Source organism: Benincasa hispida, chromosome 4 (assembly GCF_009727055.1).
Source record: "Benincasa hispida cultivar B227 chromosome 4, ASM972705v1, whole genome shotgun sequence".
In the NCBI taxonomy this organism is placed as follows: domain Eukaryota; kingdom Viridiplantae; phylum Streptophyta; class Magnoliopsida; order Cucurbitales; family Cucurbitaceae; genus Benincasa; species Benincasa hispida.
The window spans coordinates 16,824,352-16,896,440 of NC_052352.1; the positions used below are offsets into that span (position 1 = coordinate 16,824,352).

At 38.2% G+C, this 72,089-nt stretch overlaps 3 protein-coding genes, 1 long non-coding RNA gene and 1 pseudogene across 6 annotated transcripts; 3 read left to right on the top strand and 2 right to left on the bottom strand.

Moving 5' to 3' along the window:
• Window positions 1-21,107: 21,107 nt before the first annotated feature.
• LOC120076112 lies at window positions 21,108-21,817 on the bottom strand. The gene is made up of 2 exons (XM_039029890.1): window positions 21,475-21,817; window positions 21,108-21,202 (listed from the first exon to the last, which is right to left on the bottom strand). The coding sequence occupies exons 1-2, from the start codon at window positions 21,815-21,817 to the stop codon at window positions 21,108-21,110; spliced, it is 438 nt and encodes a 145-aa protein (XP_038885818.1).
• Window positions 21,818-33,634: 11,817 nt separating this feature from the next.
• Window positions 33,635-46,643, top strand: LOC120075707 (protein NUCLEAR FUSION DEFECTIVE 6, mitochondrial). Of its 2 annotated transcripts, XM_039029322.1 has the most exons (4): window positions 33,635-33,784; window positions 34,968-35,355; window positions 35,676-35,887; window positions 46,056-46,643. In XM_039029322.1, exons 2-4 carry the CDS (start codon window positions 35,168-35,170, stop codon window positions 46,073-46,075), a joined length of 420 nt encoding a protein of 139 aa, XP_038885250.1. In that variant the 5' UTR covers window positions 33,635-33,784; window positions 34,968-35,167; the 3' UTR covers window positions 46,076-46,643. The 2 variants fall into 2 exon arrangements, with proteins under 2 accessions (XP_038885250.1, XP_038885251.1); XM_039029323.1 differs by lacking the exon at window positions 33,635-33,784 and having other exon boundaries at window positions 35,769-35,887.
• Window positions 38,906-43,759, top strand: LOC120075708. Of its 2 annotated transcripts, none has more exons than XR_005481386.1 (2): window positions 38,906-40,424; window positions 40,568-43,759. It is a non-coding gene; the product is annotated as an uncharacterized LOC120075708 (long non-coding RNA). The 2 variants fall into 2 exon arrangements; XR_005481387.1 differs by having other exon boundaries at window positions 38,906-40,253.
• Window positions 46,644-48,528: 1,885 nt separating the features above from the next.
• Window positions 48,529-50,957, top strand: LOC120076802. Its single transcript, XM_039030722.1, has 3 exons — window positions 48,529-49,599; window positions 49,708-49,954; window positions 50,044-50,957. Exons 1-3 carry the CDS (start codon window positions 48,840-48,842, stop codon window positions 50,747-50,749), a joined length of 1,713 nt encoding a protein of 570 aa, XP_038886650.1. The 5' UTR covers window positions 48,529-48,839; the 3' UTR covers window positions 50,750-50,957.
• A 328-nt stretch (window positions 50,958-51,285) lies between these two features.
• Window positions 51,286-53,089, bottom strand: LOC120076803 (annotated as a pseudogene).
• Window positions 53,090-72,089: the final 19,000 nt, after the last annotated feature.

The following is a 72,089-nucleotide window of genomic DNA, read 5'->3' on the forward strand; positions in this document are numbered from 1 at the left end:
TTATTCTTGGTATTCAGATCTTTCGGGATTAGAAGAACAAAGTGTTAGCGCTATCTCAGGCATCATACATTGACAATTGCTCAAGTACTCGATGTAGAACTCCAAAATAGGCCTACTTCCTTTCCGGCATGGAGTTACATTGTCTAAGGAAATGTGTCTTAAGACACCTCAAGAGGTTGAGGAGATGAGACGAGTCCCCTATGCATTTGCCGTTGGCATTTTGATGTATGCGATGTTGTGTACTAGACCAGACATCTGCTACGCTATGGGGATAGTCAGTAGATATCAATCTAATCCAAAACAAGGTCACTGGACTGCAGTCAAGAACATCCTCAAGTATCTTTGGAGAACAAGGGATTACATGCTCGCGTATGGATCTAAGGATTTGATCCTTACTGGATACATGGACTCTGACTTTCAGATTGATAAGGATTCTCGAAATCCACTTCAGGCTCAGTGTTTACTCTTAACGGAGGGGTTGTAGTATGGCGAAGCACTAAGTAAGGGTGCATCACTGAGTCCACGATGAAGGTCAAGTATGTAGCGGCTTGTGAAGCTGTTAAGGAGGCCGTCTGGCTCAGGAAGTTTCTGATTGATCTGGAAGTTATTCCAGACATGTCTAAGCCCATCANCTCAGGAAGTTTCTGATTGATCTGGAAGTTATTCCAGACATGTCTAAGCCCATCACCCTTTATTGTGATAATAGTGGTGTTGTGGCAAACTCCAAGGAGCCTAGGAGTCACAAGTGTGCAAACTCCAGGGAGCCTAGGAGTCACAAGTGTGGCAAACATATAGAACGAAAGTATCATCTCATTTGCGAGATAGTGCATCAAGGGGGCGTGATAATCACGAAGATCACTTCAAAGCATAATGTTGCTTACCCGTTTATGAAGGCTCTCATGACTATAGTTTTTTAGGGTCACCTTCAGAGCATGGGTCTACGGGACCGCCCACGGCTGGACTAGTGGGAGATTTTTTGTACTAGGTCTTAGTGCCCTGGTTTATTGTTTTGTACTTGTTGTTATCTTATACACCCACTCACTTTAGGGAAAGTGGGAGATTGTTGGGGTTGATGCCTTAAACTTTCGTAGGGTCTTGTAGTTTGTAAACACTTGTATGAACAAACGCTTGTGATGTAATTGATAACGGGCAAAAATGCACGTCCGTTATCATAGTGCTAAGTTTTTAAACAATGTTGGATTACGTTGATGAAATATATTAATTTGTCTCCATTAAGGATCAATTTCATAATATTGCGGTTGCATGCGTTCATCGCATTAAAACAATTGATTTTTGTATTTTTGTGTAAAATATGCATTGATGCAATGCAAGAGTTCCGATCATAGGAAATCATCGGGAGAACGTTTAGATGGATACTGAGAGACCGCTAACAGCCTAGAAATGGAGCACCAAATGATAACAACGTCATGGCAAATCCAATCCTGTTGGCAAACAATCGCAATAGACCCATTAGGGACTATACATCGCCAAACCTCTATGATTTCTCTCCAAGAATCATGAGGCCTGCCCTCGATGAAAGTCGATTCAAGATGAAACCGGTGATGTTGCAGATGATCTAGACTATAGGACAATTTGGAGGAAGGAGTGGCGAAGACCGGCACGCCCACCTCTGAAGCTTTATTGAAATCTGCAATACTTTTGTGTTCCTGAACATCTCTACCGAAGAAGTTCGACTAACTCTATTCCCATTTTCTCTCTATGATCAGGCTAGGAAATGGGCATATTCTCTCGAGCTGGGAGAGATCACTTCTTGGGAACAGGTTGTGGAGAAATTCATGAAGAAATACTTTCCACCTACTGAGAACGCCAGATGATAGAAACTGATTACAAATTTTGAACAAGACATGGACGAATCGCTCAACGATGCCTGGGCGAGGTTTAAGAGGTTGGTCAGGGATTGTTCACACAATGGGTTGCCAGACTGCCTCTAGATGAAAATTTTTTATCATGGTTTGAATCCCGCTTCGCAAACAGCTGCCAATGCGGCAGCCGCTGGTGGTCTGCTTGATAAAACGTATGACAAGGCGAAGAATATATTGGATCGCATCTCTAAGAACCATGAAGATTGGAGAGAGAGTGACTAGAGATTGAGACTCAAAGACAATAACGCAAGTAATGGTGCTATTGCTTCACTACAAAACTAGATGACCGTAATCATGAACTTAATACAAGGAATTGCGATCGGCAGCCCAACACCACAAAATGGGCAAATCAACGCAATCAGTCAAAACATCGTAAGGTGTGAGACTTGCAGTGATAGGCATGCGATGGAAGATTGCCCGCAAAATCCACAATCTGTATACTTTGTAAAAAATAATCCCTTTTCGAATACCTACAACCTCGGGTGGAGAAACCACCCTAATTTTGCTTGGAATAATCAACAACAGAATTTCCAACCTATGGCGCAGAAAGAAGGGCCACCAGGATTCTTCCCACGCAACAATGGTCAAAAGTGCAATAAAGAAAGTAGCTCACAATCACCACAATCTTCATCTTTAGAGAGCTTGTTGAAGCAATATATTGAGAAAAACGAATCAGTGCTTCAGAATTAAGCTACATCAATTAGAAATCTCGAAATCCAAATGGGACAAATTGCGGGCGAGCTGAAAAACAGACTGCAAGGAGCGTTGCCGAGCTCAACTAAGCTCCCTCGCAATGCTAGGGGTAACGAGAAGGAACAATGCTTAGCAGTCTCCTTGCTAAGCGACAACATGATTGCGGAAGTAGAGGAGAAGCCCATCGCGACCAACTTGAATGCGGTGACAGCTGAAGACCCATTGACTATAGTTTGGAGAAGCCCGAGAAAATAGACCCTGAAGTTTTGTCCACCTTTAAGCCTCTAGATCTTGAAACAGAAGAAGTCCAACCATCAGCAACTCCAAAAAGACCGAAAGAGGAACAAAATGAGGAAGAAAAGATCGCAATAGTGGTTGTAGCGCAAAATGCTATTATCCCACCTAAAATGGTCGACTCAGGAATCTTCATGATCCTATGCTCTATCGGAGGGACCTATAGTGGCCAAGCACTATGTGATCTTGGGGCAAGTATAAACATAATGTCACTATTAATCTTCAAATAATTGAATGTCGGCACACTTACGCCCACAAAGGAAACTTTCCTACTCGCTAACAGATCCCGAATACACCCTGAAGAAGAGTTGAAAAATGCCGCAATTTCAATCGATAAATTCATCCTGCCGGCAGACTTTCTTATTTTGGATTATAAAGCGGACAAAGATGTGCCCATCATGTTAGGACGACCATTCCTTTCAACGGTTCACACTCAAATTGATGTGCGTAAGAGGGAAATTGTAATGAGCATTCATGGGGAAAAACTCCGGGTTAAGGCAGTAAAGATCCCAGAGGACAAAGAAAAGAGAGAAAAACCACCATGGACTTGAACAAACTAACCTGGAATAAGTGGTCTCTGAGTATTATATGATTCAACCTCATCAGGGACGTAATCCTTTTGAATATCCTTTTCCCGCATCAAATAATTTATGAACTTTTATCTTACTCGTTATTATCTATTATCGCAATTACTTTGTTTTACTGACTATCTATCTACACTGTTCTTATTCTTAAAAAAAAAAAAAAAAAAAAAAAAACTTGTTGTTTTGTTCAAAATCATTTGACCCTCTATTTGTTTGTTTATAACGATTAAAGCACAGGATTGCGGAGATGCTAAATGAAGCAACAAATTATCTCCCTCCATCACCGCAATCCAAAGGAGAGAGATCGCCACAAAGATGGATGCATCAATACACAATGCGGGCGACAACACAAATTTGGGGGTGTATTCTTCCTTATCTTTATTTCAAATTTTTCGCTATCGCATCGCATATTAGTCTTTACAATTTTTATCACCCATCCTCTTTGATTACCGCAATCATATGACATAGATAAATTTAGTGAATCACCACATGCTGTTTCTTTGCCGAGTATGATTTCAATGATGAAAAATATGCTTCTATGTCTTTCATATATACTAGAGTCAACTTAGTCTTAAGATAGTCACCTCATAAAATATTTCTAGAAGTTAGGGGTTTGCAAGCTTTCTTTCAAACTCTCTTTACGAAGCATTCTAAGAACATTGCATGACTTATTTTAATCTTTTGGCAATAAGGACATTGCCGCATTTTAAATTTGGGGGTGAGGTATTTATTTTCGACCTTGCTATTTTCTATAAAAAAAAATATACTTTTGAGAATAACAACTCCATTATCAACGCAATGGAAAACCCATGTTGATAAAAGTTAAGTTAAAAAGCACTTACCCGTAGTTGGATATCCGCATGATACATGTGGGGGCAAGCCAAAACGAAAGTAAGTCACCAGGTCATAAATAAATGACCGCAACTCCGCTGCCAAGTAGGTATGAGTTTAGTCTGAAAAAGAGCACATTGCTCGTAATTGGATATCCGCATGACACCCATGGGGGAAGCCAAAACGAAGGCAAAGCACTTGGATCAGCGCAAGGTCAGAAAAAAATAACAATGACAAGAAATATGCAAGGATAAAATCATTTGATACCTCGGTGGAAATTTTTCTTTTTAAAATAAATCATGCGATGTTCTAGAAATTAGTAAAGTCCTTTTGAAGGTTAAGCTTGCAGTCCCTAGGTCTTAGAAATATTTTAAGAAGAGACTTGAATAAGACTTAAGGAAATTTTGGCATATAGGATTTGAACGAAGTATCCTTGAGAAATCTAGGAAAAGAACTTTGCGGTTGACTTGCTAAAGGAATCTTCAGCTTATGCTTGAGGACAAGCATTGTTTAAATTTGAGGGTGTGATAACGGGCAGAAATGCACGTTATCATAGTTTTAAGTTCTCAAACAATGTTGGATTGCATTGATGAAATATGTTAATTTGCGTCCATTAAGAATCAATTTCATAATATTGCGGTCGCATGCGTTCGTCGCATTAGAACAATTAATTTTTGTATTTTTATGCAAAATATGCGTTGACGCAATGCAAGAATTGCCATCATAGGAAATCATGGGTCGAGCTCAACTTCACCGCAAGACTTTGCGATGATTGTGCTCACAAACATTCGCCCGAGAAGGATCGCTGCAACCTGGTCAGTGCAACTTGGTGGGCACGTCTGGGTGAAAGGCTAATTAATCGCGATGGGATAGAAAGCTGATGACAGTCGAATCCGAATTAAGTTGACAACCGATGACGATCACAAGTACATTCAGCTTTTCGGTGACAAATATTCGATGCATCAGTCAGGAATTAAAGCCGTCCCATCTGTACAATCATGAGAGAGAAGCCGCCGTTCACCTTAGATGTTCTATAAATACCAGAGGCATCATTTGGAAAGAGGGTTCACCAGTTCACTATTCTTTGTTCCACAAGTTCGCACGCCCTTGTTCATAGTTTTCTTTCGTTTTAAGGTGGATGGAGAGCTGTCTCTTATACACATCTAGATGTGTATAAGAGACAGACCTTGGATGTTCTATAAATACCAGAGGCATCATTTGGAAAGAGGGTTCACCAGTTCACTATTCTTTGTTCCACAAGTTCGCACGCCCTTGTTCATAGTTTTCTTTCGTTTTAAGGTGGATGCGAGAGAGAAGGTTGTGCCTATAGATCGTTCCAGTAAGCTTGCGAGAGTGCCGGAAGCTTCAAGGACAGAGAGAGGGCTGAAGCCTGCGGAAGCGAGAACATCTTTAGAACCGAATAGAGATTATAGTGTAAAAGCCTCGGTCAGCAAGGAGTTGCTACCAGTCTCTCTACCTTTAACTTCCATTGTCATTTTGTACTCCACTCATTTATCGAAATGGAATCTATTTCTCTATATCTATTCGTTCTCTGTTATTTATGCATAAGTAGCTAAATTAGTTGAATGGGTTGAGAAGCACTTAGCTAGCATAACTAGGGAATCTTCATGCTATGCGATTATCTTGTATTATGTATGCTTCATTCGTCCATTAGAGATACTCGGAAGGGTAGTCTAAGGACAGGATCTAGACTTGGGAAGGTCAGATTAGAATTTAGGCTCAGGAAAGTCAGATTAGAACGCATAATCAAGAGATAGGAGCTTAGGAATGAGCACTATTTGTTATCAATGCATCGCATGCATCCTAGAGATAGGATATGATTGTATGCGGTCACCTTACTTTTATGCTGTGAACCCCGAATCCTAATTTCTCTATTTAAGTATGTTCCCTACTAAGACTAGTGTGATGAGTAGGTTGATGTGGAAACTAGTGTGGAATGGTAGAGGAAAAAGTGGAGATTTGAAGAAAATAGGAAATTTGGAAGTTTAACTTTTGGGAAAATTTGGAAAATTGGCTAAGTATAAATTTTGTGTGGGATGCGTTGGAAGGGTGTGTTGGATGATGGATGCGTTGGATGCATTGATGAAGGAAGGAAAATGGAAGTGAGGCATTGGGATGGCACGAGGGTTGGAGGGTGGCATGCGTCGAGCAGCCTTGGCCAGCGCCCATGCAATGCGTCGAGCAGCCTCGGCCAAATGCCTAGCCATGCGTCAAGCAGCCTCAACCAGCGCCCATGCAATGCGTCGAGCAGCCTCGGCCAGAGCCCATGCAATGCGTTGAGTAGCCTCAGCCAGCATCCTCGCAATGTGTTGAGCAGCCTCAACCAGACGCCCCTGCCATGCGTTGAGTGCCCTGTCGAGTGGCCACGCCTATGCGGTGAGCGCCCTGTCGAGCAAGCCGTGCAATGCTACCTAGTGAACCATGCATCGAGGATGGACGGTCACTCTATGCATTGGTGATGGTTAGCTCTTGCGATGGCTAAGTTGAATTATGATGGTAGTGATTTGGCTTGCTATGCATTGATGATAGGCTATGCGTTGAGTATGGATTATGTGTTGAACATCTAAAAGTTGGACGCATACAAGGGATGAGATCAGCAGGAGAACGTCATCAAAACCATGTGTCTTCTTGGAAGGAAAGCCTTAAGCCTTAAGAATTTGAGGTGGTGGCATTTGATTGGAAGCTCATGTGTTGGCTACACAGGAGGAAGACACTTAGCTTGCGATGATCACAACATTGCGTTGACGAGGTGAGAAGGAGACACTTGGCCATGCAGCCAAGTAGACGGTGTCAACTCTGGAAAAGGTTTGGACGCCTATAAATAGAGCCAAGAGACTTCATTTTTAGTTCAAAATTCAGAAATACCATAAAAAGAGTCGGAAGGTTGAGCAAACCTTGCGTTGGAGCCAAATCCATGCGTTAATCATAGAGGACGCATTGGACAGTGAGATCTGAAGAGAACGTATCAACTTGAGACGAGAAGATCTCCCAATTTACTCTCGTGTTTGGAGTGATTTCAAAGCCACCTGAAAGCTCTGAAAGTCTAGTTTTCAAGGTAGGGCTTCCGGAAGAAAAGCTCAAAGGGATCGGGCTGGAAACTGAGAAGAACACAGAAGGGTCAGGCTGTCAGATCAGCTTGGGCCAGTCTTGAAGATTCTGTGATTCCGGCCAAACCACGAAAGGTTTTGAGCTCAAATTTTATGGTAAGCTTTCTAAGACATTTTAGAATATGTTTTTAGAAGGAAGTATCTCAAAATAAGATTTATAACTATGAGTAATTTGAGCTATAAGTTGAATCTGGATTCTAGGGGTGAAAAGGGAGCCCGAGGTAGAAAAGGGAGCTACTAGAGTGAAAAGCTCCTAAGCAATCAAGGTGAGTGGTTAAAACGTTTTGACTAAAACATTTGCTTACAATTTTTTATTACAACGTGTTATAAAAAGCATGTTTTAAAGAAGATTACTCTCATGCCAGCTAGTTTTACAAAGTGAATTCCAAGCAAACCATGAGTTATGTTTTAAACGCATGCATGTGAGAGAAAATGTTGAAAAGCGATTCATGTGTTAAATATACTCAACATGCATTAACACCTTCAAAGTCATGTTTTTATGTGTTATACTTTACATGCTTTAAATAGAAAGCCAATTATGACTAGTTTTACTTAAAACGCGATACCGAAGGACACTTGAGAAAGTATCCGCCCAACTAGATACTGAAGAACATTTAAGAAGGTATCTATTGGTACTGAAGGATGTTTGAGAAGGTACCAAACTAACTAGATACTGAAGGATGTTTGAGAAGGTATCTGAATAGAAGTACCTAAGGATCGACACTTGCGAATGCAAGGATATTCTTTTGGACAGAATAGAGTAAAACGACAGTGTAAAGCCTCGGGAAGCAAGAAATTGCTACTGGGCTTCTTATCCCTACTTTCCATTGTTGTTTTGTATTCTGACTTTATTTATAAAATGGAATTTTCATCTCAACATTTGTTCAATCTTTTCACATTTTGCATAAGTAGCTAAATTTTCGAATGGGTTGAGAAATATTTAGCTAGCATGACCTAAGATCTTCACTTTATGCGATCATCTTGTCTTATGTATGTGTCAGTCACCCTGAGAGAGTAGTCTAAAGAAAGAACCTAGACTTGAGAGAGTTAGGTTAGAATCTAGGCTTGAGAGAGTCAGATTAGAACCACATAAGCAAGAGATAGAAACTTAGACGTAAGTTCTGTTTGCTATTACGCATCGCATGCACCCTAGAAATAGGATATGATAGTATGCAGTCACCTTGTGTAGGTGTGTATCATTCATCATCGCATAGACAAGAATAGAGGCTTAAACGTAAATCGTAACGACATCATCGTATATATCGCATGCGTCCTAGAAATAGGAGCTATGGCATTTTCATTGAGAGATGACATGTTGTTGTGTGTGTGTAGCATGATTGCATAACTTGAACATAATCTTAGGAAGTGTTAGCTAAATCCCTTCTCAACCTGTTCGTTGCATACTCATTGTATTCTTGATTTTGTCAACTTTTTACTTGAATCCACTGCATAGGATTTATACTTAAAACAACACCCCAACCAACTTATTTGTTTTTGTCACCGTAAAGGAATCAAAATTTACCATCACATAGTAACTCAGTAGTTCCTGTGTTTGACCTTGGACTTACCAGGAAACCTAGTAAGATTTATACTTAGGTTTTACTAGGAAAACTTGCATGTGCAACGCATAACTCATCACTGCAATTTCATACCATTATTTCATCACATTTACAACGCATCAAGTTTTTGGCGCCGTTGCTGGGGACTACAGCAGTACATATTGCCCTAACAATAACTTTTTGATTTTCTTTGCAGCTTTCAACCTCTGTGCACTGCCTTTCCTTTGATAAGGGAAGAAGCGGGTGTCGTATGAGCGAAGGACACGTTCCTGAGCCCAACTACAACCCAGAGATTAAGAGAACGTTCAGAAGAAGACGAAGAAACAACCACCGACATCAACAAGAGAGAAATCCTCACATGGTAGAACAACTGGAAGACAGAGCAGCAAACGTAAACAATATCATGGCAAACCTCATTCTCCTGGCAAACGACCGCAATAAACCCATCCGGGACTATGCGTCGCCCAACCTCTATGATTTCTCCCTATGAATCATGAGGCCCGCCTTGGATGGATCAAGGTTTGAGATGAAGCCAGTTATGCTGTAGCTGATTCAAATATCAGACAGTTTGGTGGAAGGCGTGGCGAGGATCCGCACGCCCATGTCAGAAGTTTCATCGAAATCTGTAATACTTTTGTGTTCCCAAACATCTCAGCTGAAGAAGTTTGACTAACGTAGTTCCCATTTTCACTATGCGACCAAGCAAGGAAATGGGCCTATTCTCTCGAACCAGGGGGGATTACGTCTTGGGAACAAGTAGTAGAGAAGTTCATGAAGAAATACTTTCCCCCAATAGAGAATGCAAGAAGAAGGAAGTTGATTACAAATTTTGAACAGGATATTGACGAATTGCTTAGTGATGCTTGGGCGAGGTTTAAAAGATTGGTGCGAGATTGTCCGTACAATGGCTTACCTGATTGTCTCCAAATAGAAATCTTTATCACGGTTTGAATCCAGTATCGCAAGTGGCTGCCAATGCGGCAACAATTGGAGGTCTGCTTGACAAAACATATGATGAGGCTAAAAATATCTTTGATCGCATTTTAAAGAGGCATGAAGATTGGAGGGAAAGCGATCAACGACTAAAAATTCGAGAAGGTGACGCAAACAATGAGACCATCACATCCTTGCAAAATCAAATGAATGTGATGATTGTAACACGTTTGGATTGATGATATAAATTTCTCACAATGATGCGATACTACTTCTAGTTATACGTTAATTATGGATGTTCATGTAGTATGCCATGTGTTGTCACAAGTTTCTTTACGATGGAACCAAGTGTAATTCCACTGCAAGTTTCTCGGTGTGATCTGAGGTCGAACACGGGGACTGGTTTAGGTTATTGTGGTACATTCATGATATATGCAATCGAGTTTTCAATCTTTGAAAATGAGTTTGTATAAGTATATAATTGCAATAAAATAAAGGAAAGCAGTAAAGATGCGATAAAAACATAAAAATACAGTAAACCTAAGCTAGATGATACAAGATACAGACTTCATGTACAAGATGCTGAGATTAAGGCTGGCTATGAAAGTTATGCAAAGACATGAGATGCGGCGACAAGTCTTATGAATAGAATAGAAAGAGAAAGACAAATAATACAAACAATGCAAGTTCTTAATTAGATTGAAGGTACAAATATTGTTCCGCTCTTCTCTTGGTGTACACCTTTCACTCCCACATGTCTGTGGTGAAATAGAGACTAACGTAATGAACGCAAGGTTGCTTCCATGTCTGGAAGTACTACTCACTTTAGTTAACGCATTCTTTTGACCTTCTCTCGATAGATCAGAATGTCACCTTCACTTCTGCTCTCACAGGTGAAGATGTCGTTTAGCATGCTTTAGCTAAACATATTTTATATCTTTAATATAGATTAAGTTCTTAGTGATTCGTATTGCTTATCATGGGGTTAAGAGACATCATGGAGAAAGTGATTTGTGGATGAACGGAATTAGACAGAGAATGGTAAATGGAATTTATCGAAACATTTAATATTTCTACTAAGTGTTTGATATATGGTGTGTGAATGAAGAGATAAAGAAAACATGAAATACACAATGAAAGGGAGATAGAACAGATACAAACAAGTGTCAATGTCTTGGCACAGATTTAATGAAGATCTGCTTGCCGGATAGGATGGATTTAATGGTAGGAAGAGCTTCCCTCTCAGGCTTGCTCTACCGGTAGCAGAGATCTTTGCATAGAGCTTCCGATCGGGTGTATGGCAGGTTGGATATGAGGTTCACCTCTTGGCCTTATCTCGTCTTCTTCCCAGTTCTTCTTTTAAGCACTCAGCTCGGCCTTTTCTCTACAATAGCAACACTTAGCCCCGTATCAAGTAGCATATATTTTCTCTGAAATCAATGGGGTATTTATAGGTGCACATCTTTGACTCTGACCTTGTGGTCCCCACTCATGGTTATGGTAATTCCGAAGATGGAGGGATATTATTCCTTCTGTTATGCAATCAGACCGTCAATTCTGCACAACTGTTAGTTGTATACGTGTCTCAATCCTCTGCTCTTGCGTTGCTCAACTACATCTTTCATCATATGTTCGCATGAGGTGTTTTTTTTTATTACTGCATGCGGTTGAAGCACAGCTCTTGGATCGACTGTCGCATTACACCATCATTGCTGTAATTGTCTCTTCATTGTTGATTGACGGGCACAATGTGACAGAGATACATTGATTAGTCTCTCATGAGCCTAGAGCGCAAGCGGTGACTTGGTCTCCTACAAAACAGAGTAAAGTTCGACTTGTCTTCCATCTTTTTGGTGTTAGTGGGTGTAATCGCAAACATTTATAATTATTGTAATACTAGGCTAATTTTCATACAATTGGTGCATAATTACTAATTTTTGGCTGCAATATCTAGATAAGGTGGCATAAATAACTTGTATTTCTACAAGTTATCACACCCCTAAATTTAGATATATGCTTGTCCTCAAGCATATCTTCTACTAAGGCAATCATGCTCCATTCCTATCCTATATTTCTGGGATGATTGGTTGCTCCGAATGTTACACTTAGGCACATTACTTGACATCACACTTTCCTTCTAGCCTTGCTAATTCTTAGCCAGCCCTACTTTATTCTTCTATGTAACAAAATTCTGCTCAAAGAGACTTTTATAGTTTTCAAAACAACTTAATGTATCTATATGCGGTGAGCAAAACTTTGCGTCATTTATTCACTTAGAGACAGTTGATCATGGTTACACTCTTTGTTTTGGCTTGTCCCACGGGTGTCATGCGAACATCCAACTACGGTTGTGTGCCAGTTTCAACTTTAACTCATGATAGTCAGAGGAGTTGTCCTTTGCACTCTTTTTTTATTTTTCTCTTTTTGTTTATACTACGTTGTTCTTGGAACCCACCTTCGTTTTGGCTTGCTTCTATGGGTATCATACGAACATCCAACTACGAGCAAACTCCTTTCACAACTAAACTCTTATCAGGTTGGGAACATTTTTTATATTTTCCCTTGCGCTGACATTGGAGTTTTGCATAAACTCTTTTTTTTTTTTTTTTATAGTGAAAATGGACACATTTTCTTAACTACAGCATAATCTTGATCTCATCTCTCAGACCTTCCCCATTCCCAAATTTAAAGATGAACAAGGTCCTCATTGCGTTGTTTGGGTAGACTAGACAAACACTTAGAAGAAAATTTCAAAAAGAAGGTTTGAGTAGAACTTTGAAAGATAAAAGATAAAATACTGCTAAACTAAGAGTTAACTAAGTGTTTGTCAGAATTTACTAAGTATGGGAAATGTTTCTACGTGTAAACATATAATACATCATAGCAATGCAATGAAGATCGTAAAAATAAAAGATTAAGAATGTCACAAAAATTAACAAAGGAAGATAAAGAATGAGGCACAGGCAAAAAAGTAGAGTGAATATATACTCTGATTGTATTGACTATTAACAAAGTATACAAATATATTACAAATGAACGCATTACAAAAAAATTTCTATTACCTATACAAAAGTCAAAGAATTTGATTAACTTACAAATAATAAAAGAATTGAATACAAATAATGAATGGCTGCATTTAAAATAAATAAAAAAAAAAAAAAACTCAAATTGGAAGAAAGAGTAAAATTAAGATTGAAAAGCAAGGGGATCCGGTGGGGGATGTTGAGGTGGCGCAACAAAAGCATCATCAAATAGTAAATGCTGCTTTAGATGCGGAGGCACCATCAGACCATGCATATAGGTGGTAAGAAAGTTGAAATACTCTTGATTGTGCTCTGCTATCTGCCTTTGGTTTAGGAAGATTTTATGCATACTGCGTTGGATATTGATGAGTGCTTCCTTGAAGTTGCAGCACTACGTTGAATGTCATCAATGCGCTCCATTGCTACCTCAAATCAATGATTGAAGAAGTGATGTTGCTGAGATACAAGCTCTTGATGTTGAGAGAAGAGGGTTCTCATTTCAACTAACTTAGCAGCCAGGGAGGTGGAGGATGGTTGTGCCTATGATGTCTCGCCAGTACCGTTTTAGGGTTGGGTAGATGTGCCTTCACCCAAATCGTGTGGGTCATCAACTTGTGGCAGTGGGATGGTGAGGTATGGTGATGAAGTTGTCGGTGAAGTTGGGGCTGCTGGCTGAATAACAGGAGAGTTGGGGATAAGAGGAAGGTTTGTAAAAGGTTCGTGTAAAGGGGAAGAGGGTTTTGCTGGCGAGCTCGGAGGGCTTGGAGATCGGATAACTAAGGGAAGAGGGTTTGTGGGCTCTGGATCTTGCGCTAGTGACTCATGAACCCTTTCTTTTCCTTTATCTTCTCTTCGTCTTCTTTTTGGTCTGGATTCTTGCAGCACATTCAAATCGATCGCAGGTCTCTTTGCTGGCAGCTCGGGGCATTGCAGGGAATCCTTGAGAAGCATCCTCAAAATTTTGATGTTGATGAGGTCGTGGACTTCTGGCATGGGCTCCTCATCAATGCCTACACCTACAATTAGGCATAAACTTGAGACGATCCACGAGAAGAAGTACTACCTTCGTATATGCCCTACCAATGCTCTGATCTACCTTGCGATCAACCTCCCCACGTCGATAGGAATACCGCAAGCAATATAGTATGCGACCATTACCCGATCCCTTGATACAGTTCTGTCATGCGTTGTTGGGATCGGTCACTTCTTAACCAGATAAACCCAGAGCCTTCCCTCCGTTAGCAAAGACTTCGACTCCAGGGTGCAGATGCCTTTAGGTGAGACCGACCATCTTGTGCCTGGTTGCATTAGTACCCTCAGTGCGTCTTCCATCAGTTCTTCTATAGAATCATCAATGAACTTGTTCCCTGGTGCATTAGGGTTGTCCTTCATCTGATATAACTCATTGATGTACTTTGCACTAAAGTGTACTATCTCTCCCTTAAAAGTCACTGCATCCCTATTTCCATGTAGATGCCCGCGGTAGAAGTCCCACACTACCTGAGGCACGATGATGAATGGGCACAGACAGAACGTGTCCCACCCATGCTCTACAATGACGCTCGTGATGAAGTCAAGTAGTGAGGTCGACGCAGGGTAGAATCCCATCTCAATCAACATGTCATTGTTTTCTTTTCTTTTTGATGATCGCTTCTTGGCTGATGCGGGCTCGCTGCTTTCTGCTATGTCCTTGTCTTTTGCCTGTGCAAGGTGAGCTGCTGTCTTAGTCTCTTTTCCCGCTCGATGCGCTGTTCTTCTTTCTCACGTTTAGCGAGTTCCTTACCCTTGCTCTTATATAAGTGCTTTTTGTTAGCTTCGCGCTTCCTCCTCTTCTCCTAAAAAAATAGTCTATTTTCTTCTTCCTTCTTCCTCTTTTCTTCTTCTTCTTCTTCTTCTTTCTCTTCCCTCTCAAACCCTTCTTCAAACTACTCAGAGGCCAGCAATAGGCACTGTTCCTCCTCGCGCTTCCGGATCCCTTCAAGTCGGGCAAGCTCATTGTTGCTTCGCATCTCCTCAAACTCCAATCTTCTTCTTCTATTCCCTTCGCGATGATAAGCTTGCACCTCTCCATCTTTTCTTGCTTCTTTTCTTCTTCTTTTCTTTTTCTCTCCTCCTCTTCCAAAGCTAAAATCAAACTTTGAGGGTCGATGTTGGACCCTTGCGGTGCATTTTCCCTGCGACGCTGCATTAGGGGGGTTCCCTCCATTTTTTCTCCTTCATCCGTCGCAACTAATTGTGTTGCTACCGGTTGTGGTTGTTCCATCAATTGCACCGTTTCTTCCCTATCCTCCCTTACGAAGGTTGATTCTCCATCCTTCTTAGAGCTTGCAACCCTCTGTCTTGCTTCTTCTTCTTCTCTTAGGTGCCTCTTTTCACGTCAATGCAATTTTCTCTCATCTTTCTTCTTCTTCTTCCTCTCCCTTTTGGCCTCTTCATCGTCATCATCATCCTTTTTCTCTTTGTTCTTTCTTGCCTTGTGATGATGTGAAGACTCTGCCTCTCCAGCCTTCTTTCCCTTACTCTTCTTCTTCTTCTTATCTTTCTTCTCAGCTTCTGCTGGCTGCTTCTCTCTCTTCTCCTCTTCTTTCTCGGCCTCTGCTGCCTTCTTCATATCTTCCTTCTCGGCCTCTTCTGGCAGTGCACCCCCTACAACCTCCTCCATCGCAATGTCAGGGGTTACTAATGCGACCTCCGCTTCCCTGGCCTCCTCGGCTGCGATCTCTTCTTCTTTCTTTGCTTGATCGCAATTTTCTCGTCTTCTCTTCTTGGAGGCTCTTCATAATTTTCTACGATGAAAGTCGCCTCCTGAGTTTCTGGGACCTAGACATCATTTTCCTTTTCTTCTTCTTCAACCACCACCACTACTCCATCCTTTACTGTTTCATCTGCCTCTACCGACGCCTCCTCCTCCGTAGGCAGTGGTTGGTTTACAACCCCTGCCTCAGGCAGTCCACCTCCTTGCTCCAAAGTACTGAGGATGTTGCCAAACACCTCCGTATCATCTCGTCTCTTCCTTTCACTTTCAATGGAGATGGAAGGTATAGGCATGCTCTCGGTGCTTTCTCCTCTCTTGAACACAAGAGGCCTAACGGCTAAAGGGCTTCTCCGGGTTCTTCCAGCGAGTCTGGATACAGTGGGAGCTTGGGTAGCAAGCCGGCGACTGGCAGCCAAGAATGTTGCCTCTCGCATGGCTGCTTGGTTAAGGGTAGAAGGTTAAGCGGATTGGTTTAGGGTTTAGTTAGCCATGGAATCGAGCTTGAAAAGGTCTGGTGAGAGTTAGAGTTTCTAGGGAGAAAGAATGATTCAGAATGCAAAACGCTAGGGCTTCTGAGTTTGCCAATATAGGGTAAAGGATTTCCAACGAAGGGGGAGGCTGTATTTATAGGTTGGGCCGTGGTGGGGCCCACACGATTTTCACGGCGACTGGCCTCGAGACGCTCAACAGGCGCGTCGTTTCACCTCCCTCATTTATGGATTTTTAGATAAAGCATCCTTTCGTCTGCTAAGTCATAATTGCTTGAGGATACGAATCGATTGGACTTCTTCCCACATTGCCAAACGACTTTTTCTTTAATATTTTATTTGAATAGATGCATGATAAAGCATAACGCATTGTGTTCACTAACGTAACTGTATCTTTGCAGAGGACGGGCAACAACGCATATATCCCCGCAACATACCCCTTAGCCAACGCAATTCTGGAGGATACCTCAACGTAGTGCATTTGGCTAAGGACGGGCAAAGGACACATGCGAGCGCAACACACCCCTCAACTCAGCACAGTTGAGTTAGGTGAACACAAGGCATTCCTAGTTGGTTTGGGATGCGTCCATTGTCGTCTTGCTTTCTTGTTAGTAATTGTTTTATTCTTTTTATTTTACATTTTTCATCAGTGCAAGTGTTGAGACTTGCGGTGATACATTTTCCTTTATTACTCAATCATTCACAATTTAAAGCACACGCACTGATTACAAAAAGTCAAAGAATTAAAGACAAGACCAAATTAAATGCACAGAAGTAAATGGAGAAATAAATTCATAAAGTCAAAATTTGAATTAAATGAAGCATTTAAGACAGAATTCAGAATTTAAAGAGACAGGAATTCAAAAAAGCAATTTTTAACATAGTATCGAGATATGGACCGAAAATTACAATGTCTTTGGTGATTGCAATCCACATCTCTGCAGGCGGTCAGGCATGCCTGCTCAATGTCTTTAGGGACATTGCTCCTTCCCTATAGTTCCCAGGGCTTCTGAATTGCTAGGCAGTGTTCCAGGTGTTCGACTTCTTAGCTCAGAGGCCAGCTGACCCACTTGGATCTCCAGATTTCTTATAGAGGATGCTTATGCTTGCATCACTGCATCATTCTTATCCATATATTGCTTCAACAGCGTCTCTAGCAAGCCTCCCGAGGTGTTAGATGATGATGATGGTTACTGGTTATGCGGTCTTGATTGCCCCTGATTGTGGTGAAATGGAGGATTTCCTCTACTGCCCTTTGATGGTTCGTTGGCCCCCCAGGTTGGGATTGCCTCCCCAACCGAAGTTAGGATGGTTCCTCCAGCCCGGATTGTAGGTGTTGCTGAAGGGGTTACTCTGGAATAGCATACACTTGCTGGAAATTCAATGGCATCCATTCAGCTCCGTGAGCCCCTCCACAATTGACGCAAATTGATTACGGCCATTTGAGCCGGCGCAAGCGGGTTGCGCAGATTGTAGAGCAATGGCTCCTTGATTAATTGCCATTGATTGGAGGATCGAGGTCACCGTGGCCATCGGGTGGCCAACTGGTCATTGTCTCCGCAGGGACAATGCCTGTTTCAGTTTCCTCTATCGGCATCTCGACCTCCATATCCATCATCTATCCAGTCATCAATATTCCGTAAGATGCAGTCGAGGATGACTTTGGCCTCTGTGTATGTTTTTCTATAAAACCTCCTACCGCAGAGGCATCAGCAACAACATGCATTACCCTGTTCAGCCATTATAGAATGTTTCCATCAAGACGCAATCAGGAATCCCGATATGGGCGCATTTTTCACCAATCTTCTGAATTGCACCCAGGCAGTGCTCAGGTCTCATTCTCCTTCTGTTCAAAGTTCAACACATCCTTCGTCTCCTTGCATTGATGGCAGTGGGAAGAACTTCTTCATGAACCACTCCACTAATTGCTCCCAATGAAGTGATCTCATTGGGCTCTAGTGAATAAGCCCACCTCTTAGCCTCGCCCTCAAGGTGTAAGGGAACAAATACAATTTTATATATTCTAGGGTGATGCCAGGTAGGGAGAAATTGCCGCACATCTCGACAAAACTGTCAGGTGAGCATGTGGGTCTTCACCTTGCAGATCTCCAAACTGCCCGGCATTTTAAATCATCTGCAATATGATCGGTTTGATCTCAAAGCGCGCATTCTTCTCCACGGTCGGCCTCAAAATTCCAGGCAAAAAATCATACAAGTTGGGTGTTGCATAATTACGCATTGATATGGCAATCGGCCGCTAGGAAGACAGGATCCTGAGCGATGAACAGCCCTTGGTTTACCACTGCACTGCTTATCGTTATTGTCTAAGCCCATGCTGGCTGCCTTCTTTCACCGAATTCTATTCTGACGTACCCTTGCGCGGAAAGTTCGCTCGATCTCAGGGTCAGCTATGAATTCCAGTTCAGCACCAAGAGTCATAAACTGTCAGGCTGCTCTCCACGTTGAACAGCCAGTACAATGAGATATATCCTGCAAAATACCAAAACACATTCAAACAATAAACCGTTAACCACGTCCCCGACAACAGCGCCATAAACTTGTAACGCGTTTGGATTGATGATATAAATTGCTCACAATGATGCGATACAACTTCTAGTTATACGTTAATTATGGATGTTCATGTAGTATGCCTTGCGTTGTCACAAGTTTCCTTATGATGGAACCAAGTGTAATTCCACCGCAAGTTTCTCGGTGTGATCGGAGGTTGAACACGGGGACTGGTTTAGGTTATTGTGGTATATTCATGATATATGCGATCGAGTTTTCAATCTTTAAAAATGAGTTTGTATAAGTATATAAATTGTAATAAAATAAAGGAAAGCAGTAAAGATGCGATAAAAACATAAAAATACAGTAAACCTAAGCTAGATGATACAAGATACAAACTTCATGTACAAGATGCTGGGATTAAGGCTGACTGTGAAAGTTATGCAAAGACATAGGATGCGGCGACAAGTCTTATGAACAGAATAGAGAGAGAAAGACAAATAATACAAACAACACAAGTTCTTAACTGGATTGAAGGTACAAATACTGTTCCGCTCTTCTCTTGGTGTACACCTCTTAATGATCGGCCGCACTCCTACATGTATGTGGTGAAACAGAGACTAATGTAATGAATGCAAGGTTGCTTCCATGTCTGGAAGTACTACTCGCTTTAGTTAACGCATTCTTCTGACCTTCTCTCGATAGATTAGAATGACCTCCACTTCTGCTCTCACAGGTGAAGATGCCGTCTAGCATGCTTTAGCTAAACGTATTTTATATCTTTAATACAGATTAAGTTCTTAGTGATTCATATTGCTTATCATGGGGTTAAGAGACATCATGGAGAAAGTGATTGGTGGGTGAACAGAAATAGACAGAGAATGGTAAATGGAATTTATCAAAACATTTAATATTTCTACTAAACGTTTGATACATGGTGTATGAATGAAGAGATAAAGAAAACATGAAATACACAATGAAAGGGAGATAGAACTGATACAAACAAGTGCCAATTTCTTGACACAGATTAATGAAGATTTACTTGCCGAATAAGATGGATTTGATGGTAGGAAGAGCTTCCCTCTCAGGCTTGCTCTATCGATAGCATGGATCTTTGCACAGAGCTTCTGATTGGGTGTATGGCAGGTTAGATCTGAGATTCACCTCTCGGCCTTATCTCGTCTTCTTCCCGGATTTCTTCTCTTAAGCACTCAGCTCAGCCTTTTCTCTACGATTTAGAAGCACTTAGCCCTGTATCAAGTAGCATATCTTTTCTCTGAAATCAATGGGGTATTTATAGGTGCATATCTTTGACTCCAGCCTTGTGGTTTCCACTCATGGTTATGGTAATTCCGAAGATGGAGGGATATTATTCCTTCTGTTATGCAATCAGATCGTCAATTCTGCACAACCGTTAGTTGTATACGTGTCTCAATTCTCCGCTCTGCTCAGCTACATCTTTTGATCATAGGTTCGCATGCGGTGTTTGTTTTTATTACCGCATGCGGTTGAAGCACAACTCTTGGATCGACTGTCGTATTGCGTCGTCATTGTTGTAATCGTCTCTTCATTGTTGATTGACGGGTGCAATATGACAGAGATGCGTTGATTAGTCTCTCATGAGCCTTGAGCACAAGCGGTGACTTGGTCTCCTGCAAAACAGAGTAAAGTTCGGCTTGTCTTCCAACTTTTTGGTGTTAGTGGGTGTAATCGCAAACATTTATAATTATTGCAATACTAGTCTAATTTTCATACAATTGATGTATAATTACTAACTTTTGGCCGCAATATCTAGATGAGATGGCATAAATAACTTGTATTTCTATAAGTTATCAATGATGAATCTGATATAGGGCAACGCAATATATAGCTCGGGAACGCAAAGAGGGCAGGTCAATGCAATTGATCAGACGAGCACAAGTTATGCCGCTTGTGGAAAAGCCCATCCGATTGAACAATGTCTGAGGAACCTGCAATCTGTTTACTTCGTAAAGAACAATCCTTTTTCTAACACTTACAACCCTAGGTGGAGAAACCACCCCAATTTTGTGTGAAAAAGTCAACAACAAAATTATTAACCCATGGCGCATAAAGAAGGGCCGCAAGGATTTTTCTCGCGAACAAACGGTCAATCGCAAAATCAAGCCAGTAACTCACAAGCACCGCAATCTTCTTCCCTGGAGAGCCTATTAAAGCAGTATATTGAAAAGAATGAAACAGAGCTCCAGAATCAGGCGACTTCAATCCGTAATCTCGAAATCCAAATAGGACAGATTGCCGGCGAGCTTAAAAGTAGATCGCAAGGGCAGTTGCCGAGTTCAACTGAGCTCCCTCACAACCCAGGGAACATGGGAAAAGAGTAATGTCAAGTCATGACTTTGCGAAGCGGAAAAACAGTAGCAGAAGAGAAGAAGGAGCCAAGTAGGACTTATCCAGTTGCGATGGAATCCAAGACCCCGTTGACACAAGAGGAAGCAGAAGAACATGAGACGATGGAACCAGAAGTTTCGTCCACTTCTAAGCCTATGGAACAGGAAATCATGAAATTACAGCTATCACCATTCCCTCAGAGACTTAAGAAGAAGAAAAATGATGAAGTGCAGTATCATTGCTTCATGGACATGTTAAAAGAAAGCGTGCACTAACACAGTTGACTTCTCCTTCATTGAAAATCTTTAAGCAGTGCTCGTTCACTTTGAATTCCTTTCTAGTTTCTAGACTTCTGATCTCTACAATGCCATAGAGAAACAAATTTATTACCTCAAAGGAACCAAGCCATTTAGATTTCAATTTACCAAGCATAAGTGATAGATGAGAATTGTAAAGTAACACTTTATGCCCGATCCAAAATTCTATTCTCAAAAGGCCGTTATCATGAATCAGCTTTGATTTTTCCTTGTAGATCCTTGAATTCTCATAGGCCTCCAAGCGCAATTCCTCCAACTCTTGTAGCTCTAGTAATCTCTGCTCACCGGCTTGGGCCAAGTTCATATTACATCGTTTGATGGCCCAATATGCTCTATGCTCGATCTCCACCAATAGATGGCATGCCTTTCCATAGACAAGCTTAAAGGGCGTTGTTCCAATGGGTGTTTTGAATGTGGTCCTATACGCCCAAAGAGCATCATCAAGGTGCATGCTCCAATCCTTCCTAGTTGGGTTCACCGTCTTTTCCAAGATATTTTTTACCTCTCAATTTGATATTTCAGCTTGTCTGTTCGTCTGAGGGTGATATGGAGTGTTAACACGATGGTGTACTCCATATTTTTTCATGAGTGCTCGATGGTCCGATTACAAAAGTGAGTACCCTAGTCACTGATTATAGCACGAGGTATACCAAATCTAGAAAAAAATATTAGCTCTTAAGAAACCTGAAACCACAACAACATTATTTGTCCTGGTGGTGATTGCCTCGACCCACTTCGAAACATAGTCAATTGCTAAAAGAATGTATAAATACCCAAATGAAGAAGGAAAAGGACCCATGAAATCTATACCCCATACATAAAAAATTTCACATACAAGAATAGAATTTAATGGCATCTCGTTCCTCCTGGATAAAGATCCTGACCTCTGACATTTCTCACAAGATTTGCAAAATACAAAGTAGTCGGCGAATTGAGAATTCCAAATCAACCCACTATTTAAAACCTTCATAGCAGTTCTCCAAGGACTAAAATGCCCTCTACAAGCCATCTCATGACAAAAGGTAAGTACTTATTCAAATTCTTCATTTGGGACACACATCCTAATGATTTGTCCAAAACAAATCTTCCAAAGGTATGACGGTTCCTAAACAAAGTATTTTGAATCACTTTTCAATTTGGCCCTTCTAGAACTAGGCATATCGTAGGAGAACTTACCTATTACTAGAAAATTAACCAAGTCTGCATACCATGGAATGGATGTGTCGATATGGAACAGGAATTCATCTGGAAAGTCCTCGCGTAGAGGTACGGGGTCTTCTTCTTGTACTATCCTGCTCAAATAGTCAGCTACCAAGTTTTTTGCACCTTTTCTATCCTTAATGGTGGAATTGAACTCTTGGATAAGGAGCATCCAATGGACCAATCGATGTTTTAACTCCTTCTTAATCATTAAGTACCTAAGAGCAGCGTGGTTAGTAAAGATAGTAACAGGAAATCCAAGGATATAAGAACAGAATTTATCTAAAGCAAAAACGATGGCAAAAAATTCTTTTTCAGTTGTGGTGTAATTAATTTGATTGGGATTTAGGGTCCTTAATGCAAAGCATACGACGTGGCTTTTCCAGTCGATCCTTTATCCTAGCATCGCTCCCACAACTAGATTGCTAGCATCACACATGATCTCGAATGGTACGTCCCATCTTGGAGGTAGCAAAATTGGGGTAGTGGTCAGCTTCCCTTTTAAGGTGACGAAAGCCTCTTGACACTTTTTGTCAAACTCAAAGGGAACATCTTTCTACAATAATGTCGATAGGGACAATGCCAACTTCAAAAAAACCTTGATAAACCGCCTATAAAAACCTGCACTTCCAAGGAAGGAACGAATTTTCCTAACACATGTTGGATAGGGAAGGTTAGCAATAACATCTACCTTAGCTTTATCTACTTCAATTCCTTTTGCAGAAATTAAATGTCCTAGCACAATACCATGGGAAGCCATGAAATGAAATTTTTCATAATTTAAAACAAGATTAACCTCAATATATCATTTCAAAACTAGATTAAGGTTATGCAAGTAATCCTCAAAAGACTCTCCGTAAACTGTAAATTCATCCATAATCATTTCTATGCACTTTTCTATAAAATTTGAAAATATGTTCATCATACACCTTTGGAACGTACCCTGAGGCATTGCAAAGGCCAAATGACACATGTCTGAAGGCATACGTATTGTAAGTGCATGTGAATGTTGTATTTTTTAGTCCTCTTCGGTGATGGGGATTTGGTAGAATCCAGAAAAGCCATCAAGAAAACATAAAAATGGCTTTCCGGCGAGCTGTTCCACCATTTAATCCAGAAAAGGGATAGGAAAGTGGTTTTTTTTATTACCTTATTTAATTTTCGGAAATAAATGCACATCCTGTAGGATTGTATCAACACAAGGATCATCTAAGTATTCAAATTCACTAATTTTGGAGAAATATAAAGCATGCTTTTACAGAAAAAGTGAGTCTCAAGACATACCTCTTGTAGAACTTCTTCAAAGCTCCTTCACCAGCTGCAATCTTCTCCAAATCTTGTTGTAGACCACCTCAAGATCTTCCCCACTATTCTCTTGGTACTCTAGATTGAGTTGTGGGACTCAAAACAAGCTTGAATCAAGGGATGAAGGAGAAAAGTTCACTGCTGCAACCTTGTTGAAGAACCTTTCTTCAAACCAGTTTTTCTCTCAAAAACTCTATAGATTGCATGCCTGATTTTCACTCCAATCTCTTCATTATATTGCAGATCAACTTGCAAAGAGAAGCGTTGCATGAGTTGCATCTCATGCTTGGAGAAGACAAGGCAATGTTAATGCTTCATGTGTAAGCTACTTAGGTGATGGATAATAGAAAAATCTTTTTTTCTATTTTGTGTTTTTGTTTTCCAATTTTTCCAAGTTTATCTAAAAATCAAAATTTGATTTTATAAATCTATTTTGATTTTAAAACTTAAAATTTAATTAATTTCATAAATTAATTACTAAATAAAACTTAATTAATTTAATATCAAATATTAAATTAATTTTAACACATATCCATCTTTATATATTTAAATCATATTTAAATATATAAATTCTCCTATTCTGTTTAATTCTAAAATTAAACATAATTATATCTCATATAATTACTAATTCCCTTAATTCTAATTTGAATGTTTCAAGTTAACTTATCACGCTATTCTAGAGCTAGTCTGTTACGAGCTAGTAGGGAGACCTCGCAGACCTACAGATCATGGGCTCCAACGATCTGAGATTAATTGGCTAAACTCAATAGACCAAATTAATCTCCATTTGTTAACTAATGGGTCATTCCACTAAAGCCCATAGTTGCATTCCCCTCATTGTAGATATATTATGTCCACAGGATTTAACCATAATCAGCAAGTCAACCCTTCACAGGTTGTTCGTAATAACGGTTGGGTCAAATATCTATTTTACCCCCGAGATTACGTTTTATTCCTCAAGTCCCTACTAATCTTCTAATGAATAGTTGGTTTGTGATCCAACGAACAAACCAAACTCTCTCAGCCTAGTGAGAGGGTGGGGCCCCTTATTCAAGACCTAGATTCAGTACTTGAGAGAACAACCTTTCTCCTATCCCTAAATTGGGTGGGCGTGAACTCTATCTTGCATCATATATCCCCAGCTATCTATCCGGTCTTACCCCTGAAATGGGAGTCTTATTGAGCTAGCGCTATTGAGCCAACCCTCAATTATGCAAATCTAAAGGCAATCCCAAATAAACAGGAGTTCATAGTTAGCTCATGATTAAGATTGAGTTACCTAGGTCATCTAGGTGAAATAGTCAGTCTTAAACAGTAAACAACATTATAAAACAATAATGGCTTATTTCTTGGTCTTGATCTTATGCAAACTTATTGCATTGGACGCCCCAACTCCTCATGTCATAACATGTACGAATTAGGATCACATCATATGTAGCACTTTACAACTCTTTGTAATAACTACAGAGTATGCCGCATTCAATGGTGTTACCAGAATAAGGTACCCAACCTCATTCATGTACCATAGATCATTTTGACTATTTACTCGAACCCGATCCACTCTTATGTCTCCACATATAGTTCAAGTACTCATACAATAGTCATGGGTCTTAGTTTATTGGATTTAGACTTTCATACAATTTATGAGATCAATAATAAGTATATTGATAATAGAAAATGTTTATAATTTTACAAACTGCGAGTTTTTAGGACATAAAACCCAACATATCCTCCATTCGTTTTGCATGCGCATTGACACCATCTTTCCCTTGTCATTCTCTACAATGGTCATACCGGTCTTCCTGGGAACAATGTGAATGGGGCTCACTCACTTGCTATTAGGAATGGGTTAAATGATCCCGGCCTTTTTATGCTTGATTAATTCCTTGAGAACAACGTCCTTTAAGTTGGGATTGAGTCTTTTGAGGGGTTGAACCGTGGGCTTGGCTCCTTCCTCTAAGGTGATTTTATGCATGCAAAGGGCATGGCTTATTCTCTTAAGATCATCCAAGGTCCATCCAATGGTCTCTTTATAAGTTTTTAGAATGTTGATCAAAGCCTCTTCTTAAGCTGGTGTCAATTCTCTGAAAATTATGACTGGAAGGGTATTTCTCTCTCCTAGGTACACATATTTCAAGTGACTAGGGAGAGTTTTTAGCTCAGTCCCTTGTACCTGCAAGTCAAGCATATCAAGGTCAGAAGAAGGTTCGTTTATTTGGTGGCATCAATAGCAACAAGAGACAAGTCACATGAGTCTATATCAATACATGGAGCAATTAACATGTTTGCATTGTTATCTTCATCATGCAATATATCATCTCTCAAATCATGTGCCTCAATCAAATAAACAGACAAATATTCCTCAGGAAATTTCATAGCATCATATATGTTGAAAGAAACAACTCCCCCATCAAATTCTACAGACAACAAACCCTTATCTACATCAATTTTTGTTTTAACTGTTTTCATAAAAGGTCTACCAAGCAGAATTGTAGAAGATGAGGGAGAAAAAATTTCATCCATCCTTAGTATGTAAAAATCAACTGGGAAAATTAAGTCATTCACTTGTAAAAGTACATCTTCAACTATGCCTAATGGTTAGATATAAGATCTATCAGCCTGTTGGATGCACACAATAGTTTTTTGCAAATCATTTAATTTTAGATCTTTATAAACATGATAAGGCATGACATTTATAGAAGCTCCTAGATCTAAGATGGCATGATAGATTACTCTATTACCAATTATACAGGGCAAAGTGAACATACCTAGATCTTGACGTTTTTCAGGTATATTATGTTTTAAGAGAGCAGATACGTTTTTACTTACCACTACCCTTTCCTTGTCCTTACCTTTTCTCTTATTGGTGCACAACTCCTTGAGAAATTTAGCATACCTGGGAATTTGCTGAATTGCATTCAAGAGCGGGATGTTAATGTGAACCCTTTTGAACATCTCGATCAGCTCTTCGTCCTTTTGTTCCTATTTTGGTTTTGCTAGCCTGCTAGGAAACAGTGCTTTAGGAATGTAAGGTTCAAGAGAAGGTGTAGGAGGGGTACTTACCTTAGGTGGTTGTGCCTCAGGATCACCATCACTTTTTTCAGTTTCTTCGTTTGTCTTACCGATTGAAGGAGGATTGTCAAAGGAGGTCTTGGCTGATGGAAGCTCCTTACCACTTCTTAGTGTCATAGCACTGACGTTGGCATGGTCTAGTTGGGCAGGAAGCTTTTTAGAAATTTTGTTCTTAATTCAATTGATGGCAGTAGCTAGTTGTGTAACTTGAGTCCCTAGATTGACCATGCTTGCTCTGGTCTCTTGTTGATAGGCTTTAGTGTCTTGAGATAATTGGAGTGAGTCATTTTGTAATTGCTGGAGTTCCTGTTGAAATTTAAGAGAATTATCAGCTAAAGACTTAACAATGTCTTCTAAAGACATACCCGAGGAAGACGATGACGGTTGATTGGGACGGTTAGAATTGTCATGTCCCCATCTTTGGGCTCGACCTCCCCACTTAAAGTTAGGATGATCACGCCAACCTGGGTTGTAAACTGGGCTATGAGGGTCGTACTTCCTCTGGTATCCCATAACTGCATTTACTTGAGCTTGAGGACATGCTTCAAATGTGTGTCCAACCACTCCACAGGCTCCACAAGCCTTAACTTGAGCTACTCCTCCCTAGGCCAACTATGTCACAAGAGAAGAAATTAGAAATTTGAGTTTTTAATTATTTTACTTCTAAATTACCAGATACATCGGATTTAGTGCCCCTGGTGCCAAAATTTTTTGTTCTTTTCAGTCATGCGAGATATCAATTCTTGGGCCTCCTTGGGGGTTTTGTCGGCAACAGCACCCCCAGCTGCTGAGTCGATTGAATTCCTGTCATGGGTAAGCAAATCATTATAGAAATATTGAATTAGTAATTGGTCAGAAATTTGGTGATGAGGAAGACTAGCACATAATTGTTTATAGCGTTCCCAATATTCAGATAGAGATTCTCCTACAAACTGTTTTATACTGTAAATGTCTTTTCTTATGGAATGGGCCCTAGAGGCTGGGAAAATTCTTTCAAGAAATTTCATTTTCAGTTCATTCCAAGTAGTAATTGATCCAGGAGCCAAGTAGTACAACCAATCCTTGGCGTTGTCCTGTAGTGAGAAAGGAAACGACCTTAGGTTCAGTTACTCTTCTGTGACTCCATTGGGTCTCGTACTTACACAGACCATATGGAAGTCCTTGATGTGTTTGTGGGGGTTCTCCTCTACAAGCCCTCTAAAAGTTGGTAATAAATTGATCAATTATGGTTTTAATTCAAAAGGCACTGTGGTCGGCGAAAATACAATACACAAAGGCTACTGGTCCATATTAGGCTCTGCCAGCTCCCTCAAATTCTTCTCACAAACTTCCTCTCCCATTGTTGTGTTTTCAATAGCTTATTCTCTATGTCTCCTTTGGATTCTCCTCTCCTCCCAGTCTATATCTACAAGAAAATAAAATCTAGTCTCCTGAGGAGCGGGTCATAAACCAAAGAGTAAACTAATTTTTTTTTACTTTATATATATATATATAATATTATTTAATATATAAAGGGAGTTCACAAACTTTCCTAGGCCGATTGTCAAGTCTCTCGGCAATGACGCCAATTTTTTTCGAACTCAGGAATCAATGACGTTACTCAACCCCAAATTCGAACAAAAGTTTAATTTAATTTTCACTGATCTAAGGCTTATACCACAACCGTAGTAAAGCAGTAAGATTGGGGTCGAATCCACAGGGAGACTGTTGAATCAATCCAGGATAATTTATGAACTCCAAAAGAAAAATTTTAGTTATTATGGTTTTAACAAGCGAAATTGAACAAAAAGAAACAAGAGCAAGTACAGAAAAATAAGGATTTGAGACAATTTAAGGGGAAAATCTTTGGATTAGTTTGTATGCTTTTTATTTTCTATCCTTAGGTACTAGTTATTTTTTCCAATTATGTAAACCCCTCGACCTATTAGAAATTCTAATAACCCAAATAGCTAATTTTTTATGAAAATCTAAATCAACCCTAATTCAGTTTAAAACTTTTCTTTCTTAGCGATGCCCAAGTTAAAACTAAAAAGCATTAAGAAAGGGCTCGATTGTTGAGACATTCAACAAGCTGAAAAGCCATATCTTGTTGAATGATTTGTTTGGGAAAGATTATATTAGAACCCACATGAACTTGGCTAGAAAAAGTCTAGATCTCAACCATGCAGTCTTAATATTTGCAACTTAATCGATCAACAATGCATAGACTAGAAAGATTTTGCAAACATGAGATTCAACAAATCAAAAGGTAAAAAAAATTCATTGAATTCAATTAAAAATAAAACAAATCCCCCAAAGGGTTCACAACAATTGAATAAAATAAACTAGGTGGCCTTCAAGAATTAAGGCATACAAACTATCCCAAGAAAATAATTTAGCCTCTAAAATGCATAATTCAAACTACAACAAATAGAAAAAAAGAAATTGGGGCTAACTATACCAATTATTCCTCAGCAAATTGACTCAATTACTAAAAAACTGAACAAAAACTCTCAAACTCTTCTTAATTCGGTCTTAAGCTTGATTGTGTGGTGGGCTGTGTTGATTATGCTTCAAAGCTAACCCTGAAGGTCCTTTTTATAAATTCCTCGCAGCGTCGTGACGCTAGGGTCAAGCTTGCAACGCGCAGGCCCTAGGTCTTCCGTCAAAGTTCGCAGCGTTGTGATGCTCTAGGGGAGCGTTGCGACGCTGCGCTACTGTCTTTCAGCGTTAGGGGGCGTTGCAACGGTGGCAATGATTCAAATTCGAAGCGTCGCACGCTGGCCTATTCCTGGAGCTACTTCCTTTCAGAGTCAAAGGAGCGTTGGACTAAGGTTTAGGATGAGCGTTGTGACATTGACGTAGGGAAAAATCTCCCCTTTTCAACTCAACTTAATTCAGTGCATTTAGACTTCGGTTGTTTCGCTCTTTTGGCTCAATTCTTTGTCTTTTCCACATGTCGACTCCATGGAATTAATTCTCCTACAAAATGAGACAATAGAATCGAAGAATAATCCAAATATAGGAAATGATGGCTATAAAATTAGCTCTTTTTGAGAGCTAACAAACATGAAGAGGCGGCCTAAGGAGTACCAAGAAAGGGATATGGTTATGGTGAAGTTACTGCCCAACTAGTTCAAGTGTCACACCCCGTACCAGATTACCCTTTTAACCTGAATGGAATGGTGACTGCAGCAGTTACCATCCCTTTTGCTGGCACTTACTGCCTATTTTACCTGTTAAACCTTGCTCAAACCCTGAATACATACATAATACTCAGAACTTAACACATTTACATTACAGGGTTTCACAACATTGTTTATACATAGATAATACAACCTAGTGAGCCCCATCAAGAATACTAGACACATGTGTACTAACTAACATAGGTCTTCAATTACGCTTCCCTCAATCTGCTTCTTTAAGTGGCAGAGCAACAACAAAATAGTCTTTTGGGAACTGACCGCTACCTGAAAGAAAACATTTGAAAACGTGAGCTAGAAGCCCAGTGAGTGACTTAATAAAACATAAATCTCATGCTTAAATTGAAAGTTAGAAAACATAATACTGGAACTAAAATATACCAAGCAACCTTGTACATAAAACCTTTACAACCATTGTATTTGAAACCTGAATCTTAATTGAGACCCCTACTTCGATCTCTTCATATTGAGTTATGGCTAGGAGGGACTCCTATGTCGATCTCTTTAAAAATATATCGATGGGCATCTCAAGCAACTTCCTCTAAAAATTAACGTTGATAACTACTCTTAAATACCATTAAACATCATTATTCCTTAGTTGAGAACGAGCATACCTTGCTCTAGCTCCCAACGTCTGTTATCGGCCATGAGGCCCATGCTTCGGCCTCTCTTTACTGGTTTATGGCCTAGAAGACCCATACTTCGACCTTTCCTTCAAAACTACCCACGTGTACATGGAGGTTTCTATGTATCGTCAACACCTTAGGTACATTTATTCAAATACCTTTCTTACCATCAGTACTCCTCTTCATCGTGTTTAGGAATATCAACGCATGTACTTTAGCAATCTTAGGTATATAAACATAGCACATCAAGCTTAGTTTTAACCCTAACGCATGCTTCATACTTTATTAAATAAGTTGGCTTAAATCGTGTTGAACTAGCTTGTAAAAACTATTAGCATGCGTTAGATATGGAAAACATACTTGGAAATCTCATACATTAGTAACATCATACGTTGATAAACATTCATAGGCATTAGCAATTCCAAACTATCCTTCTAGCCTAGGAGAAGATATGACTGCCTTTATCCTTAGTTGAGAGTAACTACTAGATCTAACCCTCAACGTTAACCTTAGTCGGGGATAACCCTTTTGATCAATCCCTCGACGTCGTATTACCTATATGCACGTGGTTATAACTGAGTGCCGTCATACCTTGGGTACTTTTTCTCAGATACCTTCTCAAATGTCCTTCAGTATCAAGCTGCTAAGATACCTTCTCAAATGTCCTTCGGTATCAAGTTGGTCCAGTACCTTCTCGAATGTCCTTCGGTACCAAGTTGGTCAGATACCTTCTCAAATTTCTTTTGGTATCTGGTTGGGCGGATACCTTCTCAAATGTCCTTCAGTATCACGTTTTAAGTAAAACTAGTCATAAACATTTAGTTGAATACTAAGGCTTAGTGCTCAAATCATCATACTAGTTCATCATAAAAATGGAGTTACTTAAATATGTTGAAAGTATTTGGACAAGATAACATATTTACATCATGTCAATTCCATGGAAAACATGCTTTACTTAGCATGAGAAACAATTTCACAAATACGTTGCTTGGCACTTCATTTAAACACTTAGCATGAGGAATATCTTCAAAGAAATCATAGTTTCTAACACTTAGCATGAGAAACAACTTCAAGATCATGGTTTCTAAATCATTAAAACATCAATTCATCACATAGTCACTCACAACTCGTTGGCCTCTTAACGGGTTATACATCTCTCCTAGCTCTTTTTGGCCTGAAAGGACATAATTCCCGATTAAACTACTTAGAATTCTTAGCAAAATACCTCAAATAGAACTTTCATCATCAAAGACAGCTTTACCATCGAGATACTCATCATGAGTGAATTCTTCTCATGAGCGAGGTTCTCATGAGCAAGATCCTCCTCATGAGTGAGATCCTTTCATCCTAGCGATACTCACCTTTCCAGCGAGATTCAGCCCAATTTCTAGCGAGATTTCCTTATAGAGCGAGATCCTCATCACAAAATCTCGCTATAATCTCCACGGTGAGCTGTTTGCTTGTTCTTCCCAAGCAGCTGTCTGCTTATGCATAGATTCTCTGTTACAACTTTAAAAATTCATAACTCAAAATCCAAACCTTTTTTGAAGAAACTTCCTTCTCTTTCTTACCTTAAAATTTCAACCAAACATTCCTTATAGTTTGGCCTAGAGCTTCCAATCTTTACCTCGGGCTTTGATTAACCTGAGATTCTGTCTCTTCTCTAATTTCATCACTTTCTGTTCTTCTTCTCCTGCAATCTTTCTCCGCATGACAACCTTGAAAACTAGATTCTCCCAGCTTTCAAATGACACCGATTTCACTAAATTTGCTCATGTAGATTGTCGAAACCAAGCTTTCGAAGTTCCTCTTCCTTTTAATCTTCCTGCCACCTCCCGAATTCAAAGATTAACCTCCACGTGCCAAACCAATAAGTGAGTTTCCTTATTTAATGTGTTTTTCTTTTCCGTTCTCCACAACTTATATAAATAACAAGAATTTTCACTTATTAAATATTTAATATATCATTCCTTTAGCTAAACTTACTTGTTTAGGAACTTAGAATTCGGGGTTTACACTTAGCTACACAAGAGCTTATTTATTCTTGCTTCCATCCTCTAACCCTCCTAAAATATGGCTTCATTTAACTCATTAGGAGACATCTCATTACTTACTCTTACTTAAAGTAATTAAGGTTCAGGTTTTACATCAAGTCCATTCGCTTGGTGCACAAGGGCTTAGTTCAAAGGTATGAAGGCTCATTCCCCATCACCAAAAAGGTTAGGAAGGCTGCATACCAAGTGTAACTTCCTCCAAAGCTTAAGATTCATAATGTCTTCCATGTAAGCATGTAGGAGCCTTTTCATGGAGATAAAGATGATCCAAGTCGAAGTGAGTCTAAGTGAGCTCCAATGCGGTAGTAATAGAATTCGACCAAAAAGTTGAAGAAGTCTTGGTAGATTGAAAGTTAAGTAGGAGAGGAGTTCCCAACTACACCGAGTACTTGGTGAAATGGCATGGTCTTCCTGAAAAGTGAGGTTAGTTGGGAATGAGAAAACTTACTTTGACAATTCCCTGAGGCAAACAAGCACTAGAAAGAGTAGGACAGAATGAGGACCGTGAAGTTGAGTGGGGGAGGGTGTTATGACCCAACAAATTTTCAAGGCTTTGCCCAAATCCAAGAAGTATGTCCAAGATGGAGTGGCCTAGTCCAAAAGGTTTATGGACTTGGCCAATAAAGGGGTGTAAATATTCTAGACGCTTCCAAAAGATTCTACAACATTTATAGCATGTATAGAGAAGTACAGAATTGTTTAGAATTGTATAGAAAAGTTTAGAAGACCAATTACAATCATTGGATCAAATCAATCCTCACCATCCATTGAGGAGGTGGAGGACTTTAAATACCTCAAAGGGACTCCTTTGTAACACAAGGTTGAAAAACCTAATAATAGCTTTCTCATTCACTCACGACAAGTGCTCTCTCTCTCCTTGATTACTTATCTCGTTGAGTTTGTCCTAACTTTTCTTTGGTCTCTTTGTTGCTAGCAAAACATAAACATTCTCCAAAGCTTACTTAGTGCATCTTTGAAGGTAAGATCGCCGAAGTGCCACAAGTATTGGTTGTGGTAAACTATAATCATGTGATAATATGCTTTTTTTCTTTCTCCATTGAAAAAAAATTGAATATAAATCTAATAATAAGCTTGGTCAGCAAGCCATATTAGCAAGTAAAAAATTCAAATAGAAATATTTGTTAATTTAAACTGTTTTGTTTATATAGGAGACTTTATATATCTAATATTGAAAATTTAAAAACTAGAATGACAAATTTAAAATGGTAAGAACTAAAGATACATATTCCAACAAATTCAAAATTTTCTCTAATTAGATTTACATGGGACAAATTAAAAAATATGCCATAAAAGTAAACCATTGTACAAATCCTCTCCCATCGAATTGAGTTTTTTTTCTTCGTATATCATATATTTCGTAAATGTGATAGATTTTGAATAATTTCGTTTAGAGATTTTAGTTTTAATTTTGGACAAATTTAACATTTTCAACAATATTTCAAAAGTTGTGAAATATCCGATTCTTTTTCTTTATTAACATCAATTTCAAATTTTGACTTTATTTTTGTTATTTATTAATTTCGATGGATATTCATTAATGCAAAATATTTCAGATTAATGTGTCCATTTTAGAAGATCTGTTTATTTTCTTCTATATTCTTAATTGAATATTAATCTATATTGGTAATATACATAAAAATATAAATATACATCACAACCATGATTCCTTTGATGTGTTTACAAATATAGTAAAAATGTAAATATGCATTACATATATTGTTCGGTATATAAGATAATATATTGTACACATTATCTTATCAAATATATTCTTTTTTTTTAGAAAATTCAAATGTATATCGAATTTATTGTATTTTATATATCAAATATATATTATTATCTCCTTGGGAACTTTTGGTTGATTATTGTTTTTTTTATGAGAGAATAATTTTCACATTTACTTTTTTAATTGTTTTGAAAAAATGACTGTTTTGGTAAGTTTATAACCGCCAAAAACTTTTCTTACTTGCGTCTTTTACTATTAGTATTACCATTATTATGTAAAAGAACTAAATGGCAAGGGGATGGAAAAAAAAGTAAATCGAGCGAGATTTTTTGTTGTGTAAAATAATAAATTATTCATGTCAAAATGAAGAAAATGAAGAAAATGAAGAAAATGAAGAAAATGAAGAAAATTTATGTAGGCTGTGCATAAACATCTTTGGAATTGGTCAGACAATTTTGGGGGCAGGCGCAGGCCCAGTCTCGAACAGCCCAAGGAATTTCCATAGGTTTAGTTTTCGTCCCAGCCCACAGGGTATACGACTCTACCGGATCGCTCGTCTTCTTCACTTCCAAATTTTGACTCGAATCTTGAAAGTTTGAAACAGATAGCCAAGGGAATATGGCGGCTTGCTGTTCCTGGAAAACCCTACGAATTTCCTCCTCTTCCGCTAGAACTCTCCTTCACCGTTCCTCCTCCTCTCCCTCCGCGTCTCATTTTGTGTCCAAACCTACTATGTCTGCCGGACTTCCTTCTGCAAAACCGCCCGCATCTTCCCGCTTCTATGTTCAGAAGCTTACCAACTTCAGGTTTTTTTTTTCTTTTTTTTTTTTTTAAAAATTATTTCCCCCCCTTTTTTGGGCTTCGTTCCTTTCCGATCGGGAGGTATGTTGGAACTATATGAATCAGTAATGTAATGTCATCTTCTCCGGCTCCAGGATTTGGTGTTTCTCAATTTCAATTGCCACAACTTTTTTATTTTATTTTTTACTAGTTTCTTGGATTTAATCCATGTTATTTCGGATTCTATATCCCTAAAGAGGTTATAGTTTATTTTTTATTTCTAAAATCTAATTAATGACCCAAGTACACTTACTGGGTTGGCTGATCTATTTTTACACATCCACAGTCAATTTATGGGATTCTATGCATTTCTCTACTTACTGAAGACAATCATCGTGACGACTCACTGTTTTTATGCTAAATGTCGCTGCTTCTTTAGGCTTCCAGTGGAGTTATCAAGCGTGCAGTCTCTAATGCCATTGCACAGTGTTACCGCTTCTGCCTTGTTTACTTCGTTGCTTTCTTTGCATAACAACAGTTGGGGTTATCTATCTGAAGGTAACCTTTCTAGTTTTAGGCTTTTAGCTCATTCTATATTATCAAAATTAGCTCACCTGAAATTTCCAACATATACTCTTCGATAAGATGTTAATATCTTTGAGTTTTATTCTAGTTGTACGATTTTTCAACTTATTGCAATCTGATATTCCTGTTCTGGTAATTGACACATGTTATGTTAAACCACCTATACTCTAGGAACCGTATTCTGACTTTTTATTGATTCCATAATCCATTGAGGTAATCATGTCCCTCTTGTGCCCCCATTTATCCGGATGCAACCTGTTGTTACGGTAAATAGGGATTTCCCGGTTTTCATACTTCCAAAGAGACATAAGTATGAACTCATCGTGTGATCAACTGATCAAGAGGCCTTCCAATTGTTTGTTAATCTATAGTTTCTGCCTCTATGTTAAATTACTGCTACTATTAGAAGCTTAACTGCACGGTTAAAGTTATATCAAAAAAGGAGGAAAAAAAGAACGTGTGATGGATTTATAGAAATGCCATGCAATTGTGTTCTGACATTTAATTTCTGTTTCTATGTTAAATTACTGCTACTCGAAAACTAATTGTTTGATTAGACTTTGTAACGACCCAACTTTCTATTATACTTCTAGGGTGCTACTATATGCATGCATATGCTTGACAATAAATTCCTCTTGAAAATTAAATAAAAGAATTAAAAATTTTATTTCATTAAATAAAGTTCAATTAATAAAATCCCGAAAACACCGTTTGGGGTACCCCTCACTCTAATTTAAAAATAAATTTAGTAAATAATAAATTAACAAATGAATAATTGAAATAACTAAGAGTTTTAATTGCTAGACTCCTAAACCAAAACATATCAAATAAATAAAAACGTAAGTGCGGAAGCATTATCATGTCCCAATAGTTGGGTCATGGATCCCTCTTGTTATTTGCCATTCTGTCTTTACCTTTACTTGAAAAAAAAACATGGGGAGAAAAGGATGAGTATATAAATATACCCAGTAAGCGACCCACTATTGGGCCACTAGGTGAACTGTTAGCTTTCCTATCGGGACTTAAGTGCACTAAATGCATCGTAGGCATAGGCATAGGCATCAGGGGTGAATTCGATGGCACGTTTTCATAGGTAGTGACCCCAGAGGGATACAGTCATAAACATAAGTGGTGATCCCAAGGGGAGCATCGTATATAGGCATAAGGTGTGAGCCCGAAGGCTTACAACATGCAACATGCGATGTTCATAGCTCGATAAAAATGCTAACAGTCACTATCAGTCTCACATAGGCATAAGCGTACAATCAAAGTCTTAAATCATGCTTAAGTTTCAAAACAGTCTCACAATTCATCCATCAATCAAACACTGTAGCAATACATAATATCAAAATTCCATGGCATAAACATAAGCTTCCACAATTCCAACTGACCAACAAACATGTCATAATATTCCAGGGCAACATGGGAATCAATACTTAACACATACTTAGGTTCGAGAGCAAACTGGCAGTAGGTAACTTACCTCGCCTTAAGCTAAATCACGCAAGGATATCCTTTCCTTCACTACGAATCCTGAATCAAACACTAGAGAAGAAAAAAACAAATTTAATTTCAATCATGAAGGCATAACCCAATCCAACACAACCAAAATTAAGGGTTAGCAGCCTAACCCAGTCCATAAAGATGGTGAAACCCTAATGTCTTACCAGATTTACCAAAATCACCAAAATTAGCTTTTAACTCAAACGGACAGCAGCTTAAACCTCCACCTCCACCTCCTAAATCAACATGAAACCCAAAATTAAAACAAAATCCTAGTTGGTATGCAAGATTAAAAGGAACCCACAACAATGACCAACAACTTACCCAAAAGTATACAAAACCATCCAAAACCCTTGTTGAAGCTGCTGGATAGTGACGAGAATATGTAACAAGAGAAAGGTTTCCCATTCCTTAGCCGGAAAAATATGTGGCCATGAAATAGGTGCCTTCCGAACTCCAACTTAACCTTCAAAAACATCACAGGTAGGTTAAATCTTGGCCAAAACCTAAACCAATCTTAATGGGCATTTCAAAAACACCCCAAAACTTACTCGAACCTCAAGATTCCGGTGAAGACATGACAACTAGTGGGGCTGATTGGCGGCGAATGCGTGGCTATCAACGGTGGCGAGCGGCAATGGAACAACCACGACTCGATCTAGTCGATGATGGCTGGCATGCAAGGGAGCTGTCTCTTATACACATCTAGATGTGTATAAGAGACAGGATGATGGCTGGCATGCAAGGGAGTTAATTGGCAAGGCGATGGTGACTGGGGGCTAGTGGACGAGGCGACGGTGGTGGGGCGTGGGGGATCCCGACTCGACTGTGGCATGTGAGCAACAAAAGAAAAGAGAGAAACGGGAGGGGGGATTTCTCTTTTTTTTTTAGCCTTGCACGTTGATCGAGGCAACTCTAATAAATAAATAAAAATTCTTTTCAGACCCTAAACTCTAAAATAATTAAATAAACCTTCTCTTGTTTTTAAAAACCCTTAATTTCCTCATGAAATATATATATATATGTTGAAATATGGTGGTTTAGCCCTAAGGGCATTTTTGTCTTTTTACTATATGCCTACTAAATTTGGGTTTCCCCTCACTCTATTTATATCCGAGAAGGTATGATATTAAAATAATAAAAACTTCTCTTTCGTGGTTTTTTCTTCCTATGTTAGGGTTTTCCACGTAAGCCTTGTCTTGTTTCTTCTCTTTCCTCTTTACTTTTCAATATGGTATCAGAGCAAGGTGATGAAACCCTAGACCCGATAGAAGAAATTTAGACCTCAAACTTGCTAGGTGATGGAACAATGGCAGACACGTCTAATATGGCCGTGATCTAGGCGGCCGGATCGGTATCTCCGGACGGTCTTAAACCCGGTGCAACAACAGCCGTGGATTGGAGCACAACCGCCAAGTGCCCTCAACCTAGTAGTCGCACCACTCGTAGTCCCTGGAGCCGCGCCATCAAGCAGCCGCAACCCAGTTGGGTCAGGTCAGTCAATCAGAGCTCTTCTTGCTTCCAGCAACCAGCTGATCGCTCTCGAGCCATTCTCGTGCTACTCGATCGCGGCTTTGTCTGGTAGCAGCGTCGAGCCTTGTGGTCTGTACCCGATCGGAGCTCCGCCGGCTGCACCTGTTCAGCAGCAACATTGTGGACAGTACCTCCCGCATGTTTATTCGGTTTAACCTCGGTATCGAATCCATGGGAGAGAATTCCATTCCTGTCTCCTATGGACAAAAATATTCAAGATCAGAATCCCATGGGGAACTCCAATAGCAGTTGGCAAGTCTCCAACAACAAATGACAACTTTTGGGGCAAAATTGAATGACTGAATTTTCCATTCTTCCAATCCATTTAGAAAATCCGGTAACAATGTTTCCTACTCTTCCTACTACTAATTTTTTGTCTGGGACTATAAGAAACTTTGCAGGGATGATCACAGGAGAAAAACTGAATGGCCAAAATTACTCTCCTGGTCCCAAACCGTCAAAATGGTCCTTGAAGGGCGCTATAAATTCGGGTACTTGACTGGAGAAATACCGCGACCAAGCCCTGGGGATCCCCAAGAGCGTGTCTAGAAAGGAGAGGATTCGTTACTTTGCTCGATGTTGATCAGTAGCATGGAACCTTAGATTGGGAAACCCCTGCTCTATTCGGCCATTGCACGAGGTATTTGGGATGCGGTCCAGAGATTATATTCTAGAAGGCAGAACACGTCCCATCTATATACTCTACGTAAATAGGTCCATGAGTGCAAACAAGGGAGCGTGGATGTAACGTCATACTTCAACAAGATGTCTTTATTATGGCAGGAGATGGATTTGTGACGGGAGATCATCTGGAATTGCTCACATGACGGAATTCAGTATTCGAAGATAGAAGCGATTGATCGTGTATATGACTTCCTTGTGGGATTGCATCCAAAATTTGATATGGTTTGGAGTCGAATTCTAGGGTAAAAGCCGATACTGTCTCTCATAGAGGTCTGCTCAGAGGTCCGGTTGGAAGAAGATAGATCAGGTACTATGAATGGCTCTGCTGTTACCACTATGGAGTCAGCTGCCTTTGGGGTGAAATCGTTTGGATCGGACTACGACAAGCAGAGTGGCAAAACACCTCAAATATGTGAACATTGCAAGAAGCCGTGGCACATAAAGGACCTGTGCTAGAAGCTACATGGTCGACCTCCTAATGGAAAATGTTGCCCTTCGAATGACAAATCGAAGTCTGGCCGAGCTCTTGTGAGTGAATCTGTTGAGGAGGCCGTTCAACCTCAGGTGACCAACCCAGGTGACTCAGGTACCGTAGGGGTCGGAACAATTGCTCAGTCAGGTACTCAGTCCTTTAGTTTCTTTGTTGAAGGCAATGAATTATGAATTCTAGATTCAGGAGTGACCAATCACTTGACTGGCTCATCTGATTGATTCCTCTCGTATTGTCCGAGTGTTGGAAATGAGAGGATTCAAATTGTAGATAGGTCCTTCGCTCCTATTGCAGGAAAAGGTCGGTTGTCTCCGTTTCAAGGATTAGTTTTACAAAATGTACTACATGTGTTAAAGATTTCTTACAACCTGTTGTCAATAAGTAAAATAACAAAAGATCTGAACTGTAGAGTTATCTTCTCACCAGATGCTGGTTTGTTTCAGGACTTGAGCTCGAGGACAACGATTGACACTGTCCGATATGACAGGGGCCTCTATTTCCTTTCTGAAGTTGCTTCCACTAGGAATTTGTTTAGGACGGGTCTTTTATCGTCATTTACTATGTTTGAAAAGTATTATTTATTATGGCATTTTTGCCTTGGACATCCAAGTTTTCAATATATGAAATATTTGTTTCCCCATTTATTCCATAATGTGAATATTTCTTCTCTATTTTGTGATGTCTGTATACGTGCTAAACAGCCTCGTGTTACCTTTGTTTCACAGCCTTATAAACCTACCCAGCCTTTCCACCTGATCCACAGTGATGTTTGGGGCCCTTCAAACATCTCTACCTTGTTCGGTAAACGATGGTTTGTCATGTTTATCGATGATCATACCCGGCTTACATGGGTGTATCTCCTTACTGATAAGTTTGAGGTCGTGTCTATCTTCCAATAATTTTACTTAACTCAGTTTGATACGAAGATTGCCATCCTCCAGAGTGACAATGGACGTGAGTTCGTCAATCACACCCATCGGGAATTCCTGACTTCAAAAGGAATTGTCCATCAAAATTCTTTTGCTTACACTCCGCAACAAAATGGGGTGGCTGAATGGAAAAATTGCCATCTCATTGAGGTTGCTCGATCCCTGATGATTCCTGTGTCTCTTCCATCGTATTTATGGGGAGATGCTGTTCTCACTGCAATCCATCTAATTAATAGGATGCCCTCACGCGTTCTTAAGTTTCAAACACCCCTCGAGTGTTTTAAAGAATCCTGCTTGTCCACGCGTCTTATTCCTGAGGTTCCTCTTCGTGTGTTTGGTTGTACAACCTTCGTCCATACTCACGGTCCCCACCAAACTAAGTTTGCCCCACGAGCTCAAAAGTGTGTATTTGTCGAGTATCCTCTTCATCAGCAGGGTTATAAATGTTTCCATCCATCTTCAAGGAAGTACTTTGTCACTATGGATGTTATGTTCCGTGAAGATAAACCTTTTTTTCCCGTTAGTCATCTTCAGGAGGAGACCACTAGTGAAGAGACTAACAGTTCCACATACTCCGTACCTATTGACTTTAACCATGAACCTAATCTAGATACAAATACAAATGTTCCTGTTCTACCTAGTTCCGAATCTGGTCTAGAGATCCTGGTGTTTGTTCTCCCTACTAGGCAGGTGCCTTGGATAACATACTATAGGAAGAATCTCAGAAAGGAAACCCCCGTTGACCCATTGGAAGCTGTCCAAGAATCGGAACTAGCATCGACTCAAGTTCAAGATCCTGTTGTTTCAGAGAATGTCCTTGAAGGAAAGTCTGGGTGTGTAAAAGGTGGTAGGATAGGCTGAGAGAAGGTTGAAACTACAAATGGTAATGAGGTACTGGAAGATCCTCAGAAGGATGAGAACTTGCCACAGGAGTCTGAGCAGAGTCGGTACCTTGATACTGGAAAGAGGCCGGAGAAAACTGGCGATTATGATACCATTCTTGATATGCCCTCTACGGAAAGGAACCAGGTCATGCACCAAGTACCCTATGCATAGCTTTCTAACCTATAGTAATTTGTCTCCTGGTTTTAAAGCATTTACTACCCAACTGGATGTTCTAGCAATACCTACTAGTGTGCACACAACCATGGAAGTTCTCGAGTGGGAAGCGGCAGTTATGAAAGAAATGAGAGCCGTTGAAGCAAATAAAACTTGGGATCTGGTGGCCCTCCCTAAATGTCACAAAACAATTGGATGCAAATGGGTGTTCACAGTGAAGTATAAATTTGACGGAACGCTTGAAAGATACAAGGCCAGGTTAGTAGCTAAAGGGTTCACTCAGACATATGGGATTGACTATTCAGAAACTTTTTCCCCAGTGGCTAAGCTCAACACAATCCGAGTTCTTTTGTTCGTTGCCGCGAATAAGGACTGGTCTCTACATCAACTGGATGTAAAAAATGCCTTTCTGAATGTGAGTTAGAAGAAGAGGTTTACATGAGTCCTCCGGGTTTTGAAGCAAAATTTGGGAACCATGTTTGCAAACTCAGAAAGTCCTTATATAGGTTAAAACAGTCTCCGAGAGTGTGGTTTGATAGATTCCTGATGTTTGTTAAATCCCAAGGGTCTGTTCAAGGGCATTCTGATCATACCTTGTTCACCAAAAGATCATTGTCCGGGAAGATTGCTGTTTTGGTGGTTTACGTTGACGATATCATTTTGTCAGGGGATGATACGACAGAGAATGATAAGCTGAAACAGAGGATGGCAAACGAGTTTGAGATTAAAGATCTTGGCGGTTTGAGATATTTCTTGGGGATGGAAGTGGCGGGATCGAAAGCAGAAATATCTGTGTCTCAATGGAAATATACACTAGACTTGTTAAAGGAAATGAATTACTAGATGTAAACCCATTGACACTCTTATTGAAGTTAATGGCAAACTGAAAAATACTACGGAAGGAATTCTTGTAAATAAAGAGAGGTATCGTCTTGTGGGAAAATTGATTTACCTATCTCATACCAGACCTGATATATCATACGCTGTGAGTGTGGTAAATCAATTCATGCAGAGTTCGTATGAGGAACACATGAAAGTGGTTACTTAAATTTTGAGATATTTGAAATCCACCCTAGAAAAGGGCGTAGTTTTTAGAAAATTTGACAAACAGAGCATCGAAGCGTATACTGACTCAGATTGGGTAGGATCAGTGATCGATAGAAAGTCAACTTCGGGATATTGTACCTTTGTATGGGGAAATTTGGTTACCTGGCGGAGTAAGAAACAGGGTATAGTTGCCAGGAGTAGTGCCGAGGCGGAGTATAGAGCTATAAGCCTGGGAGTGTGAAGAAATATGGTTATAGAAAGTTTTGTCCGATCCTCAACAGAACAGTCTTGGTCTCATGAAATTGTATTGTGATAATTAGGTTGCCATCAGTATTGCCAAGAATCCAGTGCAACACGATAGAACCAAACATGTTGAGATTGACAGACACTTTATTAAAGAGAAGTTAGACCACGACATTATTTGTATTCCCTATGTTCTTTCAGGACAACAGGTCGCAGATGTTCTTACCAAAGGGTTATCGAGACAAACTTTTGAAGCTTATGTTAGTAAAGTTGTTTCTCCTCACTCTATTTATATATGAGGTTGGGGTCTCTTGTAAGTATGATATTAAAATAATAAAAGCTTTTCTTTCGTGGTTTTTTCACCGGTGTTGAGGTTTTTCACGTAAGCTTTGTCTTATTTCTTCTCTTTCCTCTTTACTTTTCAATAATATCTTATTCCCTTTTCCCCTCGAAAAAGGAAATCTCCTAAATCTCTCAAACAAACTTCTAAACTTAAATTCAAACCTCCAACATCCTTTATCAAAAAAAATAAAAAAATCATAAATCTATTTTTCCTCTCCCCAAACTAAATTCCAACTTAAAAAAAATTCAAAATACAAAAAAATCCCAATTAACACAAGATACTCAAATTGTAAAATTACCTTAAAATTTTGGGACGTCGCAGACTTAATTTAAGATCTTGGATTCTTTTTGCTATTTTCCCGTGGGTTTGAATCTTTGTTTGTGAATGAGTTTCAATACATATACGGTTGACTTTGAAATCTTGATCAGATGCATGTGCAAGAATTTTTGAATCAATATCTTCTGCTTCAGTATCGTTTTCAAGTTTTTACTAATTCCAGAAAACATACTAATGACAAACAATGATTTAACTTCATGAGCTGTTAAACTTCCCTACAACTTATGGACCGTATTCTTTAACGTGTGAATAGTTTTCTTCAATATCTAGATTTAGAAACTTTTGTAAGGTTAAGATGCTAGTGCAGGAATTTTAATTCAGTATCTCTTGCTTCAGTATCATTGATTAATTATCAGTTTCTACCAATTCCATAAAACATACGCATGATAAGTAGTGATTTAATCCCATGAGTTGGACAGTTGTTATGAGCACATACATTGGTTTTGCAAAAAGTTATGGTAAGCCTACTTTTATTTAACTTACTTTACAACACAAAGCACTCCGTGATGTAGGGAGAGTTAGAGAAAATTAGTTAATCTTGGATAAATTCTAGGTTAATTCCTTTACCATGGAGATCTCTCATTTAGTCTCTCGTAGGCTACATCACCCTCACCCCAATTTCCGTTAACCCTAGAAATAGAATAATTATGATAAGGATTAGATAAATAACCTGGTACGAATTCCTCTTCTGTAAGGTGTACGATGTCAAGACTCAATGTAATGATTAATTAAGGAATTGTCTTTCTTGAGAATTGGGGTTTTAAGCCTACTTGAATGCTCTGCTAATACTGATCACTTGTGTGAATCTTTATCTAGAAATCAAGTTGTGGGAATAAAAAACTAATGAAATTGCAAGAAGAGTCAAATAGTCTATCTAAAAGGTTCCTAGATTTCTTTATTCTAAAATTCCTTCAGTGATGTTCTTCAAATCCGATGCTTAATCAAGTCTCTCGAGTGTAAGTTTTCTGGTCTAAAATTAGTGAATTCGTGGGCCATAACAAGTATAGATTAAAGGCATGAAGGACCTAAAAGTATAAATAGAAATCCAAATTTATTTAATCAAAGTAGAAATGTAATCCATCCATAATACTCGATGGTTACATCAATCCCCAAGCTGTATAAAATTAGAATTTCATGATAAAATTAACACTAGAAATCGGTTGTAAAATCTCAGAAGTCATAACAAATTTATGAGTCATAACAAGAGCAGAAAACTCAAGAGAAAGGAGTAGACTGTTGTCATCTAGGCCATTTGCCCCCGGATCTGCCATCATGATCCCTAGCTCCATGAATTTCATTTCTTGTCCCTAGAGTATTCTTGCTTACTGAAATCGATTTTGTTGATCTCAGCCTTTTTCTCCTAAAGCTTATCTCCTTCCGTAAATTAATCTTAATTTTATAGCAAAATTGCAGCAGTGCCTATCGTCATAAGTCAATGCCTACACGTTGATGTATTGTGGTGGAACTTCACGTTTGTAGCACCTAGGTACTAAGCTTTTTGGACGAGAATTTGGATGATTTAGCGGCTAGGTGCTGAAATTATTTTTTAGGATAACCAAATGCATAAGGGCACCTGAAATATTGAAAGAACTCCCGCATTCAAGTATTACCCCACAGGTCATAGCGGCATTTCCAAATAATTTCTTGGAAGATTTTCAGCTTTACATCCTAACTTTCATGCCACTACTTAACTTACACCATCCCAAATATTGTTCTCTTTTACTTCCAACTTTAATTTCTGGAAGGAAAAAACAAATTTCGTTCATAAAAAATGATCATCTATGAAAACAGACTCGAAGAAAAGCCGTAAAATAATGAATAGTTATTAAAACCTATTTTACTGGATATGTATTTAGAAAACAGAAATGTTATGATTGTGTTCTTGTAGCCTGTAGGTGTAGAGGTCTTGAGTTTTACTTGTTATGTTCTTTCCTTTTCTTCTTCTTTTTTAAAAATATTTTTGGTGTTACACAGGATTCGCTACACCTCTATAGCATGGGCGGTGCCTCCAGTCTAGATACCAGACTGAACCCTGAGAAGAAGATTTGGTTATATTGCTTGCTAGTTGCAAATTGATTCGGATGTTCCTACATCAGGAAGTGTTTGTCTCTCGCTTTTCCCTAGTTAACAAACCATTATAGAGATGACAGGTGACAGGATATCCCTATATGCTTTTGTTGGTAAAAAGTTTTGCAGATAAAGAGGATATTGGGATCTCAGGAATGACATACGAATTATCGGGAACTGTTTTATATTGTTATATCTTGCACAATTATCTTAACTTAAGCCAAACATTGCTAGTTTCGATGTTTGAGGAAACTTCCCATGAATCCTTGTCACTGAGTTTGATTATCCTGCCACATTCGGTTGGCTGTAGATGTTGCAGAATGAATCGTATAAATTCCATGGTGATATTGCTCTAGTAAGTCCTGCCATTTTGGACCCTCAATTTAGCCTGCGAGTTTGGCTCATTTTAAACATTTCTGTTCACTTTTGAATTGGGATCTTCACACCCCAATCTAACATTTCTTTCTTCGTAAACTTTATATAAGTATTTTATCAGTCCATTCCTCACTTTCTCAGCAGGCTGTTTTGGGTCCAAAACAGACGAGCATCATCAGCAAACCGAGGGTATGTTTTTAGTATCTGATCCAGTTTTAAGTTTATATTTTTGAATACAATGTAAGCAACAGATAGAATGTATCTAAATCTGAATATATTTAAATATGATTTAAATAGAGTAAAAGTAATCCAACAATGAAACGTGGATTTAGGGTAAAAAATTTCAAGAACAAGGTATGCTTTTAAATATGAAACGTGGTCCGGTCAAATAGAATTTGGAACCAACAATTTCTTCCAACCTATATCGAATATGCTCTGCTCTAACCTCTAACCCAGTTTTCTTTCTTTCGATATGCAACTTTGGTTTTATTTCGGTTTCAATCCAAATGCAACATTATGATTATTGAAGTAAAAGTGTAAAGCTGTGTTGCTGTCAAATATGCATTTAATAATTTAACTAATGGTGTTGACTACTTGAATAATTGGGAGCAGTTATTTTAATCCATATGATTTTGGTTTGGGTTTTAAAATAATATCTATTAGTTGAAGTTGAAAAGAAAACTAAACTTGAATATAAATTTCACGTTTACGTCGATTTGATTTTTAAAATTTCAGGTATCTAATTGATGTTTAAATTTTTAATTTTGTGTTTGATTTTGTATCTAATAGATCTTCAAATCTTTAATTTTGTATCTAATATATTCTCAATATATATTCAATTTTTTAAAAAGTTGATTTTTTTAAAAAAAATCATAAAAATTAATTGATAATACTAATTGATCTATTTGATATAAAATTAATGAAATTTTAAATTTTCAGTTATATGTTAAAAAAATTTAGGGATATGTTGGACACAAAATTAAAAGTTTTTAGATATTTATTTAAATGTAGTCTTCAATTTATTGTGATTTGGGTTGGTTTCATTCATGAAGATTTATCCTAGGGTTGGCAAAATTCTTTGCGGGGCCCATCCCGATCGGGCCGGGGAATCCTCGGTTTGACTGGGGAATTTTTTTGAGGGCCTATCCGGGGATGGGGATGGTATCCTCGTCCCAACCCGACCCCGATTTTATATAGTTATATTTTAATATTTTATAAAATATATATTTATATATATAAAATATGGGGAATGGGGACCCGCGAGGACCCCGTTTCCCGACGGGAATCCCCGCCCCATCCCCGCCTTCAAATGGCGGGGACGGGGGTGGGGATGGAGGGAATTTCCCCTACGGGGTCAAGGACGGGGGATCTTCCCCCATTCTGTTCCGGCCCCGTTGTCAACCCTAATTTATCCTAAGACCTGGCTTGAAAAAAATGAACTCACTTTAACGACCTAAACTTAAATTGGAATTTATGTATAATGCATTTTGATTGTGGTACTAAGTTGTTTGGTTGCTCTAATATTTCTGAGTAAGTTTGTTTTGAAAACTATAACATAAAATACAAATAAGAAAAATGTACACTATTTTTTTTTTCTTTTTTAGTACAATTACAATTGGGGTAGGGGATTCGAATGGGTCTCGTGGTTTCTATCACATAGATGCCAATTGAGCTAGGCTGGTTTTTATATATTTGTAGAAGATTTAAAAGTTTAACCATTTCTAAAATAAATATTAAATCTATGCTTTTGGTTGATTTTATTTTATTTTCGTTGAATTTCTTGAAATACTAATCAAATGATAAATTTCTTAGGGATATCTTACTCTTTGTGAAGATATGCTTGTCAAAAATGTTTTGGTATACTAAATAATGAAACAGTTTTACAAAAAAGAAAAAGAAAAAGAAAATTTAAAATCATCGCCCAATTTTTCTTTCTTGAAAATAAATTATTGTCCTGTTTATTAACAAAAAGCGCTTCATTTATCATATTATTAATATATATATATATATCCTAGCAAAAAAAAAGAGGAGGAAGAAGAAGAGATTGAGCACAGCAGTCTCCGAAATTATAATGAAGTAGATGCGTGGGTCCATGTGACCGTTGAGTAACGTTACAAAGTCCAAAATTCAAAAAAGTTGGGTCTTTTTCCTGCGATTGCCCTCCGTTGGCAACGGCCATTTCCATCATTCTTGTCCATGAAAGCAAGCAACTGAGAGAAGCCGGAAACATTAATTGTGATTGGGATCGAAATAAAAGAATCTGGGAAATCAAGTGGTTCATTGTTTCTTTGAGTTCTTTGAGTTTGAGGTTGGAGAATGGCGAGTCTAGCACCGGGAGTTCTGGTGAAGCTTCTTGATGGAATGAATTCTGGAGTGAAACCTACGAGCGATCACCGGAGCTCGCTGTTGCAGGTCACGGACATCGTGCCAGCGGATCTGGACGAGAAAAACCTGTGGCCGAAGCATGGATTCTATATCAAAGTGTCGGATTCTTCGCATTCAATCTACGTGAGTCTGCCTTCGGATCAAGACGATTTCGTTCTGAGCAACAAAATGCAACTAGGTCAATTCATTTACGTGGATAAATTGGAACCTGGGTCGCCCGTCCCAGTGGTGAAAGGCGCGAAGCCACTCCCGGGGCGCCACCCTCTGGTGGGAACGCCAGAGCCGCTGATGGGTTTAAGAGAGAAAGGGGAGAAATGTGATGATAAATCAAAGGCGGCAAAGGCAAAGGTTTCGGGTCCGAGGCGGGGTTCTTGGGGAACAGGAACAGGGCTGTGCCCGGGAGATGGGAATTCTTCACCCATGATTCTGAAGCCCCTTCCGCTGGACTTTGAACAATGTACCCCCGTGAAGGAGCGTGCAACTCCTAGCTCCCTGATGATGTCTCCCATGGTGAGGGGCAAGAACGGAATCCGGTCTTCCTTTGGCGGTGGTCTGTTGGGTAAACTCGAAAGCCCTGCTCCTTCAATGCTTAGGAAAAGCTGTGCTTCCATTTCCAAATTCCCTAGAAGCAAGAGCGTGCGCGAGCGAGAACCAAGAGTTTCACCACCAACTCCCTTCAACTCAGCTGTAGGTACTATTCATTATTGTTAAAACTTTCAAATGCTGCTGTTGCCTTGCCTTTTGTCCTTGAAACATATTATCTTTCATTTTTATTCTTTGGCTTGTTGTCATGTTGCAGCAAAGAAGAGCGTCACTCCACCCCCTAGCTTGCGAAATCAAAGAACCCCAGCTCCGGCTGCCTCTACCTCCCCCATGCTGAAGAGTTGCGACTCTGATGATAGTGTCACCGTTCTTCCCATTAACTTACCAGGAAAACTCAGCATATTAGGTAAGGAAGCTGTGCAGCAGAGAGATACAGCGCAGAAGAACGCCCTCCACGCCTTAAGGGGTGCCACTGCCACGGACGCTTTAGTTAGATCCCTCAGGTACAGCTATACAGCTAACACCATTCTCGGTGTCAGTTTATTTTTTTTTTCATTCTAAGATGGATACTTTGTTGTATGTAATTGTGTAGGATGCTTTCTAGGTTGAGCAAATGGGCTAGAGCCGATGCTCCCGCCAACTGTTTCGACAAGTTTCTTGAATTCCACCAACAAATCACGCAGGCAGTGAATGATATGGTGTCCATTCAAGCCGCTACTGAAATGGCTCAGAACCAGGCTTCCAAAAAGCAACAACAGCAGGAACAAGAATCTTCCTCCATACTAAGCGAGATCACACCCAACTCCAATAATCCAGAGTCAAGTTTATCCAAAAGAAGGTGTGGGTTGTATAAATCCGTGGCAGCTTGTCCGGAGAGAAGTGGGCAAAAGAAAACCAAGTTTGGGAAGCTAAAAACAGCAACAGCGTTATCTGTTGGGAAATTAGGAATGGAAAGCAGTGATAGTGATGAGAATGATGAAAATCAGAAGCCACCGATGCCAATGCCAATGCCAATGACATCATGGTGCAGCTTGAGCGACACAATCAAACTAGGAAAGCAGATTGAAACGGAAGCTGGAAAGTGGTTCATGGAGTTCGTAGAGAAAGCATTGGAAGCGGGTATGACGAAGACCAGGGGAGCGGGGGACGAGGATGTCAGGAAAGTTCCTCAGTCTCTATTACTCAAGCTCATAAACTGGGTCGAGGTTCAACAGTGTAACACGAACAAGATGGGAGCACTTCATCCTAGAGGATCACAAATTGCTCGCAAATTAAGGATCAAGATCAAGAACCCTTGATTATATTAATATCTGCGCACACTCTTTCTGCTTCTGCCTTGTTTTACTTCGTTGCTTTATCTTTACATAATAATAGCAGTAGGTAACCTTTCTATTTTTAGCTCATTTCCATATTGTCAAAATGAGCTCACCTGAAATTTCCATCAGATAGTCTTCCATAAGATCTTTGAGGATTATGGTAGTTATACAATTCTTCTAGTTATTGCAATCTGATATTTTTGTTTTGATTATTGGCACCATGTTTTATTAAGCCATCTGATATAAGGAACCCTATTTTGACCTTTTATAGATTCCATTGAGCTAATGTCCCTGTTAATGCCCCCTAATTGTTTTCGGATGCAACCTGTTGCCGGTAAATAGCGATTGCCCATTGTTCTCATGCTTTCAAAAAGACAAAAGTATGAACTCATAGTGTGATAGATTTATAGACAGGCCTTCAGATTAAACACTAACAATCATTCATTTTATTGTTTTGATTATACTGGCAAGATTTAGGTTTGGGTGATTTAGTTTTCCCCTTTCACTACTCTTTCAAAGGATAGGTAACGCGAATAATGTAAATAGAAGTAGGAAGACATGCGAATGTCGATTGCAGCTAATTAAAATTGTTGATTTTGATGATAGCGATAAGCGGAGATGTAAGTGGTGGTATCTGGCACATACAACTCTTGGTAGTCATTCTCTTCCTTAGCCATCTTTTCCATGGATATGAATTCTAATGGCCTTTGTTGGAGAGGCAGGGATGGTGACTGAGAGCTGGGCGGCACCACGGAAGGTAGCTTTGAGAGGAGAGCTTCAAGACTGCTCATGGAGGGAGTTATTCTCAATTGATGGCTCAAGTAGGAGTGGCCATCGTAGAACTCATATCCAGAGCCTCCTCCTCCTCCTCCAGAGAGTTGCCATATATCTGACCCGCCAAACCCCTCCACCTTGACAGGGCATAACGACGATGACGGATGTGGCAAAAGCCACCCGGAATCCTTTCTATATAGTTGAAATTCTTTCTTAAGAACACCACACACCTCAAATCTTCAACCACCTTTAATACACATATATTAAGTTAACAGGAAAGTAGTTAATCAGTATATAAATACATTTCTTACCTACAATTTAATGAATCAACTGGCAGTGATTCATTTTTATAATTAAGAAAGTAGGGAGAGAACCTTGTGAATAGCTCCTAACTGAACAACTCCTTCCCGAACCGCTATAAGAGCTATGGTCTGCAACACAATTGAGTGGTCTTAGTTAGGAGGACAAATAATGGTTTTAGTTAGAAGATCAAACTACTCTTCTACCTTTATGCCCGACTGAAACTGCGCCTCCCAAGTTCTAGGTTGCTGCAAATATTGGTTAAAAATGCATGAAGAGACGCAAAATGAGGTTTTAACTAGCACCAAAACAGAGATGCGCTTAAAGTAATAATAGTTAGTACTGTGTCAGCTGAGTTATTGTGCCACGACGACCACAAGTTTATTTCTTCATCATTTGTTGTATCTTTGTAAATCCACTTATGACTATGATCAGCCGCGACTTTTCCAATTAAACTGGGATAAAAATATCAGATCAGTAGAATAGGAAGAGATCAGAAGAAAGGAAAACCTGGTGGAATTGAATTTAATTGATCACAACTTGAACTTGCCCTTCTCCATAGTTGTAGATCTCATGCGACATCTTAAAGAAGAGCTCCGGTTGAAGTCCCTGACAATTGGCTATATACCTGGCTGATGATGAAGTGGCAGCACCCGATGAGGCGGCGAAGTTGCAGAAACCATCTTCCCACACCAGTATCCTGCCATTTCTCAACGTTAATGTATAATTGCATAAATTAAATTAGTTAGCTATAGGGATATATAGGAGCAAGAAAACTGCAGCGTACCAGTTTCTTCTGTTCCCTCTTGATATGTCATAAGCACATTGACCATCCCATCTGCTATGAAAAATACCAATGCAAATTATCGGGGTCATCATGATTTTTCATACTTCACACACATTATTATTATAAATTTGGAACCACTGGTTTTTGTGCTTACTTGGGTGGAGGGTAATTTCTTGGCAGTATCCTCCAAAACACCGCATAAATCCACTGAGAGTTTTCATGGATGCACACACTTCTCAACGTATGTTGAAGAAGATGAGTCACAGCTGATGGGCTTACGAGATGTTCGTCCATCACACTTACAAGCCTTGATTTCTCTCTCTCAGAGAGAGCAAAAATAAAACAAGCCAACCTTCTTTTTATAACCAAATCTCTCTTTCTCTCTCAGAAAAATACACACAAACACACATATACCAGTGAATTATTTCTATATATATATTTTTTACTTCCTTACTTTTCCTTCAATCTCTTTCTTAGAAATAATCCCACAAGACTACAACCGTTTTATTTTGTGAAACACCAGATATATATCCAGAGAGGGTACTATAGAGAAACTTTGTACTACTAAAAGGCTTGTGGGATCCCTTGTTGTTGTATAATAATATCATCTATTCTAAAAAAAAAAAATCTATTGAAAACATGTGTTAATGCTAGTCAAATTTGGGCGATATTCCGGTCTCTTTCATGTATTACATTATAAGTGAACATAATGAACATTTTACTTTTAATTTTTCCTCAAAAGGTCTCATATCAATAGAGATAATTGTCCTCACTTATATATATCTCACTTCCTTCCCTAACCAATGTGGAATTTTGTTCCCACTCCTAACACTCATCCCTCTGTTTTTCAATATTTTTATATATTTTTATTTACTCGACAAGACAAAAGTTTGACTGTCACCATATAGGAGAAAGACTCACTACTATCTATCAATTTGTCCAATTATAATATACCGTGTGATGAATTTTTTTCTTTCTTATTATTATTTCTTTTCTTTTTAGAATGATGAGAATGATCAGATAGATTACTCAATTTGTCTTCATATACTAGCTTAAAGTTTTTGGGTCAATCGATAATTTAAGACACATATATATCCCTTAATTTACAATAATATGTAATTCTTCTTTTGAGAGATTGAGAGTAGCTATGTATTCATATATGGACGCTAACAATAAACCCACATTTCGAAATAACAATCAGAACGAAAGACCATGCTTTTGAAATTTGAAAAAAATTAATAGAATATCTCCTTTATCCTCTCTCTAATTATCTAGAGCCAAAAAAATCTGGCACCTTAAAAGGAAAAGGGAAAGCAATGAAGTGCTAATAATATTTGCCGCACTCTGTTTTTTGAAATAGAATACAGGAGGAAAATGGTTTATCTAATAATTTATATATTGGGAAAGAGTTTGAGAAGTTGGAATGGGAAGAAAGGATGGGACATCGTCGTTCCAGTCTTGTACAATATACAATATAATATTCATATGTAGCAGACTCCCATTCTTTCCTATGTCGAATTTGTTTGTTCGTAATAAGAGGAAAAAAAATTACTGAACTGATTTATTCATCAGGCAAAAGAAATGGAAAAAAGAAAAGAGCTGGAAATGTGTTGCTGTGTATTTTTGAGCTGTCTGTTAGCAGAAATTTAGCCATGTAATCTTCAATTTAGGCTAAATTTCAGTTAATGGACAGAGCAAAAATATACGTTAACGAAATGAATGCACAGCCACAAAGAATAAGTCATCTTCTCCCAATCACTCACCTTTAGTTTAGTCTAGTATGTATATATGCTATAGATATGAAAAAAAAGAATCCCAAGAAAACTCTAATTTTATAATGCTTTGGATTGTTTGAATACACGTAGTATTTATGAATTAGAAGTACAATCAGCCTAAAGATCATTCTATTTGTTGGGAGAAGCTTTCTTCTTAATTATATCATTGTGTGTTCTCTTTGAGGGATCGAAATGTCTTTTTGTTATAACACACTACCCTCCGATGGTGAACCTCGATAGCAGCAAACAGTCAGGAACTGATGGTCGTAAGAAATGTGAAACCTACAAAACAAAAACTCGTTATGGACTGGGTCACTGATCTCGCTATCTTTAAAACATTTCGTGGCTCTGCCTAAGTGTGCAAGTAGGTCAACAGTATTGCCATGTTGTCCCCAAGATAAAACAACCTAGAAAAAAGGTCTTGATCGAAAATGCACCGTCATCGATTGGAAATTCACACTGTTCAGACTGATTTGCTCGAAAAATGATCGAAAAAATGTAAAACTGGAAAAGAAGGTTGAGAAAGAAGAGTAGAGAGTAATTTGAGATGAAGGAATGAATGAGATGATTTGAGAGGCTGAAGGCTTGCGCCTTTTATAGGTGTAGAGAGCCAATAGGAAAAGACTCAAACAACGCTCGGCCACAGAACGTGCAGAGCCACAAATTGCATGGAGCCATTGAATGTGTGCGCTGAAGACTTGACTGTGCTCATCGTGACATGTGAAGTATTGAAAAATAATAATAAAATAAAATAAAAATAATTAATAACTTTTTCTAAAAAATAATAAAACACACGCCTTGCCTCTCTGTCCGAACAACAACGATGTGCATATTGGATTTCCACCATACCCACATTGGTCTATCTTCTCACTCCTTTTGAAATATGGGTACCCTTGGGCCCAAACCCAACATCCAAGATGGGAGTTTATGAGTGAAAATTCACGTCCCAACTTAACCGATATGAGATTCCCAAAAGCCATTTTTTCTTTTTAAAACTCAAATTTTCACCAACAATCCCCCACTTGAAAATTTAAATACATAAGAAACATGTTTTTCATCGAGCAGTTTCAATCTATACAACACTATGTATAAGAAAAGGTGTCTTACGACTTGAATCTTTACGTAGTGTAGATCATTCAGAATATATTAGAGTGGCCCTTGGTTTTGAACTCTATCTCTAACAACAACTCACACACATTATCATTAGGGTGTAGTTCAAAAGCCCATGCTTTAAGGTCTAGCATGTGTATCCCAGTTTAATGAACGATCTAGAGAGCTAAAAAACTCCATAGGAAGTGGCCCCCACTTCCACATTCACAAAGGTGAGTCTATCAAGAGTACTCTTGTAGCTGGGTACCCCACTTGACATCAAGTATAGATCTCATTAAGAACTGAATTCAACCTCTCTTACGTTTTAGGATATCATGCTCATACTCCAAGTTATAGGAAGGGAACTCTGTGTTCGTTTTAGCATGATTCATTATATATCACTTGTGATCAATTATTACCTGTTGAACCTATTTTAATCTCCAGTCTACAGGTTGAGTTTTCTTCATAGTGATTCATCTTTCTATAGGCATGAGTCCCATCTTTTCTGAGGTTTTGAAAACCTTTTCTCTGGCTAGTCCTTTCGTCAAAGGATCTACCAAATTCTTATCAGTCCGTATATGATCTATTCTAATTGCATCAATAGTGAGAAACTCTCTAATGGTGCTGTGCTTACGACGTATTTGTCGTCTCTTTCTGCTGAAATAATGGTTATAAAATTTTGCGATTGATGCAGTACTATCGCAATGGATCACTACGACTGGCCGACTTTTCCAATAGAGGAATCTTTGATAGCAGACTTCTAAGCCAACCTATTTCTTCACTAGCTGTTGCTAGTGCTATCATTTCTGACTCTATCGTAGATTAGGCTAAAATAGTCTATTTCTTAGACTTCTAAGAGACAGCTTCGCCTGCTACATTGAAGATATAGCTACTTGTAGCCTTTGAATCTTCTAAGAGGGAGTTCCAGTCAGCATCGTTGAATTCTTCTAGGATAGCGGGAAACTTCTGATAATGTAATCCTAGGTGTTGAGTTTTCTTCAAGTACCTCATAACCTTTTCTATAGTATTCCAATGCTCTATACTAGATCTACTTGTAAACCTACAAAGTAATCCTACAATATAAGCTATATCAGGTCTAGTGCAGTCAGCAGCATATCTAAGACTGCCTATGATGCTCGCATACTCAGATTGGTTAACATTATCATCAGTATTCTTGAACAACTTAACACTAGGGTCGTACGGAGTACATGCTAGTTACATTCAAAGTAATTGTATTTCTTTATAATTTTTTCTAGATAGTGAGATTGATCCAAAGAAATTCCATTTTTAGACCTAGTCACTTTTATGCCTAAGATTACACTCACTTCTTCTAAGTCTTTCATGTCGAAGTTTGTACTCAATGTAGATTTTACATAATTTATGATGTGCAAGTTCGACCTAAAAATTAACAAATCATCTATATACAGTCACATGATAAGTGCAAGATTATTTTCAACCTTATAGTAGATGTATTTGTCACTTTCATTAACCTTGAAACCTTTAGATAGGATTAGGTTATCGAACTTTTCATGTCATTGCTTAGGAGCTTGTTTTAGACCGGATTTATCTAGTTTACAAACCTTATTTTCTTGACCATGGATTACAAAACTCTTAGGTTGTTCTATGTAAATCTCTTTTTCAAGTTCACCATTTAGAAAGGTAGTCTTTACATCCATCTGATATACTACGAGGTTATAAAGGGAAATAAGAAAGAATAAAACACAGACTGGGGTAATTCTAGTGACAGGGGAGAATGTGTCAAAGAAGTCTATGTTTTCTCTTTGTCTAAAACCCTTTGCCACTAACCTGGCTTTAAACTTGTCAACTGTTCCATCAGGTCTAAGTTTCTTCCTCAAGATCCATTTGCACCCTATTGCCTTGTAACCTGGAGGAAGGTCTACTAAGTGCCAAATCTTATTTGACTCAAAAGAGTCCATCTCATCATTTCTGGCTTCTTGCAATAAGTTGACATCTACAAAGGACAAGGCCTTCTACATTATAGGTCTGGAAATCATCCCCAAAATCCTTGGCGATTCTAGTTCTTTTTCTTCTTCTACGTTCTGAGTCGGCTTCCTCTGTAAAGGTAGGGTTTCTAACAAGGGTTAGACTACTGGATCTCGAGCCCCCACTATTTCTCGATTTAAAAGGAAATCTATCCTCAAAGAAGTCGGCATTATTTGACTCAATGATCACATAGTTTACTAGATCATAGAACCTATATGCTTGACTATTTATGGCATAACCTATAAAGACGCATTCATAGTCTCTACAGGTTAACTTTCTTCTTTTAGGGTCTAGAATCCTTACAAAGGCTAGACAACCCCATGTTCTAAAATATGACACGTTTGATTTCTTATTCTTAAGAACTTTGTAAGGTGAAGTTGTGTATTTAAACTTTGGTATTCTATTGAGGACATAACACACGGTAAGGATGATTTCACCCCACCAATAAGATGCGACTTCTAAACTAAGTAAAATAGCAACTATTAGCTCAGTTAAAGTTCTATTTTTCCTTTTAGCTTTTCCGTTCATTTCAGGAGAGTAAGGTGCAGTCTTTTTGTGTATTATTCCATGAGAGTTAAAGAACTTATTAAAGCTGTCTGAGTTCTACTTAGTTTTCTTATTTAGTAGTGCGCAGAAGACTTGATTGCACTCATTGTGACGCGTGGAGCGTTGAAAAACAATAATAAAATAAAATAAAAAATAATCAATAATATCATTTCCAAAAAATAATAACACACTCGCCATGTTCGGGGTACCCTCACTCCCTATAAAATATGGGTACCCCTTGGGGCCAAAATCCAAGATCTAAGATGGGAGTATACGAAGGAAAATTCACTTTTCAACTTAACCGATGTGGGATTCCCAAAAGCCAATTTTCTTTTTAAAACTCAATTTCACCAACACTTTCCAATATATAAAATCATTTCATTTTTTGTGCATATCGTAATTTGTAATGAAAAATCTAAAAATAGAATTTTAAAAGTATTCGTAAAAATATGTATACTTTCAAGCAAGCTCATAAAAGGTAGATTTAGTCGTTGAAATTGATGTAAAATTTTGGTTGTCACAAATACAAAGAAAATGAAACATGATTATTATTATTATTATTATTATTATTTAAATTAAGATGTACTGAGAAGTGAGAGGTAATTTGGCGGGTTTTGGAGACATGAGAAAAGGTAAATGAAGTGTATCAAAGAAAATATATATTAGTGAAATTTTAAGTTGCACCCAAAAAAAAAAATAATAATAATAAAAAAAAACATAAAAAAAATAAAATACTCGAAGAGACATCACGTGAAGGCATTATTGGTGACCATATTGGTCTATAAAAGCTAGTTGAGTTGTCCATAAAGCCAACAGGAGATAAAAGGGAAAAAGGTGAAATAATAGAAAGAAAAACGCACTTGCCTTTTAAGTACTGTAACATAACATTTCACTGCAAAAATAAAACCCCATTTCAAAAAGAAAAATACTTAGGTATATTTTAGATAATACCTATCTTTTGCATCCCACTAAATTATCTAATCATAATTTAACATGTAATAAATCTTCTTATTTATTTTTTGAAATATTTTAATAATTTTTTATATGAATGATAAAAGTGAGATGCATAAAGATGAGTGTTACCTAGAAAGCATCCAAATATCATCTTTCAAAAACTACCTTCCGATCCTCGACTTCCTATTACTGCAATTTTTCTGTTTTCGTTGCAAACCAAAATTTACTATTTATTCTTAGTTGGATCCCATGATGGGTTTATTTTAAGGCTAATAAGAGAAATAATAATTTTCAAATTTTCATTTTGGAAAATAGCAATACATATTTAGGTTATGAAAAATAGCAAAACAAAAATTCGAAATAATTAATTACTAATTATTAGATTACAAAAATACACCCATTAGTATTTACAATTAATTTATTCTAATAATACAGATTTTTTAAAATAATAACAACTTAGATTTTATTGGTATTTAAAATATAATTTATTTAAAGAAAAGATTTGATTCAACCCTCAAAAAACTAAGATATGATCTAATATCCTAAAAAACTAAAATTTGACCTTAACATTTAAAATAAATGGTTGACCTTTTCTTCAAGATTAAAACACAAAAACTCCAGAGTTCAAAATGAAGAAACCCTCCATTGTAAATTAAGATCGATTGATAGAAAAAAAAAAATTACAGTGTAAACCTTAGGGATCTTGTTTTTCCTTTGGCGTGTTTGAGACCTGCTACAAAAGTTGGAGAATGGGATGGTTATGAGAAAGAAATGAGAGAGGAAAAGAAACCCGGACATTCAGTAGCAGTTCTACAATGGCATGAAGGTGGAACTAGGGACATAGATCAGAAGATATGGAATTTTAAAATTGAAACAAGATAAAAAAAAATATAAAAAATAAAGAAAAAATGAAAAAAGTTGAAGATATGATATATATATTTTTTTTTTAAAAAAAGAGGTGAAATACGATTTTTAGATGAAGATATGTGATTTTAACCAATTTTTTAAACAAGATTTTAAAATAATTTTAAATTCAAAATATTGTGGGTTGCTTCAAATCTTTCCGTCTAAATATTTAATTACATTGAAATTAAATATAATGTTGAGGGATTTAGGATAAAAGAAAGTCATCATCAAGTGCAAATTAGTTCTTTTTTGCCAAGATTCTTATTTTTTTTCACCAAATTCACAAATAGAACATAAAAAGATGTTAGTCCAAATTTCATTTTCTTTAATAGACATTTATTATATTACACTGTAATTGATATGATTGTTTAAAAATTGTGTGATGTTCATTAATTAATTACATTATAATTAATATGTTGTTGAAGAAAAATTGGTCAATCACAAAAGAAAGAAGCAAATAATGACTACATGCTGGATAGTTGATAATTCTATAAATTAAGGGACTGAAATTGCTGAGAATAAATGTAATTATTTGTTAATTATTTCCTATGAAGCATAGATACTACGTATCTGACATGCGATTTGACGTATTACTTTTTTTAAGAAAAATCTAATCTTTCACAAACTAAAACTAGGCAACCTATTTAAAAACTCACTTCTCGAGTCTAAAACTAAAAGGAAAAAGAAAAGTAAATAATGGACCAAATCCTAGACTAGATTCATCTAATCTTCATCTTCATATTTGAGTTCCCACAAAGTTCACCAAAATATAAACCATTTGGATAACTTCAACAATTCAATGAAGAAGTTCTTCGTTTATCTTCAGACTTTTCCCTTTAATCTTCTTCTTCTTTGCAATATGAGTCACTTTTCTATTGCATTTTATTATCTATTGTATTTCAATATCTTAGATGTTTTTTTTTTTTTTTTTGTATTGTATTCCAGTGTTTGTATTCTATTTTGTGCTATTGTTATTAACTTGTATGCTAAATTTATCTATATTCTAGATTTTTTTAAAGAAAAATAAAATGTATTTTCAACGTATCAGTATCCTCGTTTTTTACAAATATATATATTAAAAAAATATATAAAAAATGACGCATCTATCCATATCTTAGTTTTTTAGAAATTGACGAATCATCGTATTTGATCGTATCCGTATCGTGTAACCATATCCGTGTCTGTGCTTATAGATTATTTCTCTTCTTCTTCATCTTCCAATTTCGAATTTACAATCTCTATTTCGCTTCGTCAAGTCTCCATCGCATTATATCCCGCCAATTACTAGAATTTGAATAGTCACCATTTAATTGGGATCTTACAATTTCTAATAGGATGAAAAAGAGTTACTAACTAAACGAGAGAAATGACAAGGGAGAGAGGAAATTATGAGAGAGAAATGAGAGGGAGACAATAGTGCCTACTTAGAGTGGAGTACAAGGAACGACAAAGGGGCATTCGAACAAGACAATTGCTGATAAATTGCAGTTTGGCGGTACTATTGTGCGATTAATGATGGACGAGGTAGAAAATTGGCTGGGAGACACGACTGACGGTGAGCAGCTAAATGCATAAACGAGTGGCTGGGTGGTGCGACTGGGTTCCCGACGTGAACGACGTTGGCGTAAAGTTGGGTTTTGAGTCAGAATGGCGATGAAGGGATTGAATCCCAATACGGAAGTGCATGAACAGCTTGTGCCATTGAAATTTGATTTGGAAAAAAAAACATGAAAAACAGATAAGAAAGAATAAACATATCAAGCGACATGCTTTTTACAGATTTAAGGAAAAAAATAACTACCTTTGAAGACAGCCTTTTCACCCTTTTTCCATAGCAACTTCCTTTATTCTTCAAGTGCTTGGACACCAATGCCAAGTTTTCTCGTTATTCTCCGGTAAGGATTGGGTTTGTGGGAACCAATCTTTTGGAATACAAAGGGAAGAAGAAAACTTCTTTCCTAGAGAAATTCTTTCTCTTCTCAAATTTGTGTCGAGAGAATTGAGAGAATTCTTGAGATCTTGAAATTGTACTTTAGAGAATGATTTTCCATACCATAGAATTCTATTTTATAGATTAAATATAAATCCCATTCATATTAAATTTTAACTTAGAGTTTTAATATGAATCTCATTTATATTATTTAATATTCGAATCTTATTCAAATATATTATAAGTTTTTATTTTTTCATCTAATATGACAATATAGACTTCAAGAAAGCCATTGCAAAGGTTGAACTATCTCATAACTCTCCCAATATGATGAAGACTTATCTGGTTGACAAATAGAATTTGATTTTCAAAAGAAAATAAATGGTTAACACCAATTATTAACTTTTATGTGGTTTTACTTGGAACTAATTCATCAACATTACTTAACTTTTTCACAGGTCTACAACCTTTTATTTTGAGATTCTTAATAAAATTAGTATTTGTCACACAAATCTACTATTTCATTTTGCACTATCCAAAAGGCCATTTTATAACTCCTCAAGGACTACCCACATTTAGGAGTATTTTCAAACATTTATTTCGCCAACGGTTTATATTGGCACAAGTGTCTCAACTTACCTAAATAATGAAATGTCGTAAACCAGTTTGACAATACTTTCATAATCCAAAATTGTTTCTCAAACATTTTTGGAGAAAATAAAGTTCGAAATTGCAATCTCTATTGCATGTCCTTAACAGAGTCTGACATTAGTGTAACTTTCAAAAGATTAGGACTATGTTTAACAAAGTACTTAACATGTACTAAGTTTAAACAATGCCACATTTCTCCTATCTTGCACAATTTCATCTAAATTGTACATAATGTTTAAAGTTGAGATCTAATCTCGTGTCTATCAATTAGGCATATACAATAAATTTCCTGTACTAATCATTATAATCTGATCATAATGTCACAATAGATTTGCCTAAATAACTTAAACTTTACTCTAATTTCTTTTGAACATTTTAAAGAAATAAGGCTTAATTTGCATTTGACTAAGATACTTATAATCATAAATATTCATAATCATATTAATGAGATATTTATGATGTCGAACTTAATCTTTTAATCACTCGATCACTTGGGTAAAAAAAATATAAACCTAACATATTCTTTAGCCAGGTAGCTTTATCTAATTAGGTTCAATGACACTCTTATATGAAATACAAGATTTTGACAGGTAATAGTAATTTTAACTCTAACACTTAGATAATTACCCCTAACTGTCAATTAAATACAAAAAATAAGTATATTCTAAGAGAAAAGAATTTGTCTTTGTTTTTAGATTCATTAATCCTTACACTTTCTCAGTTTAGTATCCAAATGTGTTAATCTTTAACATACATAATAATATATTTATTTAAACCTATACATATTTTCAAACAACTTTTGAAAACAAGCCTTATCACTAAAACCGTTAATATTCAATGAATTATTTAGTAATAAAGTTTGAAAAAATTGAATTTCTTTTATGGTGATAAAAGCATCATATTCAGTATAAATAAATATTTTAATGTCTCTATTCGGTGCAAAAATATAGGTGTCGTTAATTCTATCTTACCCAAGCAAATGAAATTTATAATACTCTAACTACAACTAAAACTAGCACATAGCAATAGTGGAGTATGAGGTCGATCCCAGGAGAACCTCCATTAATTGGCCTAAAATAGACTAATTGAATTCCAAAATGCAAAAGATTAAACTGGGGGAGTTGTTTGTTTTAAAGAACTAGAAACTAATTAAGAAAAGTAAGATTTGATATAGGAAATTTAGTGGTGAGAGAAATAAGAGAGATTATGAGATAAGATTCAATGGAAATGAAATCTTGGGGATTTTATGTAAACTAGGCAATTCTATCATTGACTTAATAAAGAATCATTATTCAATAGTTCTTTAAGAATAAATCTCCATTACCCTAATTAGCTAATTTAAGAATTAACCTTAATCTATGTCTTAATTGCTTCCTAAAAACATTTCACAATTAATCTGTAAATTGCATTAAACTCATGGATTTTCTTAACTATGCCAAATCCTGAAATCAAAAGACTGAAAATTCAAGATTGATTGTATGAATATTCTGAATTAATAGGTTCTTTAAAGAAAAGAGGAAATGAAGTCTACATTTTCTATCAAGATTATTAATTCTTGCCCTAATTACAAATTTGTTATAGAACTATGTAATTTTTGCATACAAAAATTGATTAATCATGAGTTATCAATTCATTCTTAATCAATTTTATTCTAAATCCCAACAAGAACATTTAAAAGAAAGTAACTACATGAAAGAAATTCAAAGAAAAGTCTCAAGAAAGTGCCAATCTACATAATTCCCCAAGAAAAAAAATTACCTATTCATGGATGGTTAAATTCTTCAAGAAATCCATTGATAGTTGCATAACTAGTATAAGAATTGAATACAAATTTATAGAATCTCTCCAAACTTTACAAGAATAGCTCTATAATTTCAAATTCTCTCTCTAAAAATTTAAGTTTCCTCCAATTTGAAGTTTGAATCGAAGCCTTTTTTGTTCTGAAGAAGGTCGCAGTATTGCAACACTGACCTGTAGAAGTCCAACGCTGCGTTGCACAGGCGCGCACGTGCATTTTTATCTTTTTGTCAATTTTCGGAGCATTGTAACGCTGCGAAGAGCATTGACGAAAGATCTTACCGATGACACGTCTCCGAAGCTCATTGATTGGTTTTGGCTATCGGACGCTGAAGACATTGTTGTCGAGGAGTGACCGGAGAAATGATCGAATGGTGGTGAAGGCGATGGCACTAGGGTTTTTTTTTTTTTCTTTTCTTTCGAAGATAACTTGAAGGCGATGGAGAAGAAGAAAATGAAGAGTTGCGACCTTTATAGGTCTGGGGAGAGAGAGTGGTGACGTCAGGTGGCGCCTAACGTCCGCATTTAATGCGAAGTCGAAGGGATGTGCATTGGGCTTTCAAGCACTCGAGTGTTTTGCATTTTCGAGACGTGTCCTTTCGACTTGGGCCATGCGTTAGACTTAAGTCTAATGCATCCGTTTATTCCTATCCCGATTATACACAACTTTTTTTTAATTTAATTTAATTTTATTTAAAACAAGTAAATATCTAACTACGAAGGAAATAACATTCAACAATCAATCTTAAAACGCAAAGACAAGCAAACAAAGTAAATCAAAGGCAGTGATAAAATACAAAATGCAAAAGGAATGAGGAATGAGGAAGTGTCCCTGGAATATGTGTTGATGTGAATGCAAGGATGCTTCGACGCAAGCCTCAGTTGGCTTCACGTAATACGAGAGATGAATTTTTTCGTTCTATGTCATCTTCAAAGTAAGGCTTCATTCTTTGCCCATTTACTTTGAAAGCATTTGTGCCATCCTCCCGCGTTAATTCTACTGCTCTGTGGGGAAAGATTGTTTTGATAATGAATGGTCTTGACCACTTTGACTTTAATTTTCTTGGGAATAAACACAATCGTGAATTGAATAATAAAACATTTTGGCCAACAACAAACTCTTTCTTACTAATGCATTGGTTGTGCCAACGTTTGGTCTTCTCTTTGTAGAGCTTGTTGTTCTCGTATGTGTTCAACCGCCACTCCTCAAGCTCATTGAGCTGAAGTTTGCGTTGATCGCCCGTGGCATCCAACTTTAAATTCAGCTTCTTTATTGCCCAGAAAGCTTTGTGCTCCAACTCTAGGGTAAGTGACAAGCTTTTCCAAATACTAAAGAGTATGGAGACATACCTATGGGGGTCTTGTAGGCAGTCCTGTAGGCCAAGAGTGCTTCATCCAGCCTCTTTGCCCAGTCTTTCCACGATGCATTGACAACTTTTTTCAGTATTGATTTTATTTCCTGATTTGATACCTCAACTTGACCGTTCGTTTGTGGGTGGTATGCGGTAGCGATCTTGTGCCTAACATTATATTTAGCAAGTAATTTAGAAATGATGCGGTTAATGAAATGCGTACCTTCGTCACTTATTAGGGCTCTTGACATTCCAAAGCGTGTGAAAATGTTCGTGGTAAGAAACTTAGAAACAGTCGACGCATCATTTCTGGCACAAGCTACTGCTTCCACCCACTTTGATACGTAATCTATTGCAACCAGGATATATTGTTGACTGTAGGACAGGGGAAAAGGTCCCATAAAATCAATGCACCCGACATCAAATAATTCAACTACAAGAATATTGTTTAGGGGCATTGTGTCCCTTGGTGAGATATTTCCGGTGTGTTGGCAAGGGTTACACTTGCGACCTTGCGTCTTTGAAGAGGGTGGGTCAGAAGTATCCGCTTTGAAGAATCTTCGCAGCGGTTCTTTGCCCTCTAAAGTGCCCTCCGTAAGCAGAGTCATGACACTCAGCCAGGATGCGTTGTGTCTTTTCCTCTGGAACGCATCGAAGCATGATGGAGTCTGGGCCTTGTTTATAGAGAAACGGTTCATCCCAAAAATAAAATTTGCTGTCGTGTACTAACCGTTTCTTTTGCTGAGAGTTGAAGTTTTCAGGGAATTGCTTGGTAGTTAAGTAATTAACTATGTCTGCATATCAAGGTTCCCCGCCTTCAACTCTGAATAAGCTTTCATCAGGAAGTGAATCATTGATTTCATTTTCTTGGTCTTGTATTTCCTGATTTTCTAATATGGACAGGTGGTCAGCCACCTGATTCTCAGTCCTCTTTCTGTCTTGAATATCGACGTCAAATTCCTGCAATAGCGGCACCCATCTTATTAATCTTACTTTCGCGTCCTTTTTATTCATCAGGAACTTTATGGCTGAGTGATCTGTTAGATGGTTGCTGACACACCAACTAAATAAGATATAAACTTCTCGATGCCAAACACTACAACCAACATTTCTTTTTTCGTGGTTGTGTAGTGTTTCTGAGAGTTGTTCAGTGTCTTGGACGCGTAAGAGATGGGGTGTATCAAATTTTCTTTCTTCTGCCTCATCATGGTACCTACTACAACATCACTTGCGTCACACATGAGAATAAAACGTTGCGTCCAATCCAGTGCTATTAGTACCAGAGCAGTAGTCAACGCATATTTCAGTGTTTCAAATGCATCGCAACAGTTGTCATTGAAATCGTAGGGCCAGTTCGCTTCTAATAATGCGCTCAGAAGTTGCGTAATTTGAGAAAATCCTTTAACGAACCTTCGGTAGAAGCCAGCATGTTCTAGAAAACTTTGTAGTACTTTTACATTTTATGGTGGTGGAAGTTTAGCTATGACATATATCTTGGCCTTATTAACTTCCAACCCAACTTTAGATACCTTGTGGCCTAAGACAATGTCTTCAGTCACCATAAATTGACATTTTTCCTAATTCAGCACAAGATTTGTTTCCTCGCATCAAGCGAGGATGACCTCCAAGTTATCTAAGCATGATTGGAATGAATCTCCAAAGACTTAAAAATTGTCTATGAAGACTTCAACGGTCTTTTCCAAGAAGTCAAAGAAAATTGCCATCATACACTTTTGGTGTAACGACCTGAGTTTAGGGGGGATACATGAATGAACCGATATCACATCTGAATGAGAGGGATCCCGAGGACATGAAAGTATGGTTAAGAAAGGCTTAAAAGAATTAAAAGTTACTACCTTTACCAACAAGGTGCACCTTCCTTTTCAGTGGCTTAATTATAAGAACTCCAAAGTTAAACGTTCTTAGCTTGGAGCAATCCTATATTGGGTGACCTCTTGGAAATTTTCCTAGAATGCATATGAGTGAGGACAAAGCATGTTGAAAGGACCTGTGTTGGTCTGTGGGGACAACTTTCACTTCTAGAAGCATTCAAGGCAAGTGACGACGTAGTCAGGTCGCAAGGGCCAAATCCGGATTCCGAATCCTGGTCTGAATCCTGAGCCTGGGGCGTTACATTTAGAATGTTTTAGGTGCGTTAGGGACAAGTGAATGTTATCTTTTCCTGATCTTCAAACATTTGGGTAATAAAGGGAAGGGGGAAGTGGTCCTTCTTGGTTGGCTATCACTGTTGTTCCCCTGTTGTCGGATATATGATAGATTACTCCTGCGTCCAACCATTTTAAGATTTCTTTCTTGACCACTTCCTTCATTATGGGGTTCAGCCTTCGTTGAGGCTCAATCGATCCTGACTTCCCTTCTTTCAGCCTGATTTTATGCATGCAATAAAATGGGCTGATGCCACGGATGTCCGCCGGCGTCCAGCCTATTGCACGCATGTGCTTTTGCAGCATCTGCAAAAGAGAATGTTTGTTAGGTTCAGTAAGATTCGCGGAAATGATTACAGGTAAGGTTTTATTTGTTCCAAGGAAAGCATATTTAAGGTGACTACGTAATGGTTTCAACTCAAGTTCTAGTGGTTCCTCTAGTGATGGACGCGTTGGTTTCATCCACCGCTCACTTAAACTTGGCGGCTTTGGTTCTTTCATGTTTTCCTCCAATGCGAGGACCTCGCAAACTTGGGTCACTTCTTCAGGCAACTCTATTCTGTTCAGTTGACATTCTTCACTATCTAGGAACTTTAATGCATTTAACACATTAAACTTCACTTCCTGATTGTCTACGTGCATCATTAATTCTTCCTTATGCACGTCTATTAAAACTTTCCCAGTGGCTAGAAAGGGGTGTTGCTGCTTAAATTTATGAAATATGGAAAATGGATGATATGTGTAGATGGATAGCGTTGTGCACTCAAGTTTCCCCAGTGGAATCCAAGTGTAAATTCCTCTGAGTTTCCTGGTAAGTCCAGGGGGTGAACACAGGAATTTGTGAAAATAGTTGCGTTAGAGATTTTTATGAGAACTTGCGGTAACCGATTAAATAAATAAGTGTTGAGTTATTGTTGTGTTAATGACAATAATAATAAATGCGATAGAGTTCGAAAAGAGTTAACAACGGAAAATACGATGAATATGCGGTGAACGGGTTGAGAAGGGTTTCGGCTAACACTCTCTAGGTTACGTTCATGCCTTGCGATCATGCAACATGCATACAATAGTAAACCACCTCTCGGCGTGAATGCCACGACTTCTAAGGCTAGAAAGCATGCGATAAATATGTGATAAGTCTACAGGGTTTACACATAAACCTCTATTTCTATTTATGCAATGACAACATGACATTCACACAAATATGCGACCACATAATATCATTCCTATTCCTAGGATGCATGCGATGTAAGTTGACAAACAAAACTTATCTCTAAGACCCTATTTCTTGTTTACGCAGGTCTAATCTTGCTCTTTCAAGTCAGATTCTAATTTAGCTCTCTCGAGACATTAGGTTCTTTCTTTAGATTCTTTCTCGAGCAACTCTAAAGGGATGTTTCGCACAACATAAAATAAGACAATCGCAAGCAATGAACTTCTTAGATCATGTTAGCTTAGTTCTTCTCAACCCATTCAACTAGTTTAGCTACTCATGCGTATTAAGAGAGTGAGCAGATGTAGAAATAGAACTTCCATTGAATAGATAAAAGATGAAGTACAGAATAACAATGCAAGTATAGTAAAGAGTCTGGAGCAATTTCTTGCCACCAGGTGATACACTGTTCTACTCGTGCTCTAAAGATATTCTCGCTTTCGCGAGAGCCAACACGCTCTCTGCTTTTACACCCCAAGGTTCTCTCTTGAGCCGCTTTGGACGATCTCCGACATCACCACTCTTCTCTAGCTCTATCGTGAAATGGAAAAGAAAACTATAAACAGAGGTGTGAATTTGTAAAGTGATGAAGTAATCGACTGCTTAACCCCTTCTCTGAAGAATGCACTTGGTATTTATAGGGCATCAAAGGTGAAAGACGACTTCTCTCTCTTGGTTTTATAGATGGGACAACTTTAATTCTTGACTGATGCGCCGGATAGTTGTCATCGATAAAGCTGGATGTACTTTATGACTGTTATCGGCTGTCAACTTAATTTAGATCTGATTGCCATCAACTTTCTGTCCCATTGATCTTAATTGTCCTTTCATCCGGATATGTCCACCATATTGTGATGATTCTTCTTGGGTGGATGTTTGCGAACACGATCAACGTAAAGTCCTGCGGTGAAGTTGCACTCGACCGATATATTCCTATGATCGCATTCTTTGCATTGCGTTAACGCATTATTCTGCACAAAAATATAGAGATCAACTGCCCTAATGCGTTGGATGCATGTGACCGCAATATTTAGAATTTATACTTAATGGACACAATTTAACATATTCTATCAACGCAATCCAATATTGTTTAAGAACTTAGCACTATGATAATGTGCATTTCTGCCCGTTATCAGGCGTCCAAGAATAATTGGTACATCCCTGTCTGCTTCATAGTCCAAGATGATAAAATTCACTGGGAATATGAAGTTGTCAACTTTTACCAGAACGTCTTCAATCTTTCTTTCAGGGTACTTGATTGTTCTATTAGCGAGTTGAAGAGTAACGGAAGTGGGTTGTGCTTCACCAATTCTCAATTTCTTGAAGATTGAGAGTGGCATGAGGTTAATGCTTGCTCCCAAATCATACAACGCATGTCCCACATCCAACCCTCCAATCGAGCAAGGGACTGTGAAGCTTCCCGGGTCCTTCTGTTTCTTGGGTAGTCTGTTGCTTACTGATGCATTGCACTCCTGCGTTAGCACAATTACCTCTGTCTCACTGAATCTCATTTTCTTTGTCAAAATATCCTCAAAAAATTATTTTGGCATTTCCTCCAAGGCTTCTACAAGTGGAATATTGATGTGCAATTGTCTCAGGAGTTCAAGAAAACGCTTAAATTATTGTTCATCATTCTTCTTCATCAAGCGTCTAGGGAATGGTGCGTTCAGCGGCATTGCATGTTTTCCCGTGTTAGACGTGCTTGGCTCTGAATGGATTGTGGATTTAGGCATTATTTCTTCTTGATCTTCTAATGCCATTGGGCGTGTGTTGAGTTCTTTTGAAGGATGGTTGTTTCTTGGATTCATGGTTCTTTCTTCAAGAGCTTTGCCACTTCGCAATGTCACTGTGTGATATTGCTCCTTTCCATTGTTATTCCCAGGGGTTTCAGTGTTGCTAGGCAAGACTCCAGGCTACCGATTCTTCAATTTGCTCGCTATCTACCCCACCTGTATCTCCAGGTTTCTGATAGACGACGCTTGACTTTTTAGCAACGCGTCATTTTGGGTGATATACTCCTTTAATAGGTTTTCAAATGGAGATGCTGAGCTCGACGCCTGACCTCCTCTATTAAAGGACTGTTGGTGCGGCTGATGCGTTGGCTGGAATATAGGCGGTGGTCCTTGCCTTTGCTGCTGGTTCGCCCCTAGGTGGTGCTCCTGTTGATTTCCTGTCCAAGAAAAATTTGGATGGTTCCTCCATTCGGGATTATATGTATTTGAAAATGGATTGTTTTTAATTAAGCATACTGATTGCAGATTTTGTGGGCAATCAGAGTAGGAATGAGGATTTCCACAGCCCACACAGCTAACCATGGACTGCACGAATGTGTCTACCTGATTTACCTTTTGCTGAGTTGATGCGTTCTCTAGTGACATGTTCTGCAAAAGGTTTGTCATAGTAGCCACTTGTGCAGAGAGTGGCTATTGTGTTGGAATCGATAGAATTCACACTCTGAGATAGCCTCTTCCTGTCGGCTCTTGCATTATAAGTATCATCCACCCATTCCATGTTTTGCTTAACAATGCGGTCTAATATTTTCTTAGCTTCAGTATAAGATTTATCCATAATACCACCGGCTGCAGCTGCGTCGGCTGCCATCTGAGAAGCTCTGTTCAATCCACCATAAAAAGTCTCCATCTGGATGGTTAGTGGTAATCCATGGTTCGGGCAATTTTTGACCAATCCCTTAAAACACTCCCATGCGGTGCTCAAGGTTTCATCTTTTTCTTACTCGAAGTTCATGATCTCTCGATGCCTTCTTGCGTTGGTGGTGGGTGGGAAGTATTTTTGCATGAATTTCTCCACCAACTTCTCCCAGGTTGTGATCTCACCAGGCTACAGAGAGCTTACCCATTGCTTTGCATCATCACACAAAGAATATGGGAACAAAGATAGCTTGATCGCTTCTGGGGTGATTCCAAGAATCACAAATGAGTTACACGTTTCCAGGAAACGTTTCATGTGGTCGTGAGGATCTTATCTATGACCACCCCCAAATTGTCCAGCAGTTTAGACCATTTGTAGCATCATAGATTTCATTTCAAATCTTGTCCCATCTGGTGTTGAGTATATGATC

What these genes read in the sequence shown, in the direction of transcription:
- LOC120076112 (XM_039029890.1), bottom strand. Translation starts at nt 21,817, where the DNA reads ATGCACCTTGATGATGCTCTTTGGGCGTATAGGACCACATTCAAAACA. An exon ending in TCATCTATCACTTATGCTTG is followed by an intron (nt 21,203 to 21,474) that starts GTAAATTGAAAT and finishes CCTGTTCCATAG; the next exon opens with GCTTAGAAGTGGACGAAACT.
- LOC120075707 (XM_039029322.1), top strand. Translation starts at nt 35,168, where the DNA reads ATGGCGGCTTGCTGTTCCTGGAAAACCCTACGAATTTCCTCCTCTTCC. An exon ending in CAGAAGCTTACCAACTTCAG is followed by an intron (nt 35,356 to 35,675) that starts GTTTTTTTTTTC and finishes ACACATCCACAG; the next exon opens with TCAATTTATGGGATTCTATG. An exon ending in TTGGGGTTATCTATCTGAAG is followed by an intron (nt 35,888 to 46,055) that starts GTAACCTTTCTA and finishes GGTGTTACACAG; the next exon opens with GATTCGCTACACCTCTATAG.
- LOC120076802 (XM_039030722.1), top strand. Translation starts at nt 48,840, where the DNA reads ATGGCGAGTCTAGCACCGGGAGTTCTGGTGAAGCTTCTTGATGGAATG. An exon ending in TCCCTTCAACTCAGCTGTAG is followed by an intron (nt 49,600 to 49,707) that starts GTACTATTCATT and finishes GTCATGTTGCAG; the next exon opens with CAAAGAAGAGCGTCACTCCA. An exon ending in GCTTTAGTTAGATCCCTCAG is followed by an intron (nt 49,955 to 50,043) that starts GTACAGCTATAC and finishes GTAATTGTGTAG; the next exon opens with GATGCTTTCTAGGTTGAGCA.